Here is a 60,948-nt window from a genome sequence, read left to right as displayed (position 1 = left end):
CTAAGCATACTGCAGACATAGTTAAAACCTGGCTAGAAAATCAAAATTTTTCTGTGATGAAGTTGCCAGCGCAAAGTCCGGATATGAATCCGATCGTAAATTTGTGGTCCATTTTGAAAAGAAGGCTGGCAAAATATAATAATCCACCTTCCGGTGTTCATGATTTATGGGAAAGAACACGACAGGAATGGTACAATATTGAACCACAAATAATTAAAAATTTAATTGACAGTATGCCTCGTAGATTAAAAGCATTAAAAAAAAAGTAAAAGGAAGTAGACGAAATACTAGGTTGAAACCTTAATTCGACGAGTATAATTAAAGTGCAACACTGTAAACATGGTTTGAGATGTCCATTTTTGTAAAATGTTCTGTACATTATTAATGTTAATGGAAATGAACTATTACATTTTGTTAATCAGACGTAGCTTGTAGTTACTGTTACCTAATATTTACCAATCACTTGAAAAATTAGTCGTAGTATCGCCTTTTACATAAAATCAGCGGAGTGTGTTTCCACTTTTGCTCGTCACTGTACATATGTGAATGAGTGTTCAATTAATCACAATGCGAAAAAAAGACTATTGATCTGATCATCTACATTGTCAAAAGAGAAGAAGAAAGCATTATAGAGAACGCAGAGGTTGTCTGAATGCACACTGTTCTCTTGAACCAAAGAGGTAGGACCACTGATATGTAAATACGTCGTACATACTATCGACACGATATCCCGTGAAACGCGTGAAGTAACTTCGTCGCAGCCATATTGAGACTTTAGTATGTGGCGACACTAACGTTCGACTGGTGAACTTCTTTCTCGTGTACTCCCCTTCAACCACGAGTCGCCTCTTATCCATTAGTGATCCAAAGTGTTGAGTGCTGCGAGGTTCAAGAAGAGTAAGTATCCAAACATACATATCAGTGGACAGGATAGCTATAGTTTTGTCTAGTGGCGACATCTACGCGAGAGAGCGAAGCACGATTGCCTGATGCAGCTGACAGTTCGCAGGCGCATTTCCCGGTGCATTCTCTCATTTCAGGCCCGAGCGAAGAGCGTCGCGTTGTCGCGCCATTCCTTCCCCGTAATCCATCGACGATAGATACCATTCCTTTTCGCTCCACATATATTTTCTCGTCCTTCTTCTTCGTTGTTACTAGCGAGTATTCGTGCGTTGTCGCTGCGAAAGCGGCGATTAAACAAGTTCCTCGGGACGGCTTTGTTAATATTCTCCTTGTCTGTCTTTCTTTCTTCTTTCTCTGTCCGGCGTATAAATACTTCCTATCTGCTGACTCCACATTCCAACGCTAAGCACTATTCCTCGTTTCTTCTCTCCCCACTCTTCTCCAGGCTTATTCAACTCCCGGCATCCGTTGATTCCCCTTCCGTCCGCTGACCGATAAACGTACCGTTGTCACGGTCGAAGAAAGAAGAGGTCGGGATCCGAAGTATACCAGCTGTTTCGCGCGTCTTACGTTTTCTTCTTGCACACGATCTTCTTTCCCCACGCCTTCTGTGATTACGGTCGGCACGGAGTACGTCGATCATGTCACTGATCGCCAACTGTTTTCGACGGCTCACCGAGACACCGACTAAGAACGAGGTAAACAAAGAATCGCACCTGATCCGCGCGTCCCGAACGAAGTATGCATGAGCTTTGTTCACCGGTTGCGCACGCTGGTAATATCTCTGTGTTCTCTGTTCTTTTCTTCTTCCCTGCTTGTAACGCATGAACGGCTTATCCAGCGTTAGTCATTGGAACGTGCTCTCTTTATTTTTCAACAATTTGTTCGTGATATTGTATCGAGTTTACATGTAGCGATATCGTTTATTGGAATAATAAATGAAGGCAATTTTTGTAATAGAAGAGTATTGATGTTTCCAGTTGTTTAACGTTGTCCTTCTTTAAGACAAATGAAAATAATTTGTGTGTATTTTATTTATCAAACGTATTAAATATATACGTCATATGAAAATATTAATCAATCGCGTCAAAGAATTATCAAAATACAAGCATGCAGCTATATAAATTAAGTTGATTGATCGTGTTAATCCATGAAATTCCCTTTTTGTACTGACACGGCTCGAACACTTGTTCGTAACCAGAAGATTGTATATAAAGAGCACATTAACAGGAAATAGTGAATCAGTCGAACGTTTCCGTGTTTTCGTATACAGATAGATAATTTATGCGTGGGCGGACCGTAGCAAGGTGCGTCCAGCCGGTAGAACTTCCGACTTTCGATTCTATTTGCATTACCGAGTAACCGCGATTAGAGGTCGCCAATGTAGGTCACTGGAAGAAACTGTGGCACGCGCGCTTCCGCAGCCATGACCCTGAACGAGATCGGCCCAATTGCACATCCGGTGATCACAATACTCGATCTCGTTCATTATCCTCCGTTATCTAGGCGTTATCCCCGATTAAGAGATTAAGCTTCAGCTCATTTGCATATTTTCTTGCATGATTCCGCAAAAGACGCGGTTTAATATCTGCTCGATTAATCCAGACGCTAACTTCCTTTCGTCAACTAGAAACAGTAGGAAATACATTTGTTGAAAGTCAGCTGATTTCCCAAATTTGTATTTCAACCTGAAGGAGTCGTTTGAGAATTTAAATTAATCTAGTCGAATGAATAGTTTTGTTAAACGAATGAAACCGAATTTAAATACTTGTCGCTAATACTCGTACATATGGTTTTTCTAAGATTTTATGGATTTGTTTTTAACCTCGGCACGAAAGTGCTAGAAAATAAAAAAAATTTTTCATCGCGTTTTACCGATTGTTTTCCAGTTCAAAGGCTACAAGGTCACCGATGTAAACCGCGTGCGAAAAATCGGTGTTGCCTGCAGGAGCCTTCATGAGCTGAAGCGGAAAGCGTGCGCAAAGCTGAACGTGAGTATCTATGTGATTAACGCTCGCGGCGTTTATTTAATCGACCGATGGTGCGATTCAAACGAGGAGAAAAAGAGAGAGAGAAAGAGAAAGAGAAAGAGAGAGAGAGAGAGAGATGATAACGAATAAAAGGGAGTAAGGGAGACGGGCAGAACGGAACGTCGCGTTGCATGGAAACCGTTCCGCGATTCCATATCGTTTTCACATGACATGACAAAAGTTTTTGGTTGAAATTGGGTCATAAAAGCCTCGCAGCTGATCCATAATACGCCCCTGGAAAATTGTAACACCCGACTATTCTGTCTCATGCGATCGGTATTTCGTTACAAGTGCGCCAAAAACAGGCCAACCTTGTACCGCCTGTGAAATTACTGAAAAACAGCGCAGCACGTGTCATATATGAAATCTCCATATTTATCGGCGCTTTTTCATTCAACTCGTTATATGAATTATTTAAATATTTCCTTGACACCGAATAACTAAAAATAAACGAAATGTTAATATCGTAAAATAAACGTAAAACGTGATAACTAAAAAACGTAAAACGCGATTCTGGTACAATTCATCAACGCGATTAAGTTATGTGAAATCTGATCCCCGCTTTCAAGCATGGAGAATCCATGTAGAGAATCGTAACGGGCACACTAGAAGCCTGTGATAGTGTAACTTCTTCGATGGATCAAATGCTTTAATATACGATATAAAATGTGTACGTAACGGTGTTACACAACAGTCAACCTAGTTATTCCACTTCCTTTAAAAAGAAGACTGGATTTCAGATAGGGCGTTACGGAAGTGGGCAGGCACGTGCGAATAATTAGTCGCGAAGATATGGAGCGGAGAGAATTAGTATTTACATGGCACGTGTCGCTTGCCAGTGAGTCGTGTATAGGTTAATCCAGTTGTGGGACGACCTTGGGGCCGAAGCACATTCGTCTGCAGCGTGTAGCTCTATCGAACCAGCCCGGCCACGGGCAAGGAGCAGCCCGTCAATGTCAAGGTCGACCGTCTGCTGGACCGATAGTTGAGAACCGATGGCCATTTCTTTCATCGGAACCAAGATCTTTCGATTTTTTTGCCATGACGCGCACGCGGATGCGACTATTTGCTGTTTGCCAGCTTCCGGCCAACAAATTTTAACAGTTGTAACTAGTGTAACAGTGTGATTCCGAAAGAATTGATTTCGGCGATGCGCGCCACCGTGAAACGGGACGCGTTCATGGTGCGGTGCCGCTTCATTCGTAGTAATTGGGGCAGCCTTACGCCTCTTCTCTTGCGTAAAAAGAACTAATGGGGGCAATGTTATGCGGTTAAAGGTTAGCTGTCCGTGACTATGTTTCCTCAGTATCGATGGATCAGTGTTCGCTCGAATGCGTTACTACAGCTTTGCCTGTTGCCTGTCGACGAATGTAACGGTTACGATGGGAGACATGATTCATTGAATACAAAAATAAGCAATATTATCATTCGTAGCGTTGGAAAACATACTAGTAATTACTGATGTGTTTTATTTAATGAAGGACAATAACGTGATCCAATTACTGTGTAAATATCATTCTAAAATAATTGTTTAAAATTACAACGAAGAATCATCCTTTCTGTTTGAGAGATACTTGACGATTTAACAAAGTTAAAGTTTCCTAACAGTTTTTATATGTTTTCGTTTTCATGTACTTTACGCTTTGATTAAACATTATACGATAGATCAGAGAAACTTTCGAGAACGTAACATGTCACGGTATTTCAAACGTACGATACCACTCTATTGGGAAATACAAATGAATTTATACCTCCACAACGTAACTCGATGTAATGAAACAGAAAATGAACTAGCATCGATGAATCCCTCGTGTTTTAGATAACGAACGATCCTGACGAAATTAACATCTACCTACTTGATGGCTCGTTGATTGACGAGGAAGAATATTTTTCCACGTTGAAACCTCAGACGACGTTGATCCTTCAGAAGCCGGGCGAAAAAGTGTTAACCGGTTAGTGCCGTTAATTTCCTTCCTACACTTGTTTATATCTTGACAATAGAAGGGCAAGTTGAATAGGAAACCTGGAAATGCGATAAACGAAGTTTAAAAATGCATCCTCTGCTTACAGATGCGGATCTTCTGTATGACATCTTAAGACGTGTTAACATCGACTTTCTAATTGCCGGCGAGAAAGCGTCTGAGTTCCTCACGGAAAACTTTAAAGCGAAAGTAGCCGTCCTATATAACGCACTGAACAAGGACGATTCGAAAACAGCGTTCAGTAGCAGGGGCGAACATCCGGAGTGGTTTCATGGATTGGAGACTAACTGTACGAGTAAAGTAAGTTTTCTTTTCTGCAAAAATATTTTTACGCTTCGCTCCCTTTCGAAGGGTCTACTTTCTCTTTTATGGCGTGTCTCTTCTTAGCACGCTATAGATATTCACAAAGAAAAATCGGGTTCTCTATATAAGGCGCGATATTTAAGAATTTATCTATACTCTAACTGTTTTGTTTGGCGGTGGAAACATTTCTGATCTTTTCAATCAGTTTATGTACTGAAATATTTTGAAAGATATAAATTGTATCTTTTTCATTTAAAAGTTGTCCTTGAAATTTATGTGTCAGGGTAATAGATGGTAGATGAGAAGGTAAAAAGAATCAATACGAATACGAACTATCCTACCATGCATATCCTTAGAGAAACTTTTTTCCATAGATACCATTCAGGACGCGATCAAAGATAAGTCAGCCTCGCACCTATAACAAATCGCCCTAGGTCGACATAGTCTAATATAATAGAATGAGAGGGAGTTTGTCCTTCGATGTGCGAATTAATTAACGTTACGGCACTTGCATTCCGACAGATTGTTATTTATCATGCACAGAGTTTCGCGCCGAAATCTTACAACTCTTTATTTAACGATTACATGAATAATTAATTAATCGGTTATCTATCCGTTGTGCGATGTTCGCGCGAAAATTTCACTTTTACAGCTCATCTGTTGAATTGCGCAATTCTTTCGTAGAGGATACGTGCGCTAGATAAAAAAATAATAAATTTGCGCTGACTACAATACACGATGTCGATTTTACGGAATCCTACTCCTCGCAAATCCCACACCTAATCCTCGGCCATGTCGATATGTTTATACTATTAGGAATATCTCCTATATCTACGGTACGGATTTCTTCGACAGCTTTACTGATGAAACATGCCTTCGTCCTTGTCACACCTCTTTTCTTCCAATTGATGTGCAATGTCATATACAAAGTTATTATTGTTTGGGATTTTGAATGGCCGTCCGTTTATGGCTCGGACAACACCTCTCCCTTCTTTGAGAAATTCTGAATTGGGGTTCAATATGTTGCGAATTATCAACTAAAGAGCAACCGGTCAGATCCAACTGATCGGTCGATATCGCGAAACTTGAATGAATTAACGCTCAGGTGGAGGAGGTTTAATATATTGAGTGTTAGTGCAATTTGGCACTTTACTTGCACTTGTTGTATACGAGCAAAGTTTGATGTTCTGAACATGACAGTTGTAAGATCTTGTTGAGACTGAAGTACTTTACCCGCATGGTACGACTCTCTGTTTATGACTGTCCTAGTATGTTGTTGATAACCTCTCCGTCCATCGTGCTTTCCCGGCCGGGGGTTTTCCCTGGTTTACCTGTACTCTCGGGTGTGCATATGACCTGGTATTGCCTGGGGTTTCCCTAACTTCTATGTCATCAGGTTTACAGCTCGGAGAGGTCAGGTAATTCGGTATTTCCCAAAAAAGGGAGAGGTGCTGTCCGAGCCATAAACGGACTGCCACTCAAAATCCCGAACAATTATATTATTATACGTGTGCGATATGTAGATTATCGAAATGATCTTCGTTGGTTATTCATTTGTTTTAACACCGACAAATTATGTTTCATGATTATTTTACGAAGACAGTAGATCGCGAACTGGATCGGTTGAAATTACTTTCGGTGGTGGATTTCAACAAATAATTGGGCTTCCATTGTACGTTATGATACGCAATAACGAACCATTGTTGGCGATTTATCGAAAACAATAGATTTACCCTGCTTTGATTACAGAGCAATTATAATCACAATATGGTAATATCAATGTATACTGATCCATTTTGATTGTCCACGGCGGCGGTTGTCATTTAGTTCACCGGAGTTCCTCTCACAACCAAATAAGCTTTTCCATCTAACGGAACGCGCACCATGTTATTCGATTACGTTCGATTGAATTAATGCATCGACTAACGAAATTAATGGTTTTACAGGAAGCGTACTTGCATCGTAGATGTCAAGATAGAATACGAGGCTATCTCTATAAAACGATCGATCAGATCAAATCATCGGACGTATTTACGAAGGATCCCCGAGCCAGAAAGCAACTGTTGTACGCCATAGCGTTCTTTAAGATGCAACTGAAAGAGGACCACTATTTTGGCTACTATTTCGATAGGAGTCGAGCAAAGTCCGAAGCGTTGGAGGGTGCAGACGAGCTTGATTCGTCATCCTGTTACGATCATTGTCCCTGTAGATTGAAATGGTTGGACGATAGTACGTACTTCAGATTGTTTGGAGCGATGGAACAGTTCGATGATACCGATGGTGTAAAAAAGAGGAACGGAAGAAGCTCGGACACAAAGACTGAAGAGGAAGAGGCAGAGGAGAGTTGTCCTTACAAGATTAGAAGGAAAGTGAAGAAAGCGTGTATCGCGTTGTGCGATCACACGGGCGAATTTAGGTGTTACGGTATGTGGAACGAGGATAAATGTTCTTACCCGGATAAGCACAAGATCAATCCTTATAGATCGAAGGAAGAACTTGTTTTATTCTCTACATGGAATTTTGATCACAAGTAAGTTATACTTATGATCTGTTATGACGAATTATTACTATGTTTGTTGACCGTATACAGAATGTTTCAGAGATCATCGTTTAGTTAATTGAAATTATTATTGTCACAAGCAGTTCAATTTCATGATGGTGTTCAAATCATTCTGCATAATACAGTCTTAAATTGGCACGTACTATTTTAAAAAATAATAAAAATATGATTTGTAGGATCGAGAAGTCCAGGTCTATAATCCCATCGCTCCTGAAATTAGCGTCCCAGGGTAATACCAACGAGTCAGACCTCATTGAAATTTATGACAATCTGTTTACGATGAAGAACTTGAGGCTGGTCCACATTGTATGCCACGATAAAAGCTCGCACAAATAATTAGTTGTTATCATGTGGGAAAACTATAGGAGATTTCAGCGACACGGGAAATCGCTATCAAAGATACGTAACACGTAGAAATAACCTCTGAGTGTAAATGTAACTCTTCATATGAAAAGCATACTTAATTGTAAATTGCTGTTGATAGATGATTTAAAATTTCAAAGTTTATCATTTGTTATATACGATTTCCATTCCGTTGCGCCACGAAGCAACAAAGCAATATTGATCACGAGATCGAGAAATCTTTTCTTTCTATGGTAGACTAACATACTTTGCTATATTACAATTTTCTATTATCTACCATGAAACACCATACACAACAGAATTTGTTCGATAGAAACACTGTCGAAAAATACCGAGATAAGAATCTCTACTTTGCAACGACGAATAAATATGTATGTATGTATATCTTGCGCACAATTTCTGTCTCAATCGGTAAAGTAGAAACCGAGCACGTCGATAATTTAAATACAAAGTCCCGGAGAGTAACAGATCGATATAATCAAATTAGTGCACCGTTGACGCGAAAACTTTTTTATCACATTTTTAAGACATCTTTACGTACTAACGACTACTATAAACTTTCTACCGACATTTTGCTGAACAAGTGCAACGGAACGGCGGTGTTTCTCCTTTATCACGAATCTGAGTTCCCAACATGGGGGCATCTCAATATATTATACAGGGTTGGGCGCAACGGAATAATCGTTGATTAAAAAGGATTTATTACGGCGAATCGAAAAGATTCGTTTAAAGGACTGTTAATTGTCTTGTTGAAATTGCAACAAAGGGGCTGTCCGAGGATGACCTGGCTTTGGGGTACATTTGGAGATTATCTTTAAAAAAAATGTGCTCCGTAAGATCGAGTATCTTTCGGATATTTTTGATTCGACTGGTTCACCGAAGACAAAACCAAAGTTCTGATATATATACATATATTATATAAATATATAAATATATACATATTCATTACTGAATTTAGAGAATACATATACATATATATTTATTTATTATGGACGCGTGTGCAGAATGATGAAATTGTGTCTCATTGGGATTTAATACTTAAATGTTAGATAATGTTGAAACATTGAATAGTAAATGCAAAAAATTGCATTAGAACATGCGAAATTTAATTGAGTTTAATGGAATTCGGAGGTATGTTGGTAGCTCAATTCACGATATGATGATTTGTTTGGAAAATAGAAAAATGCTAAATGAATTCAGGTAATTCTATTTGCCATAACATTTGTCAACAAAAAGGTATATTTTATCAATGGATCGAGGACAAATAGCTTACTCTATTATTAAAAAGAAATTGGGGTATTGGGGTCACAATTCAACAATTTGACCTAAATAAATACTCTAGATCTCATAATGATCTACGGAAGTATTAATGCATGACATTCTCAGTATTTCATTTGGCAATTTAAATATCGTCTGACTATATTCTACTCATCCTGCGCTCGTGACATATAGATAAGTATACATATATATAAAGGTATACATATACTATATTTAGATATATACACAGAAGAAATTATAAAATGTTTTAGAGATTTGTGCGATATATCTGAAACGGTGCCGCTTTCGGCACAGAAATATCTAGCGGAAGGACCTGATTCGAATTACATCTTTTTGATAATTCTTCTTTTGATATAATTTCGGTCAGACTTTGTTGGTTTCGTCGCGACTTCTCTCTCGGGACTAATCGCTACGAAACGAATCATTGTCGATTCAACTAACTTTTTATAAAATCTGAATTACTATCGACGACGATCACGACGACCAGAAATAACGAGAGAGTAATGAGAACCGTTGGCAATTTAGTAAATTTATTTGTGTATCGAGCGCCGTGTATGAGCCTCGTATACACGTCTCTTTGCTTAGAACATTTATAATTACCGATATAATATTTTGGTCACCTTGATGCAACGTATATTATAATAAATAGACTGCGGATATTTATGCATTTATGCCAAACATAACGAAGCAAAAATGTACAGAACGTACGTAAATGCAAATATATACAAAATGTTCAAAGTACGATACTCGTTATAATATCCAGTAAATGAAACAGATCACTATTTAGAATCCATTTCTTCTGTTTATGTTCACAAGAATATGAATTTGCATAAAATTTCGCAATGTAGTAAAGAAGCACATGCCACGGGAGTGTTTCGCATCAATGATTGGTGATCTGTGCTTGAAATAGTACGCGCTATTATGTATAACAGATCATTGTGTTTCGACCAATTAAAAATTTGCGTCGCTATTACTCAGATATTTCCTTTGCGTCGAAGGCACTGGCACCTTTCCAGTTTAAGGGCAGAAATTTGCGAAATTGTCGGGAATCGATCGAAGGATGGCGTTTCGAGGAGGTGGCAATATCGTTTGTCGATGTACGCTGCACGCGAAATCCCAGCTTTATCATCAGAGAAATTCATTTGAAAAGGTGTATACCAGCGACATACCATCGGTAAAGCATCCTGAATTAACGTGCGGTTTATTGATTTCGTATATCTCTCGAAATTTCTTTAATCAATCAAGATCAGTAGCCAGCTATCTTAAAATTGATATGTAATCAAAGTCGTTATGCCGCTTCGAAGGAGAAAACAAGAACAAGACGAAATGTTGCGCAAGCACGGTTATGAATCACGCTGAAGAGAAATGAAATTCAAGGAGTAATCGCCAGTTGTCGTGATGTTTCCTAAACACAAAAGAGAAATAGAGAGAGATTTAATATTTTTGTGAGAAGTATCATGCCAAAAAGGATGACGACGTTGTATCATGATTAAGGATACGCGCAACCAAACAGGAAAGAAACTGCACGAAAATGCGATATTTCCTCGTAGACAATGTATAAGCATAGTTATTTTTCAATGTAAAGCGACTGTATAGCTCTATTTTAGGCAAATGTATATTTTAAGTACGAGAGGACGACAGAGAGGAGAGCAAGAAAGAAACAGAAAGCTGGTCGTTAATTTTTTTCGTTCCATTTCCTTTATTCCCCTCACGCGCGTTGCAAATGATGTGAACAAGAATTAATTGCATTCGGTTAATTACCGCGTTGAAACGACCGTCGAACTCGTTCGTAACTTCGCAAGCGTAAAATTTTATGGCATCGAACCTTCTCGGGAGAAAAAGGTCGCGATATACAATCGATCCGTCGATTGATGAAAAATATTTGGACGCGGGATCCTGGTATATTCTAGCCCCGGTAAAATTCCAAATTCGTTTCGAATTCGCAAATGACGAACGCTTCATCGTAACTTCGGTTGTGTTTTTAATTATACTTGCAGAAATTTCCACGTGGTTGATAATTAAACGACGCGCTTTTGTCGCACAAAAACAAACGCTCCGCTTGAATTTATACCGGGACCAACGAACGGTTGATTGGAAAAACAATGTAATTTCATTAACCCATGTAAAAAAACAGTTCCGCGACGTCGTCCGCTCAATTTACTAGCTGTTTTTGTTCCGATCGCAAATTTAAATAATAGCGCTCTTTCGTTTTCCATTCTGAATCGGTTATTTCGTTTAAATATATATACGCGCGCAAATCAATTACCGTTGGTTGATTACGAGCGCAATTAAAAGGACGATTACAATGTAAGAACCTGCCCGACCTAATGTCGTTTAATTTAATTGCGCTTCTAAGGTTGCCGCGTTCTTTCTTTATCTCTCCACCTTCGTATTCACCCAGCTTTCTGGCACCGGCCGCGTTGGAAATTTTTCGCGAATGGCGTCGAAACCTTCATTAACAACGATATTGTTCAAGTTTCGTGAGTCTGTTTTTTTTTCTAATTTGACTGCGCCACTGAAGAAATCTACAACGACTGTTCGTTTCTTAATTTTGTAGTTTAAAAATTGAATTTAATCGACATAAGAATGCTGGCACGTATTGAAAGAAGCTTGATTTTATCTCGGATGATCGTTAGGATAGCCTGTAATTTAACGGCGGAGGAATATTGTGTAACGTGAATTTTTTTCAAAGCATCCGAGTTTTCGCGGATCAGCGCTTCTTGGAGAATCGAATCACGTTGATTCCATTTCGACGACAGACGTGATCTTTTGCACAACGAAGTAACAGTATAATGGGTCAATTTCGAATTCACTGAGCAGCTTGAATGAAGCTTAAACTTCGTTCATCTCCATTCTCTCTCTCGTCTCCCTTTCCCTCTCTTCTTGCCAATTCATCAGCAGCTATAATCGAAATTATTTTCAACTTTCGCGGTTTCCAACGAGTTAACATTGTTCGATCGACTCTTCAAAAAGATCACAATGATGGAAGGAATAATATCGTTCATGGCGAAAACGGTTTTAGAGAATCCGGTCCCTTTGTTTTTACGAGTTTTTGAACAACTCACTTTCAAAAAGCATACAGTTAATGGAAAGATGAACGATTTTGCAGATATTTCATCTCGAAATTGAAAACGTTGGGAGCTGCAAAAAAAAGAAAAAAAAAAAAAATAAAGAAATCAGCTGCCGGATTCATCTGCGCTACTCAGATTTTAATGATACTTTGACGAAAAAAAATTTTCGTTTTACTTGTCGATGAGTTTTCGCGATTGAGCGATTCTCCATGGGTGAGCTATAGGATGAAAATTACCCCGCAATATGTTGCCAATTGCAACGAGTCGATGAATGGAAGTGCAGCGCTGTAATGTGCAATGCGGTCTCGTATAACGGATCGTTACAGAAATACAAACAGCCCATGGGAAGCGAGCTATTTCATGGTATTGATGACCGACTGATGAAATTATCGGGAATTCGTAAAATTCGTCCCAATACCCCAATTTCTCGATATTCAAAGTATTATGTTTCGAAAAAACAAACAAAGACGGAAATCCAATTTTTATGAAACGTATCGGGAAAAGAAGAAAATATTACGTAAAACGAATTTAGTGGTCGAAAATCTGATCATTTGATTAGAATTTTATTTCATTTCTAAATCGCAACACAACTAACGCTTCGGCGATTCGGCGATCCGACAAATCAAGCGTTGGGTTATTATGGATTTTGCAGATTACACACCTTTCGTAAAATGATTCATCAAGTTTATTCGAGTGCACGTTTCTGCATTTTGTGCTGTCCAATGAATTTCGCGCGTGTCCAAAAGTACACACCATTCATCACTCGAAAATGATTCCATACAATAAGTCAATATATCTACCATCGTATAAGCTGCGTATCAGTCTTCCTCGAGTTCTTATCCGTTATTATCCCGCTTATTACACAAATGCGATACAGATAATGTGACGCGGTGGACACTATTCGTAACTGCAACGGAATTGCAACATCCGACTAATTTTCCAGCACAGCTTGAAATTATAATCGTTTACCACGTATATCTGATTACTATTTTTCTTGTATACTTTATCTTCTTTTCGCTTTTCATGTTTTTCCTCTGGTTTACGTAGATTAAGCTTGGCGACGTTTAATCTGATCCTAGCTTTTATACCGCTTTTTATACCGCTTTTTATACAACCTCATATTATGCAACAAAGCAGTAAAAAACAAAAAAAAAAAAGAAAGAAAAGAAATCACAAAGAATTCACGCTCGTGCGTTTCCGTAAAAAAAGCAAGAGATATCTTGGAGAAGTCGTAGATTTTCAAGCAGATGCATAAAGCACGAAGAGCATCTTATCCTGTTGAATGGTCTATCTATAATTCATTAACACCGTGCATCTTTGCCTGCATTCCATTTCTGCCTCTTCAGCTTCACGCTTCGAGCCGGTTTTACGTATTATGAGGAAACCTGTGCATCGAGAACAGCCAGTTCTCAGATTGTAACGTGGATGCGAGTCTCATGTATATCTGAACCGCCAATAACTTTACACCGGAGTCTCTTTATGCCTTTCAGCAGCTTCCTCTGGAAAAGCTCGCAACAGTATATACATATATCGACGACCCGTTTCACCAAGAACACGGCAAAAGAAACTTCTCTTCTTCTCCGGGATCTCTGCAACGCGTCCCCCTCGACGAGAAAGGAACGTACAAAAGCGTTGCTCTCGACGCGAGTGTAACATCAATCACATCTCAACCTACATCAGTGATAAGACATCGACCCCCGACCTTCGGACTCCTTCGACCACCACCACCTTATCATCATAGCCTACACCAAGGCTGTGAGGCACCTTAGTCCACACCAGAGATAGGATATCGACCCCCAACCTTCGGACACTTTTCTACATCATAACCTACACCTAGCCCCACAACATCCTAAAACGAAAACGTATATAAACCGAGACTTCACCCAACTCGGGCAGTTCTTGTTCTCGTTCAACGTTCTCGTCGACAACGAAGTAACTATCAACGAAACCGGAAGAAACACCCATAAAACATAAAGCATCTACGGACGCTAAATCCTAGGATTGTGAAACATCGCTTCGTCTGGAAAACAAGGACATCCATACCTACGAGAAGGACTAGCTTGGACTACGGTCATCCTCGACGACGAATTCTTAATCCACGAAACCAGAAGGCCTTTGGAATTGGAAGCATCTACGGAAGCTAACAAATCAAGGTAAACGCTGGATTCATTTTTTACATATAGAGACAGACGATCTAGCTTTGATCAAGACTCACACAAAGAATTAGAAACATTTAAAATGATGTCGAAAGATAAAGCATGCACTTTCAGAGACGAACTTAGACGAATTATTGAAATGTTAAGCAAACAACAAGAAGGAAACTCGCTGGGCCCCTCTCGATCGCAGCCGGGACTGTCATCGTGGAGGTTTTAGTCGGTTGGAGTCCGGCACTACCACGCCGCTTTTCCCCAGAAGCGACCTGGTGTCCGTGCGGATTTCTTCCACGTTAATAAAAAAAAAAAAAAAGAAGGAAACTCGCTAATGCAAATACGCGTAGACACTATGACCAAACAAGCAAGCGAAGAGGGCCAACTCTTCGATAAAGAAATCGAACTGCTACGAAAAACAATTGCCGAAATCAAGTTAGCAAGACAGAAAACTGTTAAAGAAACGACCAGTGAAAGTTGTCAGGATAGTTTAGTTTCTAATCCTTCCCTTGTACGAATACTGTATCCCTGTATATAATATAATACATATATAATATGTTATAATTATGTTAGTTGTTATTTATTATATATATTTTCCTTAACTCTCTCCCCCTTTTCTTGTGTTGTTTTTTTTTTTTTTTTTTTTTTTTATTAGTACCTAACATTGCTATTATGATGCTGTATTATGTTGCATTAGCTGTTATTTGTATGTGCGCGCGACGAATTTTTCAACATGGTCGCTCGCGTGTCTCTTTGGTATGGCGTTGGTTTATTGTCAACAGCAACGTGTTGTTGAAATAACTAATTAATTGTTAATCACTATAATCTTATTTAGTAGTGTTTTGTAATATTGTTTTGTGTATTGTGTTACCAGTTATTTCGTGTAGCATAACTTTATTCTTTTGCACCGAGTTCAGTCATGTCTTATCGTTAATATTTAGTTAGTCTATCTTGATTAATTTCTAACCCATTTCTGTGTTTATTGACCCTTCTTATTTTCCCTATTAATTTATTATTGCATGTACTTGCTATTTGTTATTATTTTATGTATGATATGAATTAGTTCCCTTATTAGTGGTTAAAATTTATTTATTAGATTAACATTGTCTGTAATTCTTCAGATTCTACTCATTCGATGCTGCGTCACTTACCTGGATCATTCCCACAACGTCATCCAATTCTTCGATATGCCTTGGATACCTACTACGGTTGCCTTCAATCGTCTTATATCTGTGGCTATAAAGGTACTGTTTAATTCATTTAATTTAATATAATACATTGTGTGTGCGACCGCTATTGTGCATTACAAAATCCACTTCTACATGTTAGATATAATAATATAACAATACTACGTAGATTAATACATAATAAAATATCCTTTTACTCCGGTTATATTTATTACTAACTCTCAATTAATCTATCTTAATTATTTTCTAACCACTTTCTATATTTATCAGCTATTTTATTTCTTCTTGTTAATCTGCGAAATCCATGCATGTACACTTCCTTGTATGGTGATTGATTGTTCACGAGGTAAGTTGCACTTTCACTGTTTTCGTTATTCGTTGAACTAACACGTTTTACATTCAAACAGTAATTGGAGCACTCGTAATAAACTTCTTTTCTTTTTCCAAGTTTCCGCTATCTGTGTCATTCGACGAACAGTGCCACGCCTCCACAGCACCGTTATAACATTTAGCGATGCTGCTCTTTGCATTACGGCAATTGGAGTTAATTCGTTCGTTTATTTTCAGCTGGTGCATGGTGTTCCGCAAGCTGGGAGCCATAACCTATTTTGCACGTAGACCTTCTTGTATGATGATTACTTGTTTACAAGGTAACTTTCACTTTCCCTCTTTTAATTATTTACTGAATCGACACGTTGTATATTCAAACAATAATTGGAGTATATTGGAGTAATTTTCCTTTTTTCTTTTTAGGTTTTCGCTATCTGTATTGTTCGACGAACAGTGTCACACCTCCTTTTGATTTATCCATAATATAGTTATAACATTTAGTAACCTTGTATTTTGCACTGAGACAATTGAAACTAATTTATTCACTTATTTTAGGTAGCTGTCATACATTGTGTTCCACGAACAACGATCCATAACTTATACTTGCACGTACACTTTCTTGTGTGTTGATCACTTGTTCACAAGGTAACTTTCACTTTCGCTAGTTAATTGTTCATTGAGTTAACACGTTTTATATTTAAGCAATAATTGAAACACGTATAATAATTTTCCTTTTTCCTTTTAGGTGTTCGATATCTGCATTATTCGACGAACAGCACTATAACATATACTACCGCACTACGTTGTCCAATGAAATCGCTTTATTCATTGCTTATTTCGATTATGCGCCAGTTTCAACTTGTTTAAATGCACCGTTCGCGGAATCCCTTTTACTTCAATCTTGACGTTTTGGTTCTGCAAGATTTCTAGCACTTTGTGTGGTCCAGTATATTGATCGGAGAATTTTCCTTTACTGGGTTCTTTTAGTAGATATATCGAATCTCCTATTTTAAAATCTTGAGGGTTGATTCGTCGATCGTAATATTCTTTTGGTCTTAGTTTGAATTTTATCAAATTTTCTCTTGCCATTCGTTGTACAGTGTTAATTTTATTGAACAGATCTTCGAGATATTCTGCGCATGTTGGTTCCATGTTCTCTTCGATCGTTACTTCACCGACAGGTTCTCTGGCTAGATGTCCGAAACTAATTTGTGCGGGGAGAATTTCGTTCCTTTCCTTCATTTTAGTTTTTATTTTGCGCCAAGACGCAAGTTTACTGACATCGATCCAATTATCCAATTGCTTGTTAATAGCATTCAAAATACAAATTTTTGAAAGTGCCGCAGCCATATTAACCCAAAAATATTTTGTATATAGTATAGTGTGATACTATCTATATTTTCCTGGGGGAATCATAAGATCAGCATTACTTACTATGTTGCCTACGTCAAATATTAGATGTAGTAACCAATAAAGTATTTTTAATCCAATTATAATCCAATGGCTAGCGTATTTATTCAAGTTTTTATATATATCTTCGACTGATGATTCCCTATTTTCTCCCTTTTGATTTCTTTGAGCTCGTTGAACTTGCGTTTCTTCAGCTTGAAAATGTTTAGAATCCTTTTCCTTAGTTACCCTTTTTCCTTCTTTATTTACTTTATTCCCAACACCTTGATTTTTCTCTACCTTTTCAGGATAAATAGTTTCACTGGAAGTGCTTATTTTAATTAAATTATTATTTATTTGTATGGAACGTTTAAGAATATTTTCGGTAGATTTAGAATTATTCTTTGAATTTTTATTACAAACCTTTTTGCTTATAGATTCTGTTTTGGATTTAGGGATAGCTATATTTTTATTTTCTATAGTGTGATCTTCTTTGCAATTTAATGATTTGGCTTTGAGTTCGATAAAGTTTCCTTCTGATGGTTTTATAGAAGTTTTTGAGTGAGATACACTCGCTATCTCTTTTCCTATTATGGTTGAGACATTCACGAAATTCGTGGAGTCTTGCTTTTGTATCTTTGCCAAGTCGAACGTGGAGAGGCAATTCGCACTTCCCAGCGGGTCCAATATCTCTGTGATATTAGGCAGTGGATAAGCGTTGCCTGTCGTCTCGTCGTTCAATTTCCTAGTTTCTGCTTCGTCTGAAGGTTCTTTGGCACTGATATTATTTATCTTGTTTGGTAACTCAGAAAATTTCTCACCCATGATCCTATCTATGCCACCGTGCGTCCTCTTATTATTTAACGTGACATTATCCCTTATCACAGCAACGGAGTGGTGTTTGCATTGAAAAGTTGGTTGGTTGAAATGATCAGCATCTCTCTTTTGATTTAGATCTCTATCGAGGTATTTATTTGTGCGTTTTTCTTCCCAAGTTATTGCTCTTGTTTCTCTCCTGACATTTTCTTCTATTCCCGGGTTGTTTAGGTGTTTCCGCGACGGCGGTACAAATCTTCAGTCCTGGCGGTTGTTTCGGTTATAATTATTCGAAGGTGTCGGATGTTGGTATCGAAATCTATCGTTCGCTTGTTTTAATTCTCGCGTTGCTTTCACGGCTTGGCGGTACGCATCGTCCAAGGATTGGTATCCTGCTATTTTTACTCGTAAATACACCTCGTTTGGGAGCCCCTTAACGAAAGCTTCCCTCGTGTCTCGATCTATCCTATCTTGAAATACAGTGCCGTACTCGTACCTTTCCCCGTTCATTATTGCCAGTCTGAGATCTTTGACGCGCCCTATGTAGTCCAAAATATCTTCTCCCGGTCGTTGAAATATTGTAGCTAATTCCCCTTTATATTCGTTAACCGTTTTTCCCGGATCGAACATATCTTTTAATTTATTCCCGAAATCGTTTAAACTTATTATTTCTGTGTCTTCTATGGCGAGAAACGCGTGCTCGCGAAGCTTATTTGTTAATAATTTTACTAACTGAGATTCTTGATGCCTAGGAACCATGTTTCGCGCGCGCTCGCATGCTCTTAAAAATCGAAATACCGAGGGTCGATGTCCGTCGAACACTGGTACTGTCTCTATTGCATCTTTTAACTTAATTGATTGGGGATTAACTTCTATCGGTATTGTCGCTTGCGAAATTATCGGCCATGATACGGGTGTCTTGATTTCCTTTTTTATTTTCAGTGAACGCACATCGTCTTGTAATTTATTCATTGTTGCACTCATGTCGCGAAAATTCGCATTCCATGCTTTAAGTTTTTCCGATAACATCGAGATCATGTCTTTGTCCAACGATTTTAATTTAGTCGCCATTGTTTCTCAAATATATATTTTATTGACAAACGTGACAACCTTAGTCCTCTGTGGAGCGTATCGAACCGTTTAAACCAACTTTAATCCTCCGTGAAGCGTATCCCACCGCTGCCACCAAAATATTTACTATATATCTATTAATGTTACGTATTAGTTTATTGACATCGATCAAATTTTAAATTTAGAGTTTACTGAAAATTTTTTTTTGTTGTTGAGTTTGAATTTAGTCTGAAGGAAGATAAATTGAAATGATATTATTGTGTATGTAATACTGGTTTAGATTTCTAATTAATACGGTAGTTGCTGCCACCAGAAATAGTCTAAGGACTATTTCAAAATATTTTATTTTTATTATATTTCGTTTAATGGGTAGCGTTAACTGATGCTTAATGCAACTGGTAACGAATTTCACTTTTCGGCTAACCTGCTATGTGCAGGAATATTGGCACGGGAGAGGATTAAAGCTGGGATTAATAATTATTTGTCCTCGTTGAACGGATTTTATTTGAATGTAGAATTGCTTAGATTATTACCTTTATATATATATTTATTAGCCGGATATATATTTTTAGCGTTGCTGGATTGGATAGGAGTGTGAGATTTTCGTTGTTTTATATAAATTTATTTTTACGTTCGACTTCTTCTTCTCTTTTAATTTCACTGTAATAGTTTGCCGTTAGAACCGAAACTCAATTCATTTACTACGATGGATTCCGTTACCACGATTTCCTTGCCTTTCGAGTTTAATAGTCGAGGATGATTCTAACGACCCTCTCTGTGTGGGACTCGTGTGATTTCGCAAGCCTTGCCCAAAGACGGGTAGTATTTTACCAACAGTGGGAGGAGGAATGCGAAGATCGACGGGTGTTTTTGATAATCGAAAACACCGTTTGCACAAGCCAACACAGCGAACGATCCTTTGGTTAAATTTCCGAAGGGAAATTGTTCTGCTATTTCTCTCTTACAGTCGCATGCAACGATGGCAAGAATATCGGTTATTAGCAATGCCGGTATTGCTTTTAATTTTCGATTGACCTCGACGATGTATTTAATAGTCCCTTCTGTGCGGGATTTGTGTGATTTCGCAAGCCTTGCCCAAAGACGGGCAATATTTTGCCAACAATGGGAGGAGGAATGCGAAGATCAGTGGGTGGTTCAGTAGCTGAAAACACCGTTCGCACAAGCCGACACAGCGGACAACTGTTTTGTTTAAAGTTTGAACAATGATTCTATCTTCGAAACTGTTCACGAAAATAAAACGAGACCGATGATACGAAGTTCTAATTCGATTCTCGAGGGCAACGAAATTATCAGAGAAGAAGGAAATTCTCAAAATTAATTTTCTTACCTTGAGGAGTAGGCGCTGTCTGGCGCCATTTACCTCAGCTGCTCCGTTGGTCGTCGAAGGTTTTACTGGGTTTATTACTTGAACTCGAATATAGTTTACTATCAACGTTTACTTTATTTTTCTATTTCGATACGGACAGAACAATTTACTGACTAGATTAATACCGCAATTACAATGCGCGTTCAAAGATAAAATTTTCTTTTTACTTAGTCGCGGCTCTCTTTTCTTGACGGAAAACTATAGGCCCCGGAGCGCAAAATACTATACAAAATTTCTAAAGATGAGCGCAATAACGAACGTAGTAACAAATAATTAACAAAGAGTGAACAAAATAATTATGGACCGTAATAACGAAGATCGCAATAATAATGAACAAAGAATAATGAACGGTAATAACAGTGATCACTATAATAATGAGCGAAGAATAACGAGCGTAATAAGAATGTTTACCAGAATAATAATGTTAATCGCTAAATGATAACTATCGTAGTGCTCCTGCTCTACGTTGCTTTGCTTATTTATAATGCCATCCCCCACGGGGTGGTGGTCCGCTGGGGGCACGCTTATGATTGTTTTTGCGATTTTGATGTTTCCCCTTTCTTGTTGTTTCCCTAGGTTTCGGTGATCGACGTTCGAACAATGTTTGCGGAGGCATTTCCATCAGAGGTTCCTTATTATTATTGTTTTCCTTTTAACGTCTTTTGTTTTTATGTATGATATATATATATATATATATATATATATATATATATATATATATATGAACGCTTTGTCTAACAAAGGTATGGAGTAATTCTATAGCTCTCCTTAAAAGAAATATTCGTGGCGACACGCGACAGTAAACATTCCAACGGTTTCTGTCCTGTGGCTCGCCACACGCAGACCCTATTCTTCGAGTAAGATGGTTGCCAGATGTCGATGCGTCTCCGCAGTACATGTTCGGCTAGCTCGAGGGCCGTTATAAATCTTAAGATTTAGTCAACTAAAGTCCTTCAAACAGACAAACGGTCTTTGTCCCAACTACGGGAAGATAGGGGAGACATATTTTTCAACGAGCGGCGTCTCCCACTAGCAACTTTCCCTCGAGGGCGGCTAGCACCTTTTTCTAACCACCGATATGGAGATTGACCAATTAGCAGCAACGCCAATTTCCCTTACTTTCTGAACGAAGGCTTTTCTCGACGAATCCGATGATCTCGTGTCCTTAGACACACCCCATTATAGTTTTCCTCTGTGGCATGATCGGGACGGGAAAGACATTCTTTCTCGCGATCTCATTGATGAAAGGAGTAACTCTTTACGACCAGTGAATATTACGCGTCCGACTTAGATTTTGTGAGTACGTTCATCTATCATCCCGTCGACCGCGGATTCGTTATTGAACCTAGGATCATTGTCATTAGTTTCTCGAGCACCTAACTACCGCGGTTACTTGTCCGGTTCTATAATAATCGTATTTGCACTAGTCAATGTCTTCTCCATTGCATAACGACAACGTGTAACCCAAACGAAGATTCGTTTCACGCCCCTATCCCTAATTCTAATGTAAACCCGACATATATATATATTTTAAATGTGATATCTATTTTATGTTTGTTAAATATATGTATTTTAATTCTATATTTCCCCCTTTTTAATTAATTGTATATATGTAATATCGTGATGTAATATGTTTACAAAGAGTGGACAATAGAGATGTTAATCAGACAGAAAAAGACGATTGTTGCTTAACTTGAACTATTCACACCAAACGTACAGAAAACAGCGCAATCCACACTCTCTAGGCAACGCCACTCGCAACCTCCGTCTCCGCTCGACTCGCACTCGGCTCCTCGACTCGCACTCTGTTTCTCGACTAACACTTTCTGGCCGTTGTCCCATTCTGTTGTCCTTTTCCTAGGCCCACCGCACACGTGTTCCGCAGACGCTCGTAGCCAGGGTCACGTAGGTCTTTTCCACGAAACTATGCACTTGAAAAGACCGATGACACATTGATGGGCCCGACGGCGCCTCGGCTCTCGCGACATTGTTCATAGTTCGCCCGATATTTCCCAGGCCTTTCGTCCACGATACTACATTCGGCCATCCTGCAATAACATCTGCCCTCAGATGTTGCCTTCTATCTCGCTGTCATCAGATGCGTCACTTTCGGCGTTTAGGACCCAAGGTTTCATAAAATCGAGGTATGTGCGGGTCCTTCCTTCGGTATTGCTTCACATGCTTTCTTCTTTTCTTGTAATTTCGCAGGTTCCCTTCTAGCTTACCTATGTTTCGCTCGGTTAGGCTACAGTCAAGGCAGTTGGATACCACGTGTTCGACCTTTTCGCGTAACCCCTTGAACCAGAAGTCCTTCTTGACCATAGCTTCTGTTTTGGTAACCTCGAAATGCCCACGCTCGTGCGCTTGCCTGACTACCTGAGCCCGCATCGCCTTCGATACTACTATTAGCACATCGTCCTCACACTCCTTATACAAAATATTGTTTCTTACTACCTGCCCATCGGCTTGACTGCACGTTGCGGCGTCCAAAATCCTACGGACTTCAATGTCCTTGTTCTGTGCCCTTCTCAACCGTGCAATCAGCCCGTCTTCACTCTCCGTTACATACATAGTGCTCGGCAGGGGGTTCCTACTCGGAGCATCTACATGCTGCATACTTTTCCCCGGCCGATGACACACCTGATACTTAAACTCGCCTAGTAACAAGGCCCATCTAGCCACACGCACACACAAATCTTTCTTTCTAACTACACCTATCGGACTCGCATACTCCGAGTCTGACGATTTGATGACACCCTCGTTTGTCCACGCTTCCTTTCTTTCCGACGGCGCCAGTCTTCGCGGTCTTCGCGCTACCAGCTTGTCGCTTTCCAAAACTACTTTTGCGGTTATTCCGACGTCTCGCTTCTTCTCCGGCCTATACCCCCTAACGATATCTCGAATCGCTTCACGATAATGCGGTTCCTGTACGTGTGTTAGGTCTGTTTCGTCAGTCTGTTCTACTACGTTAATTCTAAACACATCCGACACGTCTTTGTTAGTCTGTTCGTCAAGCCGCAAGAAAGTCACTTCGCCCCGTTGAACCCGTAACTCTACCTGATCCAGAAAATCAGTGCCTAACAACAGGCCGTGCTTCGTCAATATTTTGTTTGAGACAATGTGCAAAGTGATTGGCAGTTTACACCCATCAACCGTCATTACCTTAGTGAATTCACCCCAGGTCTCATTGCCAGCGGAACCAAAACCGTCGAACTTAAACTTGCATTTACCTAGCGGTGGTGACCCTAACCTCGCATACTCGTCTGATCGAATGAACGTGAGATCACTACCCGTATCCACTAGTGCCACAAACCTACAATCATCTATCGCCACTTCCTTCACATACTTCCCCTTTTCGGATCTTGACACTACGCAAGTCTCTTTCGGTTGTGCCGTACACCTCGCTGCAATATGTCCAAATCCGCTGCACTTGAAACACCTAACACCTTCTCCCCTCTCCGGACACTTAACACTTAGATGATCCTCACTACCGCAAATGAAGCATCTTCTTTTCTTCATTGCATCTACAGATTGACTGGGCTTCCCGTTCTTCTGGGTTTTAGCCGGCTTCACAATCGACTTTGCTCTGCGACTCTTCTGCTCTTCGTACATCACTAACCTCTTCCTCAACTCTTTGATTGACGTAGCGCCGTACAATACAGCCTTATTGTTCTCGTCGTCTATTATTCCATCCACTATGTATTCCACCTTTGCTTCCTCCTCCATGTCCACATGGCTGGCTATTTCGAGCATGCGGTACATGTAAGCCAAACATGCTTCATCACTCTCCTTTTTTGTTTCTTCAAGTTTCTGATGAACTTGCCCACTGTTGACTTTCCTCGAAAATTCTTTCACTAGCCCCCTCTGCAACTCATGCCAAGTTCTGGCATGACACTCGAAGCTCGCAAATATTTTCGCTGATCCCTTCAGCAGCTTCCTTGCGTAGACTGCCTTCTGCCCATCCGACCACATGCACGTATCAGCGACTTCCTCGAACGACTCGAACCATCGTTCGACATTTTCACCTCTGTTGCCACTAAACGACTCTAATGCATCTTCGACGTCTCTAAAACTCAGTGTCGAATCAACACATGCCCTTCGACAACATTCGTCACGGTCCTGATACACCCTTCGCGTATCTCTCTTGTATCCTCTTGCGTTTTTCTTGTCATCTTCATCCTCACTTTCGTCGTCGCTTTCTTCTTCCGACGATATGTCGTTACCATCCATGGCCGCTTGTAGCCGTGCGCGTAATTCTACTTTTCTTCCCGTCGTTTTTAAACCCAAACTAGCGAGGCGCTCCTTCAACTCCTTCGTATTCATTTTCTCAACATCCTCACCTTCGTTATAATCACGCTCAGCTCTCTGTACATTTTCTAAATCTCGTTGACCGGTTAGCTCTTCACCGCCCGTCGATCCCTTACGATACGATTGTCCAGCCCTACACGCCCGATTCAGCCTTGCAATCAGCACTGACCTCGCACCCGATATAGGGAGGTTCATTCGCGCGAGCTTATTCCTCAGCTCCTCCAACGTCGAACCCTCTTCACCCGACAATCGTTCGTCCCCGACGTTTGCCATTTTTCACACTACACAAACTTAAACAGTCAACGATATCGTCTTTTACCGCACCGCGTACCGGTAAATTCACAACTAGCTCGAATAGCTCTGTTAAACCGTTTCGTTTTCTGTCTTGTCCAATCCCGGACGAGCCCCCAAAATATGTAATATCGTGATGTAATATGTTTACAAAGAGTGGACAATAGAGATGATAATCAGACAGAAAAAGACGATTGTGGCTTAACTTGAACTATTCATACCAAACGTACAGAAAACAGCGCAATCCACACTCTCTAGGCAACGCCACTCGCAACCTCCGTCTCCGCTCGACTCGCACTCGGCTCCTCGACTCGCACTCTGTTTCTCGACTAACACTCTCTGGCCGTTGTCCCATTCTGTTGTCCTTTTCCTAGGCCCACCGCACACGTGTTCCGCAGACGCTCGTAGCCAGGGTCACGTAGGTCTTTTCCACGAAACTATGCACTTGAAAAGACCGATGACACATTGATGGGCCCGACGGCGCCTCGGCTCTCGCGACATTGTTCATAGTTCGCCCGATATTTCCCAGGCCTTTCGTCCACGATACTACATATATATACATATATATTCTTTACATTTCTAGTTGCGCACAGATTTTATTAAAGAAAAGTGTTAACAATGTGTTTTCATGATTTATTTCTCGCGCCTGACTTCCATTGATCCTTAGTATTCCTGTCGCCGTGACGCGTGTAAATCTAACATGGCTGCTCATAAACATCATCAGCAAAGTTATAGTAACGGGTCTTTAATTTTGTTTAATATCGAAGTAATTTTCCGTCTGCCGCTCGTTTTCCTTATTCTACCGCAATTAAACATTTACTTATTAATATTGCTTTAAAGTGACAAAGTATTGTTCGTATGAATATACGTATCTATATATGTCGGGTTAACATTAGGAATTATGGCGCGTAACGATTCTTCGTTTGAATTAGCCATTGTTTTACAAAACAGAGAATATATTTACACGAATAAACAAGGTTTTACAAATATTATGAATAATGAATTTTGTAAATGATATGATTGATTAACAAATGATAAATTAAATTATTAATTAGATTAAAGAATAATAAGTTTTATCGAACAATAAAAGAAACGAATAATATATCTTACGATTTACTAATCTAACGAATAATGAAAATTAACGATTGATAAATTTACAAATATTGAATTTAATTTACGCTATAAACAATGATCCGGGGTTCAAACGAATCCACGGTCAACGGGAAAACTTTAAACAATTTTATAACACAAAAAAAATACGTTTGCTGAATCACTCGGAAAAAATTACTCGATGTATCACTTTCCAAGGCGATCACACGAATGCCTCTCTGATTAAAATCTTTTTCGTAATCCGACTGCATTTGTTTGTTATATTCTCGCTGGAAACATCGAGAAGGTTCCAATCGTTGTTGCTAGGCAATATCTGTCAAAAGTTTGTTATATACTCCTTGGAAACATCGAGAAAGATCCAAACGCCGTTGCTAGGCAGTTTCTGTCTGGAGATTGATTCCTCATACAACGTGTGTCCCATTATATCGACATCTCTAAAGTACAATTCTATGTGATTTCTAGGGAGAACAATACAACCGATCCACACCTTCGTCAGGCAAAACGTTTATCCCGTGACCGTGTCTACGTTCAGCGACCAGTTGTCACCTCGAACCCACTTTCGCTTTTCACAAATGTCAAACAATTACAGATGACAATTACTTAGTACAGTTATGATAAAATCTGGGCTAAAGCATTAAAAGGCTTCCTCAAAATTGCATAGGGAAGGCTCCGGTTTTCATTTCATCTCCGACACGGCCATACTGACTATCACACGTCCTCGTGTGCAGCTAAAATACAGAGTTTTAACATTAGACTCGGTGTAACTGATATTATTTACCATTCGATTAGATGTTCCAAATAAGTCAAGGGTCCAATTCAGCAACAAAGCTCTGTTCAAAAATTTGACAAGCAAGGAAATGAAAAAGAACTCAAATTAGTGTTATAGTTTGTATTCAAAGTGCCAGTTGCACTCCGTAAATCACCAATCAGACCGCAATGACACAACAGATCATTTTCGACTCCACACAAAGATCTCAGTTTGTTGAATCACATAACCACGTTGGATGCATAACAAAAAGCACAAGACACCAGTGAGGATATTATAGAAAGCACAGGGCACCAGTGAGGATATTATAATAAGCGCAAGGCACCAGTGAGGATATTATAGAAAGCGCAGGGCACCAGTGGGGATATTATAGAAAGCGCAGGGCACCAGTGAGGATATTATAAAAATACAAGCACTACACTGGGAGTATTATAAAAGGCGCATACACTACACTGGGAGAATTATAAAAGGCGCACACACTACACTGGGAGAATTATAAAAGGCGCATACACTACACTGGGTATATTACTATGACCACAATGCGGCGTTAATGATTCCCAGAGATCAATGTGCTCGCATCGTTATTATCACCGTCGCTGTCATCACCGCAGACATCCAACTCAGCAGGAATACAACCATCTGGCATCTTTCTCAACTTGTCGTGTCTATCCTTATATGACCGTTTGTCATCTAGAGTTTTTAAAATATATCTATCTCCCTCTAAAACTTCCGTTATCACGAATGGACCCTTGAATTTCGGATCTAGCTTTGTTTGGTTTCTCTCCTCGTTCTTACGTAACACAAAGTCACCGAGATTAAACCTAACTATCTTTGCTTTCGTTTTGTCAAACCTGTCTTTATCATAACTGGCGCAAGTCTCTATGTTCCGTATCGCTTGTTGCCTTACATTGAAGATGTCTACTTCCTTTTCCTCAATATTGTCAGGCAACAATAAACCGTAGGGCCTAGCTGCCTTCCCAATTAATAATTCCAGAGGACTTGATTTGGTTACACGATTGGTAGTGCAATTCAAGGCCAGTTGTATCTCCCCAATCGCGTCTTGCCAAGATCGCCCGGTCGTTTCCACCGTCGTTAACATATTTTTCAGCGTACTCATAACACGCTCTACCTGTCCATTGGCCCTACTCGCACCAGTTGCTATTAAGTGAAGTCTAATATGTCTATTCTGGCAGAAATTTTGGAAATCTTTACCCGTAAAACACCTTCCTTGGTCCGCTATTACCCGGCAGGGATTGCCGAATAAAAATATAGCGGACTTAAGTGCTATAATGGTATTAAAGGAATCTAATTTACGAGTATGATACAGGTATACAAATTTTGTGAAAGCATCAACCAAAACAATGATATACTCCTTCGAGTCACTCTTACCACTTAATTTACCCGTTATATCCATGTGTACCGTATGCCAGGTTATGCTGGTCTTAGGTATGGGATGTAGTTCAGCTTGTACTTTACCTGAACTAGCCTTTGAAACTCGACAAGCATAACAGTTCTCAACGAATTTGCGAACATATTTCGCCATTCCTCCAAACCAGTAATACTCGTATAGTTTCTCAAGCGTTTTATCCCAACCTAAGTGCATAATGGACTGATGCACATGATTAATGACGGACCACCTGAAACCCCTTGGGACAATGGGCAAGCAAAGAGTTCTACCTTTTCTCTGTATTTTACGATGGAGTGTACCAGACCGTAATTCATACGTATTCGCAATATCTTCCGCGAGCTCTTCATTTTGCAACTTACGGACGATCTCAGAGATTTGTGTGTCGCGACGTTGTTCTGCTAACAACCAATCATCGGAGATTTCAGATAGATTGATTTCTTTCTCTACAATCTTGTTGATCGTACGATGATCCAGATCTACGGGATTTCTCGAAAAGAAATCTACATGAGCCATTCGTTTGCCTTCCCGATACATAATGTCAAAGGTAAAAGTTTGCAGGTAAGCCCACCATCTGTAAACCCTGTCATTTAAATGTACCTTGTCACTGGATGCCTTCAGAGAATTACAATCAGTGACAACAAGAAATTCCCGACCGTGCAGATAGTGACGAAAATGCTTGATGGCGTTTACCACTGCCAGCGTTTCTAACTCATAAGAATGATATCTAGATTCCGCAGGGCTAGTCCGCTTGCTATAATACTCAACTACTCTATTTTTACCTTCGACCCTATGCATTAGGATAGCCCCAAATCCTTCGGAACTAGCATCCGTATGTAGTTCTATTGGATATTTGGGGTCAAAAATCATTAGCACCGGCTCATTGGTCAGAATAGAAATTACTTTTTGCCTAATTTTTTCATGTTTATTCGTCCAATTTATGTTCTTGCTACCGGAAGTGAGAGCATACAAAGATTTCATTACCTGTGAGAATTTAGGAACAAATTTTCGAAAGTAAGAAGCTAAACCAATGAATTGCCGGAGCTGTGTAACAGTCGTTGGTGCGGGCAAAGAGCTCAAGGCTTGTATTTTACCTGGGTTTGGTCGGACTTCTCCGTTATGAATCACATAACCCAGATAAAGTACTGACGTCTTCAAGAAAGAACATTTAGAAAAGTTAAAAGAGAATCCGGCGTTTACGAGGGTATCTAGGACGGTGTTTAATCTTTCTAACGCCTGATCTATCGTATCGGCAATAATTAAAACATCATCCAAATAAACGACAACATACGAATAAGCAAGATCACCTAAGGCATTGAAAATGGCCCTCTGAAAAGCAGACGGTGCATTCTTCAATCCAAACGGCATCGTCATGTATTCATATTGACCATCAGGAGTAACGAACGCGGTATATTCAGTCGAATTCGGGTGAATAGGAATTTGATGAAACCCGCTGGCCATATCCAGGCTTATAAAGTATTTCGCCCCTCTCAGTCTCGCGATCTGGTCAGCTATGAGAGGAAGAGGGTACCGATCCGCGACGGTGTTTTTATTTAATGCTCGGTAATCTACACATAATCTATCTGAACCGTTCTTTTTTTTAACAAGTAATATAGGGCTTGCGAATGGTGAATTACTCGGTCTTATGATTTTTGCTCGGATCAGTTCACCTATCCTCTCTCGAACTATTCCCCGCTCCTCCTCACTGAGTCTATAAGGACTTCGTTGCACAGTAACGTTGGGATCAATTAAACGAATTTCTAATTGACCCGTATTTACACTATTCCGCGGAAAACCCGTAATAAATGACTCTTTGTATTTCTCGAGAACAGAAATCAATCGATCTTTATCGTTACCAACTACATCAGTGTCGACCTCATTAATGTTGATCACATCTTCCGCGACTCTGCTACAAGCGTTAACTATTTTTGTCTTACAAATATCGACACTGTTTCGTGTAACATTCACGTCAAAACCTTGGCTCAAAATTTCACGACCAATCATGATATCGTATTTTAAGTAATTATCAGAAAGGGCATGAAAAGTTATCTCCAATGTAAAACCGTTAATACATACAGTGGATAAAATCTGAGATGTACTGTTAACACAAGTATTCCCTATGCCTCGCATTATTACTACATCAGTCGTTCGTTTGCCAGAAAATTTCGAAGCTACGGATTCTTTGATTAATGAGCATTCGGCTCCGGAATCGAAATAAAATGGGTACGACTCACCCAGATGACTTAATTTACCAGCTGGAGGCTCTACCACACAGGAGTCGACTCGACGTTCATTCTTGAAGCCGGATTTTCTGTTCTGCAGTTGTGGACAATCAGGTGCGATATGACCCTCCGCACGACACTTGAAGCAAACCACCTTGGACGATGAAGCTGGACGGTTTCTTTCCTGGTGTTGTGTATCCTTTGTATCCTTTGTATCCTTCCGCTGTTCACTACGCATCCTCTTGCGACACTCCGTTATTTTGTGTCCAAGAGTACCACAATAATGACACTTCACCCGGTAATGCGATAACTTGCGTCGTTTAACTTCAGGTTCCTCCGATGTATTTCCTAACAAAGTTGCCGACAGATCGTTGTAAGGATAAGCTCTCATTTCATCATAAAATTGTTCCTCCGTCTTGATATTATTTGCGAGCGTTAATCGATGAAAGCGTTGATCTTGTGAGTTTAGCATATAAAGAGTTAAGGCATTGAATACTTCGGACATCGTTAGATCTTGCATCTTCATCTGCAACATGGAACGGAGGCGACTACCATAAGCTCCTAGAGTTTCGGTCTCCGTCGGTCGTTCTCTGGACATCCTTATTAATGCCGTGGCGGCTGTCTCCCTGCCACCAAAACGCGAAAGGAATTGTTCCTTAAACGTTGGCCAGGAAAGCTTTCCACCGCGCACTATTTGTGAAAGCCAATGTGCAGCAGATCCCTTTAGGGCACGATTTAAAGCAGAAAGTAACACACTATCTTGCATCGGATAGTCTTTCAAAATCACATCTGTATATGAGCACCATCCGAATGGACCAGCGCCCGTGCCTTCAGGATCAAAACGTGACAACATTACATCCTTAGGTTCCATACTCGACTTTGGCTCCCTAGGCTGAGTCATCTGGTTCATGATTTTCATGAGTTGTTCCAAAGTGACACTTGGGCTTGATCCCACTTCTGATGTCGGGTTAACATTAGGAATTAAGGCGCGTAACGATTCTTCGTTTGAATTAGCCATTGTTTTACAAAACAGAGAATATATTTACACGAATAAACAAGGTTTTACAAATATTATGAATAATGAATTTTGTAAATGATATGATTGATTAACAAATGATAAATTAAATTATTAATTAGATTAAAGAATAATAAGTTTTATCGAACAATAAAAGAAACGAATAATATATCTTACGATTTACTAATCTAACGAATAATGAAAATTAACGATTGATAAATTTACAAATATTGAATTTAATTTACGCTATAAACAATGATCCGGGGTTCAAACGAATCCACGGTCAACGGGAAAACTTTAAACAATTTTATAACACAAAAAAAATACGTTTGCTGAATCACTCGGAAAAAATTACTCGATGTATCACTTTCCAAGGCGATCACACGAATGCCTCTCTGATTAAAATCTTTTTCGTAATCCGACTGCATTTGTTTGTTATATTCTCGCTGGAAACATCGAGAAGGTTCCAATCGTTGTTGCTAGGCAATATCTGTCAAAAGTTTGTTATATACTCCTTGGAAACATCGAGAAAGATCCAAACGCCGTTGCTAGGCAGTTTCTGTCTGGAGATTGATTCCTCATACAACGTGTGTCCCATTATATCGACATCTCTAAAGTACAATTCTATGTGATTTCTAGGGAGAACAATACAACCGATCCACACCTTCGTCAGGCAAAACGTTTATCCCGTGACCGTGTCTACGTTCAGCGACCAGTTGTCACCTCGAACCCACTTTCGCTTTTCACAAATGTCAAACAATTACAGATGACAATTACTTAGTACAGTTATGATAAAATCTGGGCTAAAGCATTAAAAGGCTTCCTCAAAATTGCATAGGGAAGGCTCCGGTTTTCATTTCATCTCCGACACGGCCATACTGACTATCACACGTCCTCGTGTGCAGCTAAAATACAGAGTTTTAACATTAGACTCGGTGTAACTGATATTATTTACCATTCGATTAGATGTTCCAAATAAGTCAAGGGTCCAATTCAGCAACAAAGCTCTGTTCAAAAATTTGACAAGCAAGGAAATGAAAAAGAACTCAAATTAGTGTTATAGTTTGTATTCAAAGTGCCAGTTGCACTCCGTAAATCACCAATCAGACCGCAATGACACAACAGATCATTTTCGACTCCACACAAAGATCTCAGTTTGTTGAATCACATAACCACGTTGGATGCATAACAAAAAGCACAAGACACCAGTGAGGATATTATAGAAAGCACAGGGCACCAGTGAGGATATTATAATAAGCGCAAGGCACCAGTGAGGATATTATAGAAAGCGCAGGGCACCAGTGGGGATATTATAGAAAGCGCAGGGCACCAGTGAGGATATTATAAAAATACAAGCACTACACTGGGAGTATTATAAAAGGCGCATACACTACACTGGGAGAATTATAAAAGGCGCACACACTACACTGGGAGAATTATAAAAGGCGCATACACTACACTGGGTATATTACTATGACCACAATGCGGCGTTAATGATTCCCAGAGATCAATGTGCTCGCATCGTTATTATCACCGTCGCTGTCATCACCGCAGACATCCAACTCAGCAGGAATACAACCATCTGGCATCTTTCTCAACTTGTCGTGTCTATCCTTATATGACCGTTTGCCATCTAGAGTTTTTAAAATATATCTATCTCCCTCTAAAACTTCCGTTATCACGAATGGACCCTTGAATTTCGGATCTAGCTTTGTTTGGTTTCTCTCCTCGTTCTTACGTAACACAAAGTCACCGAGATTAAACCTAACTATCTTTGCTTTCGTTTTGTCAAACCTGTCTTTATCATAACTGGCGCAAGTCTCTATGTTCCGTATCGCTTGTTGCCTTACATTGAAGATGTCTACTTCCTTTTCCTCAATATTGTCAGGCAACAATAAACCGTAGGGCCTAGCTGCCTTCCCAATTAATAATTCCAGAGGACTTGATTTGGTTACACGATTGGTAGTGCAATTCAAGGCCAGTTGTATCTCCCCAATCGCGTCTTGCCAAGATCGCCCGGTCGTTTCCACCGTCGTTAACATATTTTTCAGCGTACTCATAACACGCTCTACCTGTCCATTGGCCCTACTCGCACCAGTTGCTATTAAGTGAAGTCTAATATGTCTATTCTGGCAGAAATTTTGGAAATCTTTACCCGTAAAACACCTTCCTTGGTCCGCTATTACCCGGCAGGGATTGCCGAATAAAAATATAGCGGACTTAAGTGCTATAATGGTATTAAAGGAATCTAATTTACGAGTATGATACAGGTATACAAATTTTGTGAAAGCATCAACCAAAACAATGATATACTCCTTCGAGTCACTCTTACCACTTAATTTACCCGTTATATCCATGTGTACCGTATGCCAGGTTATGCTGGTCTTAGGTATGGGATGTAGTTCAGTTTGTACTTTACCTGAACTAGCCTTTGAAACTCGACAAGCATAACAGTTCTCAACGAATTTGCGAACATATTTCGCCATTCCTCCAAACCAGTAATACTCGTATAGTTTCTCAAGCGTTTTATCCCAACCTAAGTGCATAATGGACTGATGCACATGATTAATGACGGACCACCTGAAACCCCTTGGGACAATGGGCAAGCAAAGAGTTCTACCTTTTCTCTGTATTTTACGATGGAGTGTACCAGACCGTAATTCATACGTATTCGCAATATCTTCCGCGAGCTCTTCATTTTGCAACTTACGGACGATCTCAGAGATTTGTGTGTCGCGACGTTGTTCTGCTAACAACCAATCATCGGAGATTTCAGATAGATTGATTTCTTTCTCTACAATCTTGTTGATCGTACGATGATCCAGATCTACGGGATTTCTCGAAAAGAAATCTACATGAGCCATTCGTTTGCCTTCCCGATACATAATGTCAAAGGTAAAAGTTTGCAGGTAAGCCCACCATCTGTAAACCCTGTCATTTAAATGTACCTTGTCACTGGATGCCTTCAGAGAATTACAATCAGTGACAACAAGAAATTCCCGACCGTGCAGATAGTGACGAAAATGCTTGATGGCGTTTACCACTGCCAGCGTTTCTAACTCATAAGAATGATATCTAGATTCCGCAGGGCTAGTCCGCTTGCTATAATACTCAACTACTCTATTTTTACCTTCGACCCTATGCATTAGGATAGCCCCAAATCCTTCGGAACTAGCATCCGTATGTAGTTCTATTGGATATTTGGGGTCAAAAATCATTAGCACCGGCTCATTGGTCAGAATAGAAATTACTTTTTGCCTAATTTTTTCATGTTTATTCGTCCAATTTATGTTCTTGCTACCGGAAGTGAGAGCATACAAAGATTTCATTACCTGTGAGAATTTAGGAACAAATTTTCGAAAGTAAGAAGCTAAACCAATGAATTGCCGGAGCTGTGTAACAGTCGTTGGTGCGGGCAAAGAGCTCAAGGCGCACACACTCACACACACACACACATATATATATGTCGGGTTTACATTAGAATTAGGGTTAGGGGCGTGAAAGGAATCTTCGTTTGGGTTACACGTTGTCGTTATGCAATAGAGAAGACATTGACTAGTGCAAATACGATTATTATAGAACCGGACAAGTAACCGTGGTTGTTAGGTACTCGAGAAACTAATGACAATGATCCTAGGTTCAATAACGAATCCGCGGTCGACGGGATGATAGATGAACGTACTCACAAAATCTAAGTCGGACGCGTAATATTCACTGATCGTAAAGAGTTACTCCTTTCATCAATGAGATCGCGAGCGAGAATGTCTTTTCCGTCCCGATGATGCCACAGAGGAAAACTATAATGGGGAGTGTCTAAGGACACGAGATCATCGTATTCGTCGAGAAAAGCCTTCGTTCAGAAAGTAAGGGAAATTGGCGTTGCTGCTAATTGGTCAATCTCCATATCGGTGGTTAGAAAAAGGTGCTAGCCGCCCTCGAGGGAAAGTTGCTAGTGGGAGACGCCACTCGTTGAAAAATATGTCTCCCCTATATTCCCGTAGTTGGGACAAAGACCGTTTGTCTGTTTGAAGGACTTTAGTTGACTAAATCTTAAGATTTATAACGGCCCTCGAGCTAGCCGAACATGTACTGCGGAGACGCATCGACATCTGGCAATCATCTTACTCGAAGAATAGGGTCTGCGTGTGGTGAGCCACGGGACAGAAACCGTTGTAATGTTTACTGTCGCGTGTCGCCACGAATATTTCTTTTAAGGAGAGCTATAGAATTACTCCATACCTTTGTTAGACAAAGCGTTCATCCCGTGACCGCGGCTACGTTCGGCGACTGACTGTCGCCTCGAGCCCAAGCTCGTTATCACAACTCTCGAACAATTACAATCGGATTGGATAACTACAATTGTTCAATTACAGCTATAGTAGACTCTAGGTTACAATGTTGCGGGATTATCCAAAATATCGTGTTTTCTTACATTAGATTCGATGCAACTGACATTATTTACGATTTAACTAAATGTCCAAGTAAGTCAAGGGTCCAGTGCAATAACAAAGTTTCGTTCGGAGGTTTGACAACAGAAAAATAAAAGAGAATAGGAATTTGTAATGTTATAATTTGTATTCAAAGTGTTAGGTGCGTTCTGTGAGTCGCCAGTCAGACCGTAATGACACAACAGATCATTTTCGATTTCGTACACTGGTGAACCTCAGTTTGGTGGATCATATTGCCACGTTGGGTGCATTACACCCAGAAAGCACATAAACCCACTCAACGTGTTACAACCAAAAGCACATCAACCCATTCAACGGGTTACAACCAAAAGCACATCAACCCACTCAACGGGTTACAACAAAAAGCACATCAACCCACTCAACGGGTTACAACAAAAAGCACATCAACCCACTCAACGGGTTACAACAGAAAGCACATCAACCCACTCAACGGGTTACAACAAAAAGCACGTAAACCCACTCAACGGTTTACAACAAAAAGCATATAAAACCACTCGGTGTATTACTATGACCACAACGCAGTGTTAATGATCCTCTGAGGTCAGTGTACTTGCATCGTTATTATCACCGCCGTTGTCATCACCGCAGACGTCTAACTCAGCAGGGACGCAACCTTCTGGCATTTTTCTCAGTCTGTCGTGTCTGTCCTTATATGATCGTTTGCCGTCTAAGGTTTTTAGGGTATATCTATCTCCTTCCAAAATCTCTGCTATCTCGAATGGACCCCTGAATTTCGGATCTAACTTCGTCTGGTTTCTTTCCTCGTTTTTGCATAATACAAAATCACCAAGGTTAAACCTAACTACCTTAGCTTTAGTTTTGTCAACTCCACCTTTATCGTATCTAGCACTAATTTCTATATCCTCTATTGCCCGCTGTCTTACATCAGGGATACCTACTTCTCTTTCTTCGATATTATCGGGTATCAACGAGTCGTAAGGTCTTTGCTGTTCCAAGAATTAATAGTTCCAATGGGCTCGATTTAGTCACGCGGTGCAATTCGAAGCCGGCTGTATTTTGCCAACCGCGTCTAGCCACGATCGCCCGGTCGTTTCTATGATCGTGAACATAATTTTCAACGTACCGTAATACGCTCTACCTGACCGTTGGCCCTACTCGCACCGGTTGAGATTAAGTGGAGTTTTAGTGTTCACCTTGCCAGAAATCTTGGAATTCTTCACCCGTTAGGACACCTCTCTTGGTCCGCTATTATCCGGCAAGGACTGCCGAATAAAAATATAGTACTTAAGTGCTTTACCTTACATGGTTATTACATGTTCGGCATATATGTCTATACTTATATGTAACTCTCCAAATTGATTGATTGAAATATATTTATGTAGTATCGTGGACGAAAGGCCTGGGAAATATCGGGCGAACTATGAACAATGTCGCGAGAGCCGAGGCGCCGTCGGGCCCATGAATGTGTCACCGGTCTTTTCAAGTGCATAGTTTCGTGGAAAAGACCTACGTGACCCTGGCCACGAGCGTCTGCAGAACACGTGTGCGGTGGGCCTAGGAAAAGGGCAATGGAATGCGACAACAGTTAGTCGAAAAGCAGAGTGCGAGTCGAGAAACAGAGTGCGAGCGGAGGAGCCGAGTGCGAGTCGAGCGGAGACGGAGGTTGCGAGTGGCGTTGCCGAGAGAGTGTGGATTGCGCTGTTTTCTGTACGTTTGGTATGAATAGTTCAAGTTAAGCCACAATCGTCTTTTCTGTCTGATTAACATCTCTATTGTCCACTTTTTGTAAACATATTACATCACGATATTACATATTTTTGGGGGCTCAGCCGGGATTGGACAAGACAGAAAACGAAACGGTTTAACAGAGCTATTCGAGCTAGTTGTGAATTTACCGGTACGCGGTGCGGTAAAAGACGATATCGTTGACTGTTTAAGTTTGTGTTGTGTGAAAAATGGCCAACGTCGGGGAAGAACGATTGTCGGGTGAAGAGGGTTCGACGCTGGAGGAGCTGAGGAATAAGCTCGCGCGAATGAACCTCCCTATATCGGGTGCGAGGTCAGTGCTGATTGCAAGGCTGAATCGGGCGTGTAGGGCTGGACAATCGTATCGTAAGGGATCGACGGGCGGTGAAGAGCTAACCGGTCAACGAGATTTAGAAAGTGTACAGAGAGCTGAGCGTGATTGCAACGAAGATGAGGATGTTGAGAAAATGAATACGAAGGAGTTGAAGGAGCGCCTCGCTAGTTTGGGTTTAAAAACGACGGGAAGAAAAGTAGAATTACGCGCACGGCTACGAGCGGCCATGGATGGTAACGACATATCGTCGGAAGAGGAAAGCGACGACGAAAGTGAGGATGAAGATGACAAGAAAGACGCAAGAGAATACAAGAGAGATACGCGAAGGGTGCATCAGGACCGTGACGAATGTTGTCGAAGGGCATGTGTTGGTTCGACACTGAGTTTTAGAGACGTCGAAGATGCATTAGAGTCGTTTAGTGGCAACAGAGGTGAAAATGTCGAACGATGGTTCGAGTCGTTCGAGGAAGTCGCTGATACGTGCATGTGGTCGGATGGGCAGAAGGCAGTCTACGCGAGGAAGCTGCTGAAGGGATCAGCGAAAATATTTGCGAGCTTCGAGTGTCATGCCAGGACTTGGCATGAGTTGAAGAGGGGGCTAGTGAAAGAATTTTCGAGGAAAGTCAACAGTAGGCAAGTTCATCAGAAACTTGAAGAAACAAAAAAGGAGAGTGATGAAGCATGTTTGGCGTACATGTACCGTATGCTCGAGATAGCCAGCCATGTGGACATGGAGGAGGAAGCAAAGGTGGAATACATAGTGGATGGAATAATAGACGACGAGAACAATAAGGCTGTATTGTACGGCGCTACGTCAATCAAAGAGTTGAGGAAGGGGTTAGTGATGTACGAAGAGCAGAAGAGTCGCAGAGCAAAGTCGATTGCGAAGTCGGCTAAAACCCAGAAGAACGGGAAGCCCAGTCAATCTGTAGATGCAATGAAGAAAAGAAGATGCTTCATCTGCGGTAGTGAGGATCACCTAAGTGTTAAGTGTCCGGAGAGGGGAGAAGGTGTTAGGTGTTTCAAGTGCAGCGGATTTGGACATGTGGCGGCGAATTGTACAGCGCGACAAGTAAAGACTTACGTAATCTCAAGACCGGAGAGGAAAAAGTACGTGAAGGACGTGTCGATAGATGGCTGCAGGTTTGTCTCGTTAGTGGATACAGGTAGTAACCTTACGTTCATACGAGCGGATGAGTATGTGAGGTTAGGATCACCACCTCTGGGAAACTGCAAACTTAAGTTTGATGGTTTTGGTTCCGCTGGCAATAGTACCTGGGGCGAGTTCACAAGGGTAATGACGGTCGACGGGTACGACTTTACTGTCACTCTGCATGTGTTCTCGAATAAGGTAATGACAAGACACAGTCTACTCTTAGGTACCGACTTTTTAGACCAGGTAGAGTTGCGAGTCAAACGGGGCGAGGTGACATTTTTACGACTCGACGATCAGACCGACGGTCACGAGGACGCGCCGGATGTACTGGGGGTAAACGTGGTAGAACAGACCGACGAAACAGACCTGACACACGTACGGGAACCGCATTATCGTGAAGCGATTCGCGATATCGTTAGGGGGTATAGGCCGGAGAAGAAGCGAGACGTCGGAATAACCGCAAAAGTAGTTTTGGAAAGCGACAAGCCGGTAGCGCGAAGACCGCGAAGACTGGCGCCGTCGGAAAGAAAGGAAGAAGATGATTTGATGGAAGCGTGGACAAACGAGGGTGTCATCAAATCGTCAGACTCGGAGTATGCGAGTCCGATAGGTGTAGTTAGAAAGAAAGATTTGTGTGTGCGTGTGGCTAGATGGGCCTTGTTACTAGGCGAGATTAAGTATCAGGTGTGTCATCGGCCGGGGAAAAGTATGCAGCATGTAGATGCTCCGAGTAGGAACCCCCTGCCGAGCACTATGTATGTAACGGAGAGTGAAGACGGGCTGATTGCACGGTTGAGAAGGGCACAGAACAAGGACTTTGAAGTCCGTAGGATTTTGGACGCCGCAACGTGCAGTCAGGCCGATGGGCAGGTAGTAAGAAACAATATTTTGTATAAGGAGTGTGAGGACGATGTGCTAATAGTAGTATCGAAGGCGATGCGGGCTCAGGTAGTCAGGCAAGCGCACGAGCGTGGGCATTTCGAGGTTACCAAAACAGAAGCTATGGTCAAGAAGGACTTCTGGTTCAAGGGGTTACGCGAAAAGGTCGAACACGTGGTATCCAACTGCCTTGACTGTAGCCTAACCCAACGAAACATGGGTAAGCTAGAAGGGAACCTGCGAAATTACAAGAAAAGAAGAAAGCGTGCGAAGCAGTACCTAAGGAAGGACCCGTGCACACCTCGATTTTATGAAACCTTGGGTCCTAAATGCCGAAAGCGACGCATCTGATGACAGCGAGATTGAAGGCAACATCTGAGGGCAGATGTTATTGCAGGATGGCCGAATGTAGTATCGTGGACGAAAGGCCTGGGAAATATCGGGCGAACTATGAACAATGTCGCGAGAGCCGAGGCGCCGTCGGGCCCATCAATGTGTCACCGGTCTTTTCAAGTGCATAGTTTCGTGGAAAAGACCTACGTTACCCTGGCCACGAGCGTCTGCAGAACACGTGTGCGGTGGGCCTAGGAAAAGGGCAATGGAATGCGACAACAGTTAGTCGAAAAGCAGAGTGCGAGTCGAGAAACAGAGTGCGAGCGGAGGAGCCGAGTGCGAGTCGAGCGGAGACGGAGGTTGCGAGTGGCGTTGCCGAGAGAGTGTGGATTACGCTGTTTTCTGTACGTTTGGTATGAATAGTTCAAGTTAAGCCACAATCGTCTTTTCTGTCTGATTAACATCTCTATTGTCCACTTTTTGTAAACATATTACATCACGATATTACATTTATATATATATATATATATTCCTGGTGTTTCAATTATTTTCCCCTTTTGTAGTTATTCTTATTTTCTGGTTTATTTAGAATTGTTTGTATTATGTATCTTGTTTATTGGTTGGATTTGTTAATCGCCCTCGTTTTGTTAATACTTCCTTTCGTTTCGTGGTGCCGCGTGTTCGTTTGTGTATTCAAATCCTCATTCGCGTGTTTGTATAGAATGGTTTTCTTGTTCTTGTTACGGCGCGTGCGGAGCGTGGGACGTGACAACGGCTAGATTTCATCAAAATCGACGAAACCGTCGCGATTTGCGAGCTATTTTGCTTATTTCGACCCTTAAACGGTAGTGCATTACATTTGCAGTGTAAAATGGAGTTCAACGAGCGCTTAAACGTCGAAATATCTCCAACGGGAAGAAAATGACAGTTAGTTTTCGTCAAAATCGACGAAATCTTCGCGATTTGAGAGCGATTTTGCTTGCTTCGACGCTTAAACGGTAGTGCATTGCATTTGCAGCGTAAAATGGAGTTCAACGAGCGCTTAAATGTCGAAATATCTCCAACGGGAAGGAAATGACGGCTAGATGTCATCGAAATCGACGAAATCTTCGCGATGTACGAGCTATTTTGATTGTTTCGACGCTTAAACGGTAGTGCGTCGCACTAGCACTGTGAAATGGAGCTCAACGAGCGCTTAAACGTCGAAATATCTCCAACGGGAAGGAAATGACGGCCAGATTTCACTAAAATAAACGAAATCTTCGCAACTTGCGAGCTATTTTGATTGTTTCGACGCTTAAACGGTAGTGCATTGCATTAGCACTGTGAAATGGAGTTCGACGAGCGCTTAAACGTCGAAATATCTCCAACGGGAAGGAAATGACGGTCAGATTTCACTAAAATAAACGAAATCTTCGCAATTTGCGAGCTATTTTGATTGTTTCGACGCTTAAACGGTAGTGCATTGCATTAGCACTCTGAAATGGAGCTCAACGAGCGCTTAAACGTCGAAATATCTCCAACGGGAAGGAAATGACGGATAGATTTCACTAAAATCGACGAAATCTTCGCGATTTGCGAGCTATTTTGCTTGTTTCGACGCTTAAACGGTAGTGCATTGCACTAGCACTGTGAAATGGTGTTCAACGAGTGCTTAAACGTCGAAATATCTCCAACGGGAAGGAAATGACGGCTAGATTTCACTAAAATCGACGAAATCTTCGCGATTTGCGAGCTATTTTGCTTGTTCCGGCGCTTAAACGGTAGTGCATTGCACTGCACTGTGAAATGGAGTTCAACGAGTGCTTAAACGTCGAAATATCTCCAACGGGAAGGAAATGACGGCTAGATTTCACTAAAATCGACGAAATCTTCGCGATTTGCCAGCTATTTTACTTGTTTTGACGCTTAAACGGTAGTGCATTGCATTAGCACTGTGAAATGGAGCTCAGCGAGTACTTAAACGTCGAAATATCTCCAACGGGAAGGAAATGACGGCTAGATTTCACTAAAATCGATGAAATCTTCGCGATTTGCGAGCTATTTTGATTGTTTCGACGCTTAAACGGTAGTGCATTACATTAGCACTGTGAAATGGAGCTCAGCGAGCGCTTAAACGTCGAAATATCTCCAACGGGAAGGAAATGACGGCTAGATTTCACTAAAATCGACGAAATCTTCGCGATTTGCCAGCTATTTTACTTCTTTTGACGCTTAAACGGTAGTGCATTGCATTAGCACTGTGAAATGGAGCTCAACGAGTGCTTAAACGTCGAAATATCTCCAACGGGAAGGAAATGACGGCTAGATTTCACTAAAATCGATGAAATCTTCGCGATTTGCGAGCTATTTTGATTGTTTCGACGCTTACTTGTTAGTGCATTGCATTAGCACTTTCAAATGGAGCTCAACGTGCGCTTAAACGTCGAAATATCTCCAACGGGAAGGAAATGACGGCTAGATTTCACTAAAATCGACGAAATCAACGCGATTTGCGAGCTATTTTGATTGTTTCGACGCTTAAACGGTAGTGCATTACATTAGCACTGTGAAATGGAGTTCAACGAGTGCTTAAACGTCGAAATATCTCCAACGGGAAGGAAATGACGGCTAGATTTCACTAAAATCGATGAAATCTTCGCGATTTGCGAGCTATTTTGATTGTTTCGACGCTTAAACGGTATTGCATTACATTAGCACTGTCAAATGGAGCTCAGCGAGCGCTTAAACGTCGAAATATCTCCAACGGGAAGGAAATGACGGCTAGATTTCACTAAAATCGACGAAATCTTCGCGATTTGCCAGCTATTTTGCTTGTTTCGACGCTTAAACGGTAGTGCATTGCATTAGCACTGTGAAATGGAGTTCAACGTGTGCTTAAACGTCGAAATATCTCCAACGGGAAGGAAATGACGGCTAGATTTCACTAAAATCGACGAAATTTTCGCGATTTGCCAGCTATTTTACTTGTTTTGACGCTTAAACGGTAGTGCATTGCATTAGCACTGTGAAATGGAGTTCAACTATTGCTTAAACGTCGAAATATCTCCAACGGGAAGGAAATGACGGCTAGATTTCTCTAAAATCGACGAAATCTTCGCGATTTGCGAGCTATTTTGCTTGTTTCGACGCTTAAACGGTAGTGCATTGCATTGTACTGTGAAATGGAGTTCAACGAGTGCTTAAACGTCGAAATATCTCCAACGGGAAGGAAATGACGGCTAGATTCCACTAAAATCGACGAAATCTTCGCGATTTGCCAGCTATTTTACTTGTTTTGACGCTTAAACGGTAGTGCATTGCATTAGCACTGTGAAATGGAGCTCAACGAGTGCTTAAACGTCGAAATATCTCCAACGGGAAGGAAATGACGGCTGGATTTCACTAAAATCGACGAAGTCTTCGCGATCTGCCAGCTATTTTGCTTGTTTCGACGCTTAAACGGTAGTGCATTGCATTAGCACTGTGAAATGGAGCTCAACGAGCGCTTAAACGTCGAAATATCTCCAACGGGAAGGAAATGATGGCTAGATTTCACTAAAATCGACGAAATCTTCGCGATTTGCCAGCTATTTTACTTGCTTTGACGCTTAAACGGTAGTGCATTGCAATAGCACTGTGAAATGGAGTTCAACGAGTGCTTAAACGTCGAAATATCTCCAACGGGAAGGAAATGACGGCTAGATTTCTCTAAAATCGACGAAATCTTCGCGATTTGCGAGCTATTTTGATTGTTTAGACGCTTAAACGGTAGTGCATTACATTAGCACTGTGAAATGGAGATGAGCGAGCGCTTAAACGTAGAAATATCTCCAACGGGAAGGAAATGACGGCTAGATTTCACTAAAATCGACGAAATCATCGCGATTTGCGAGCTATTTTGCTTATTCCGGCGCTTAAACGGTAGTGCATTGCATTGCACTGTGAAATGGAGTTCAACGAGTGCTTAAACGTCGAAATATCTCCAACGGGAAGGAAATGACGGCTAGATTTCACTAAAATCGACGAAATCTTCGCGATTTGCCAGCTATTTTACTTGTTTTGACGCTTAAACGGTAGTGCATTGCATTAGCACTGTGAAATGGAGCTCAACGAGTGATTAAACGTCGAAATATCTCCAACGCAAAGGAAATGACGGCTAGATTTCTCTAAAATCGATGAAATCTTCGCGATTTGCGAGCTATTTTGATTGTTTCGACGCTTAAAATGTAGTGCATTACATTAGCACTGTGAAATGGAGCTCAGCGAGTGCTTAAACGTCGAAATATCTCCAACGGGAAGGAAATGACGGCTAGATTTCACTAAAATCGACGAAATCTTCGCGATTTGCGAGCTATTTTGCTTGTTTCGACGCTTAAACGGTAGTGTATTGCATTACCACTGTGAAATGGAGCTCAAAGAGCGCTTAAACGTCGAAATATCTCCAACGGGAAGGAAATGACGGCTAGATTTCATCAAAATCGACGAAATCTTCGCGATTTGCGAGCTATTTTGCTTGTTTCGACGCTTAAACGGTAGTGCATTGCACTAGCACTGTGAAATGGTGTGCAACGAGTGCTTAAACGTCGAAATATCTCCAACGGGAAGGAAAAGACGGCTAGATTTCACTAAAATCGATGAAATCTTCGCGATTTGCCAGCCATTTTACTTGTTTTGACGCTTAAACGGTAGTGCATTGCATTAGCACTGTGAAATGGAGCTCAACGAGTGATTAAACGTCGAAATATCTCCAACGGGAAGGAAATGACGGCTAGATTTCACTAAAATCGACGAAATCTTCGCGATTTGCCAGCTATTTTACTTATTTTGACGCTTAAGCGGTAGTGCATTGCATTAGCACTGTGAAATGGAGTTCAACGAGTGCTTAAACGTCGAAATATCTCCAACGGGAAGAAAATGACGGCTAGATTTCACTAAAATCGACGAAATCTTAGCGATTTGCCAGCTATTTTACTTGTTTTGACGCTTAAACGGTAGTGCATTGCATTAGCACTGTGAAATGGAGCTCAACGAGTGATTAAACGTCGAAATATCTCCAACGCGAAGGAAATGACGGCTAGATTTCACTAAAATCGATGAAATCTTCGCGATTTGCGAGCTATTTTGATTGTTTCCACGCTTAAAATGTAGTGCATTACATTAGCACTGTGAAATGGAGCTCAGCGAGTGCTTAAACGTCGAAATGTCTCCAACGGGAAGGAAATGACGTCTAGATTTCACTAAAATCGACGAAATCTTCGCGATTTGCCAGCTATTTTACTTGTTTTGACGCTTAAACGGTAGTGCATTGCATTAGCACTGTGAAATGGAGTTCAACTAGTGCTTAAACGTCGAAATATCTCCAACGGGAAGGAAATGACGGCTAGATTTCTCTAAAATCGACGAAATCTTCGCGATTTGCGAGCTATTTTGCTTGTTTCGACGCTTAAACGGTAGTGCATTGCATTGTACTGTGAAATGGAGTTCAACGAGTGCTTAAACGTCGAAATATCTCCAACGGGAAGGAAATGACGGCTAGATTCCACTAAAATCGACGAAATCTTCGCGATTTGCCAGCTATTTTACTTGTTTTGACGCTTAAACGGTAGTGCATTGCATTAGCACTGTGAAATGGAGCTCAACGAGTGCTTAAACGTCGAAATATCTCCAACGGGAAGGAAATGACGGCTAGATTTCACTAAAATCGACGAAGTCTTCGCGATCTGCCAGCTATTTTGCTTGTTTCGACGCTTAAACGGTAGTGCATTGCATTAGCACTGTGAAATGGAGCTCAACGAGCGCTTAAACGTCGAAATATCTCCAACGGGAAGGAAATGATGGCTAGATTTCACTAAAATCGACGAAATCTTCGCGATTTGCCAGCTATTTTACTTGCTTTGACGCTTAAACGGTAGTGCATTGCAATAGCACTGTGAAATGGAGTTCAACGAGTGCTTAAACGTCGAAATATCTCCAACGGGAAGGAAAAGACGGCTAGATTTCACTAAAATCGATGAAATCTTCGCGATTTGCGAGCTATTTTGATTGTTTCGACGCTTAAATGTTAGTGCATTGCATTGCACTGTGAAATGGAGCTCAACGAGCGCTTAAACGTCGAAATATCTCCAACGGGAAGGAAAAGACGGCTAGATTTCACTAAAATCGATGAAATCTTCGCGATTTGCGAGCTATTTTGATTGTTTCGACGCTTAAATGTTAGTGCATTGCATTGCACTGTGAAATGGAGTTCAACGAGTGCTTAAACGTCGAAATATCTCCAACGGGAAGGAAATGACTGCTAGATTTCACTAAAATCGACGAAATCATCGCGATTTGCGAGCTATTTTGCTTATTCCGGCGCTTAAACGGTAGTGCATTGCATTGCACTGTGAAATGGAGTTCAACGAGTGCTTAAACGTCGAAATATCTCCAACGGGAAGGAAATGACGGCTAGATTTCACTAAAATCGACGAAATCTTCGCGATTTGCCAGCTATTTTACTTGTTTTGACGCTTAAACGGTAGTGCATTGCATTAGCACTGTGAAATGGAGCTCAACGAGTGATTAAACGTCGAAATATCTCCAACGCAAAGGAAATGACGGCTAGACTTCTCTAAAATCGATGAAATCTTCGCGATTTGCGAGCTATTTTGATTGTTTCGACGCTTAAAATGTAGTGCATTACATTAGCACTGTGAAATGGAGCTCAGCGAGTGCTTAAACGTCGAAATATCTCCAACGGGAAGGAAATGACGGCTAGATTTCACTAAAATCGACGAAATCTTCGCGATTTGCGAGCTATTTTGCTTGTTTCGACGCTTAAACGGTAGTGTATTGCATTACCACTGTGAAATGGAGCTCAAAGAGCGCTTAAACGTCGAAATATCTCCAACGGGATGGAAATGACGGCTAGATTTCACTAAAATCGACGAAATCTACGCGATTTGCGAGCTATTTTGCTTGTTTCGACGCTTAAACGGTAGTGTATTGCATTACCACTGTGAAATGGAGCTCAAAGAGCGCTTAAACGTCGAAATATCTCCAACGGGATGGAAATGACGGCTAGATTTCACTAAAATCGACGAAATCTACGCGATTTGCGAGCTATTTTGATTGTTTCGACGCTTAAGCGGTAGTGCATTGCATTAGCACTGTGAAATGGAGCTCAACGAGTGATTAAACGTCGAAATATCTCCAACGGGAAGGAAATGACGGCTAGATTTCACTAAAATCGACGAAATCTTCGCGATTTGCCAGCTATTTTGCTTGTTTCGACGCTTAAACGGCAGTGCATTGCATTAGCACTGTGAAATGGAGTTCAACGAGTGCTTGAACGTCGAAATATCTCCAACGGGAAGGAAATGACGGCTAGATTTCACTAAAATCGACGAAATCTTCGCGATTTGCCAGCTATTTTGCTTGTTTCGACGCTTAAGCGGTAGTGCATTGCATTAGCACTGTGAAATGGAGCTCAACGAGTGATTAAACGTCGAAATATCTCCAACGCAAAGGAAATGACGGCTAGATTTCTCTAAAATCGATGAAATCTTCGCGATTTGCGAGCTATTTTGATTGTTTCGACGCTTAAAATGTAGTGCATTACATTAGCACCGTGAAATGGAGCTCAGCGAGTGCTTAAACGTCGAAATATCTCCTACGGGAAGGAAATGACGGCTAGATTTCACTAAAATCGACGAAATCTTCGCGATTTGCCAGCTATTTTGCTTGTTTCGACGCTTAAGCGGTAGTGCATTGCATTAGCACTGTGAAATGGAGTTCAACGAGTGCTTAAACGTCGAAATTTCTCCAAAGGGAAGGAAATGACGGCTAGATTTCATCAAAATCGACGAAATCTTCGCGATTTGCGAGCTATTTTGCTTGTTTCGATGCTTAAACGGTAGTGCATTGCATTAGCACTGTGAAATGGTGCTCAGCGAGCGCTTAAACGTCGAAATATCTCCAACGGGAAGGAAATGACGGCTAGATTTCACTAAAATCGACGAAATCTTCGCGATTTGCCAGCTATTTTACTTATTTTGACGCTTAAACGGTAGTGCATTGCATTAGCACTGTGAAATGGAGTTCAACGAGTGCTTGAACGTCGAAATATCTCCAACGGGAAGGAAATGACGGCTAGATTTCACTAAAATCGACGAAATCTTCGCGATTTGCCAGCTATTTTGCTTGTTTCGACGCTTAAGCGGTAGTGCATTGCATTAGCACTGTGAAATGGAGTTCAACGAGTGCTTAAACGTCGAAATTTCTCCAAAGGGAAGGAAATGACGGCTAGATTTCATCAAAATCGACGAAATCTTCGCGATTTGCGAGCTATTTTGCTTGTTTCGATGCTTAAACGGTAGTGCATTGCATTAGCACTGAGAAATGGAGCTCAACGAGTGAATAAACGTCGAAATATCTCCAACGGGAAGGAAATGACGGCTAGATTTCACTAACATCGACGAAATCTTCGCGATTTGACAGCTATTTTACTTGTTTTGACGCTTAAACGGTAGTGCATTGCATTAGCACTGTGAAATGGAGCTCAACGAGTGCTTAAACGTCGAAATATCTCCAACGGGAAGGAAATGACTGCTAGATTTCACTAAAATCGACGAAATCTTCGCGATTTGCCAGCTATTTTACTTGTTTTGACGCTTAAACGGTAGTGCATTGCATTAGCACTCTGAAATGGAGCTCAACGAGTGATTAAACGTCGAAATATCTCCAACGGGAAGGAAATGACGGCTAGATTTCACTAAAATCGACGAAATCTTCGCGATTTGCCAGCTATTTTACTTGTTTTGACGCTTAAACGGTAGTGCATTGCATTAGCACTGTGAAATGGAGTTCAACGAGTGCTGAAACGACGAAATATCTCCAACGGGAAGGAAATGACGGCTAGATTTCACTAAAATCGACGAAATCTTCGCGATTTGCCAGCTATTTTGCTTGTTTCGACGCTTAATGGTAGTGCATTGCATTAGCACTGTGAAATGGAGTTCAACGAGTGCTTAAACGTCGAAATATCTCCAACGGGAAGGAAATGACGGCTAGATTTCACTAAAATCGACGAAATCTTCGCGATTTGCGAGCTATTTTGCTTGTTTCGACGCTTAAACGGTAGTGTATTGCATTACCACTGTGAAATGGAGCTCAAAGAGCGCTTAAACGTCGAAATATCTCCAACGGGAAGGAAATGACGGCTAGATTTCACTAAAATCGACGAAATCTTCGCGATTTGCCAGCTATTTTACTTGTTTTGACGCTTAAACGGTAGTGCATTGCATTAGCACTGTGAAATGGAGTTCAACGAGTGCTTAAACGTCGAAATATCTCCAACGGGAAGGAAATGACGGCTAGATTTCACTAAAATCGACGAAATCTTCGCGATTTGCGAGCTATTTTGCTTGTTTCGACTCTTAAACGGTAGTGTATTGCATTACCACTGTGAAATAGAGCTCAAAGAGCGCTTAAACGTCGAAATATCTCCAACGGGATGGAAATGACGGCTAGATTTCACTAAAATCGACGAAATCAACGCGATTTGCGAGCTATTTTGATTGTTTCGACGCTTAAACGGTAGTGCATTGCACTAGCACTGTGAAATGGAGCTCAACAAGCGCTTAAACGTCGAAATATCTCCAACGGGAAGGAAATGACAGCTAGATTTCATCAAAATCGACGAAATCTTCGCGATTTGCGAGCTATTTTGATTGTTTCGACGCTTAAACGGTAGTGCATTGCATTAGCGCTGTGAAATGGAGCTCAACGAGTGATTAAACGTCGAAATATCTCCAACGCAAAGGAAATGACGGCTAGATTTCTCTAAAATCGATGAAATCTTCGCGATTTGCGAGCTATTTTGATTGTTTCGACGCTTAAAATGTAGTGCATTACATTAGCACCGTGAAATGGAGCTCAGCGAGTGCTTAAACGTCGAAATATCTCCTACGGGAAGGAAATGACGGCTAGATTTCACTAAAATCGACGAAATCTTCGCGATTTGCCAGCTATTTTGCTTGTTTCGACGCTTAAGCGGTAGTGCATTGCATTAGCACTGTGAAATGGAGTTCAACGAGTGCTTAAACGTCGAAATTTCTCCAAAGGGAAGGAAATGACGGCTAGATTTCATCAAAATCGACGAAATCTTCGCGATTTGCGAGCTATTTTGCTTGTTTCGATGCTTAAACGGTAGTGCATTGCATTAGCACTGTGAAATGGTGCTCAGCGAGCGCTTAAACGTCGAAATATCTCCAACGGGAAGGAAATGACGGCTAGATTTCACTAAAATCGACGAAATCTTCGCGATTTGCCAGCTATTTTGCTTGTTTCGACGCTTAAGCGGTAGTGCATTGCATTAGCACTGTGAAATGGAGTTCAACGAGTGATTAAACGTCGAAATATCTCCAACGCAAAGGAAATGACGGCTAGATTTCTCTAAAATCGATGAAATCTTCGCGATTTGCGAGCTATTTTGATTGTTTCGACGCTTAAAATGTAGTGCATTACATTAGCACTGTGAAATGGAGCTCAGCGAGTGCTTAAACGTCGAAATATCTCCAACGGGAAGGAAATGACGGCTAGATTTCACTAAAATCGACGAAATCTTCGCGATTTGCCAGCTATTTTGCTTGTTTCGACGCTTAAGCGGTAGTGCATTGCATTAGCACTGTGAAATGGAGTTCAACGAGTGCTTAAACGTCGAAATATCTCCAAAGGGAAGGAAATGACGGCTAGATTTCATCAAAATCGACGAAATCTTCGCGATTTGCGAGCTATTTTGCTTGTTTCGATGCTTAAACGGTAGTGCATTGCATTAGCACTGAGAAATGGAGCTCAACGAGTGATTAAACGTCGAAATATCTCCAACGGGAAGGAAATGACGGCTAGATTTCACTAAAATCGACGAAATCTTCGCGATTTGCCAGCTATTTTACTTGTTTTGACGCTTAAACGGTAGTGCATTGTATTAGCTCTGTGAAATGGAGTTCAACGAGTGCTTAAACGTCGAAATATCTCCAACGGGAAGGAAATGACGGCTAGATTTCACTAAAATCGATGAAATCTTCGCGATATGCGAGCTATTTCGATTGTTTCGACGCTTAAGCGGTAGTGCATTACATTAGCACTGTGAAATGGAGCTCAGCGAGCGCTTAAACGTCGAAATATCTCCAACGGGAAGGAAATGACGGCTAGATTTCACTAAAATCGACGAAATCATCGCGATTTGCGAGTTATTTTGCTTATTCCGGCGCTTAAACGGTAGTGCATTGCATTGCACTGTGAAATGGAGCTCAACGAGTGATTAAACGTCGAAATATCTCCAACGCGAAGGAAATGACGGCTAGATTTCACTAAAATCGACGAAATCTTCGCGATTTGCCAGCTATTTTACTTGTTTTGACGCTTAAACGGTAGTGCATTGCATTAGCACTATGAAATGGAGTTCAACGAGTGCTTAAACGTCGAAATATCTCCAACGGGAAGGAAATGACGGCTAGATTTCACTAAAATCGACGAAATCAACGCGATTTGCGAGCTGTTTTGCTTGTTTCGACGCTTAAACGGTAGTGCATTGCACTAGCACTGTGAAATGGAGCTCAACGAGCGCTTAAACGTCGAAATATCTCCAACGGGAAGGAAATGACGGCTAGATTTCATCAAAATCGACGAAATCTTCGCGATTTGCGAGCTATTTTGCTTGTTTCGATGCTTAAAAGGTAGTGCATTGCATTAGCACTGAGAAATGGAGCTCAACGAGTGATTAAACGTCGAAATATCTCCAACGGGAAGGAAATGACGGCTAGATTTCACTAAAATCGACGAAATCTTCGCGATTTGCCAGCTATTTTACTTGTTTTGACGCTTAAACGGTAGTGCATTGCATTAGCACTGAGAAATGGAGCTCAACGAGTGATTAAACGTCGAAATATCTCCAACGGGAAGGAAATGACGGCTAGATTTCACTAAAATCGACGAAATCTTCGCGATTTGACAGCTATTTTACTTGTTTTGACGCTTAAACGGTTGTGCATTGCATTAGCACTGTGAAATGGAGCTCAACGAGTGATTAAACGTCGAAATATCTCCAACGGGAAGGAAATGACGGCTAGATTTCACTAAAATCGACGAAATCTTCGCGATTTGCCAGCTATTTTACTTATTTTGACGCTTAAACGGTAGTGCATTGCATTAGCACTGTGAAATGGAGTTCAACGAGTGCTTGAACGTCGAAATATCTCCAACGGGAAGGAAATGACGGCTAGATTTCACTAAAATCGATGAAATCTTCGCGATATGCGAGCTATTTTGATTGTTCGACGCTTAAACGGTAGTGCATTACATTAGCACTGTGAAATGGTGCTCAGCGAGCGCTTAAACGTCGAAATATCTCCAACGGGAAGGAAATGACGGCTAGATTTCACTAAAATCGACGAACTCATCGCGATTTGCGAGCTATTTTGCTTATTCCGGCGCTTAAGCGGTAGTGCATTGCATTAGCACTGTGAAATGGAGTTCAACGAGTGCTTAAACGTCGAAATTTCTCCAAAGGGAAGGAAATGACGGCTAGATTTCATCAAAATCGACGAAATCTTCGCGATTTGCGAGCTATTTTGCTTGTTTCGATGCTTAAACGGTAGTGCATTGCATTAGCACTGAGAAATGGAGCTCAACGAGTGAATAAACGTCGAAATATCTCCAACGGGAAGGAAATGACGGCTAGATTTCACTAAAATCGACGAAATCTTCGCGATTTGACAGCTATTTTACTTGTTTTGACGCTTAAACGGTAGTGCATTGCATTAGCACTGTGAAATGGAGCTCAACGAGTGCTTAAACGTCGAAATATCTCCAACGGGAAGGAAATGACTGCTAGATTTCACTAAAATCGACGAAATCTTCGCGATTTGCCAGCTATTTTACTTGTTTTGACGCTTAAACGGTAGTGCATTGCATTAGCACTCTGAAATGGAGCTCAACGAGTGATTAAACGTCGAAATATCTCCAACGGGAAGGAAATGACGGCTAGATTTCACTAAAATCGACGAAATCTTCGCGATTTGCCAGCTATTTTACTTGTTTTGACGCTTAAACGGTAGTGCATTGCATTAGCACTGTGAAATGGAGTTCAACGAGTGCTGAAACGACGAAATATCTCCAACGGGAAGGAAATGACGGCTAGATTTCACTAAAATCGACGAAATCTTCGCGATTTGCCAGCTATTTTGCTTGTTTCGACGCTTAATGGTAGTGCATTGCATTAGCACTGTGAAATGGAGTTCAACGAGTGCTTAAACGTCGAAATATCTCCAACGGGAAGGAAATGACGGCTAGATTTCACTAAAATCGACGAAATCTTCGCGATTTGCGAGCTATTTTGCTTGTTTCGACGCTTAAACGGTAGTGTATTGCATTACCACTGTGAAATGGAGCTCAAAGAGCGCTTAAACGTCGAAATATCTCCAACGGGAAGGAAATGACGGCTAGATTTCACTAAAATCGACGAAATCTTCGCGATTTGCCAGCTATTTTACTTGTTTTGACGCTTAAACGGTAGTGCATTGCATTAGCACTGTGAAATGGAGTTCAACGAGTGCTTAAACGTCGAAATATCTCCAACGGGAAGGAAATGACGGCTAGATTTCACTAAAATCGACGAAATCTTCGCGATTTGCGAGCTATTTTGCTTGTTTCGACTCTTAAACGGTAGTGTATTGCATTACCACTGTGAAATAGAGCTCAAAGAGCGCTTAAACGTCGAAATATCTCCAACGGGATGGAAATGACGGCTAGATTTCACTAAAATCGACGAAATCAACGCGATTTGCGAGCTATTTTGATTGTTTCGACGCTTAAACGGTAGTGCATTGCATTGCACTGTGAAATGGAGTTCAACGAGTGCTTAAACGTCGAAATATCTCCAACGGGAAGGAAATGACGGCTAGATTTCACTAAAATCGACGAAATCTTCGCGATTTGCCAGCTATTTTACTTGTTTTGACGCTTAAACGGTAGTGCATTGCATTAGCACTGTGAAATGGAGCTCAACGAGTGATTAAACGTCGAAATATCTCCAACGCAAAGGAAATGACGGCTAGATTTCTCTAAAATCGATGAAATCTTCGCGATTTGCGAGCTATTTTGATTGTTTCGACGCTTAAAATGTAGTGCATTACATTAGCACCGTGAAATGGAGCTCAGCGAGTGCTTAAACGTCGAAATATCTCCTACGGGAAGGAAATGACGGCTAGATTTCACTAAAATCGACGAAATCTTCGCGATTTGCCAGCTATTTTGCTTGTTTCGACGCTTAAGCGGTAGTGCATTGCATTAGCACTGTGAAATGGAGTTCAACGAGTGCTTAAACGTCGAAATTTCTCCAAAGGGAAGGAAATGACGGCTAGATTTCATCAAAATCGACGAAATCTTCGCGATTTGCGAGCTATTTTGCTTGTTTCGATGCTTAAACGGTAGTGCATTGCATTAGCACTGTGAAATGGTGCTCAGCGAGCGCTTAAACGTCGAAATATCTCCAACGGGAAGGAAATGACGGCTAGATTTCACTAAAATCGACGAAATCATCGCGATTTGCGAGCTATTTTGCTTATTCCGGCGCTTAAACGGTAGTGCATTGCATTGCACTGTGAAATGGAGTTCAACGAGTGCTTAAACGTCGAAATATCTCCAACGGGAAGGAAATGACGGCTAGATTTCACTAAAATCGACGAAATCTTCGCGATTTGCCAGCTATTTTGCTTGTTTCGACGCTTAAGCGGTAGTGCATTGCATTAGCACTGTGAAATGGAGTTCAACGAGTGCTTAAACGTCGAAATATCTCCAAAGGGAAGGAAATGACGGCTAGATTTCATCAAAATCGACGAAATCTTCGCGATTTGCGAGCTATTTTGCTTGTTTCGATGCTAAAACGGTAGTGCATTGCATTAGCACTGAGAAATGGAGCTCAACGAGTGATTAAACGTCGAAATATCTCCAACGGGAAGGAAATGACGGCTAGATTTCACTAAAATCGACGAAATCTTCGCGATTTGCCAGCTATTTTACTTGTTTTGACGCTTAAACGGTAGTGCATTGTATTAGCTCTGTGAAATGGAGTTCAACGAGTGCTTAAACGTCGAAATATCTCCAACGGGAAGGAAATGACGGCTAGATTTCACTAAAATCGATGAAATCTTCGCGATATGCGAGCTATTTCGATTGTTTCGACGCTTAAACGGTAGTGCATTACATTAGCACTGTGAAATGGAGCTCAGCGAGCGCTTAAACGTCGAAATATCTCCAACGGGAAGGAAATGACGGCTAGATTTCACTAAAATCGACGAAATCATCGCGATTTGCGAGTTATTTTGCTTATTCCGGCGCTTAAACGGTAGTGCATTGCATTGCACTGTGAAATGGAGCTCAACGAGTGATTAAACGTCGAAATATCTCCAACGCGAAGGAAATGACGGCTAGATTTCACTAAAATCGACGAAATCTTCGCGATTTGCCAGCTATTTTACTTGTTTTGACGCTTAAACGGTAGTGCATTGCATTAGCACTATGAAATGGAGTTCAACGAGTGCTTAAACGTCGAAATATCTCCAACGGGAAGGAAATGACGGCTAGATTTCACTAAAATCGACGAAATCAACGCGATTTGCGAGCTATTTTGCTTGTTTCGACGCTTAAACGGTAGTGCATTGCACTAGCACTGTGAAATGGAGCTCAACGAGCGCTTAAACGTCGAAATATCTCCAACGGGAAGGAAATGACGGCTAGATTTCATCAAAATCGACGAAATCTTCGCGATTTGCGAGCTATTTTGCTTGTTTCGATGCTTAAAAGGTAGTGCATTGCATTAGCACTGAGAAATGGAGCTCAACGAGTGATTAAACGTCGAAATATCTCCAACGGGAAGGAAATGACGGCTAGATTTCACTAAAATCGACGAAATCTTCGCGATTTGCCAGCTATTTTACTTGTTTTGACGCTTAAACGGTAGTGCATTGCATTAGCACTGAGAAATGGAGCTCAACGAGTGATTAAACGTCGAAATATCTCCAACGGGAAGGAAATGACGGCTAGATTTCATCAAAATCGACGAAATCTTCGCGATTTGCGAGCTATTTTGCTTGTTTCGATGCTTAAAAGGTAGTGCATTGCATTAGCACTGAGAAATGGAGCTCAACGAGTGATTAAACGTCGAAATATCTCCAACGGGAAGGAAATGACGGCTAGATTTCACTAAAATCGACGAAATCTTCGCGATTTGCCAGCTATTTTACTTGTTTTGACGCTTAAACGGTAGTGCATTGCATTAGCACTGAGAAATGGAGCTCAACGAGTGATTAAACGTCGAAATATCTCCAACGGGAAGGAAATGACGGCTAGATTTCACTAAAATCGACGAAATCTTCGCGATTTGACAGCTATTTTACTTGTTTTGACGCTTAAACGGTTGTGCATTGCATTAGCACTGTGAAATGGAGCTCAACGAGTGATTAAACGTCGAAATATCTCCAACGGGAAGGAAATGACGGCTAGATTTCACTAAAATCGACGAAATCTTCGCGATTTGCCAGCTATTTTACTTATTTTGACGCTTAAACGGTAGTGCATTGCATTAGCACTGTGAAATGGAGTTCAACGAGTGCTTGAACGTCGAAATATCTCCAACGGGAAGGAAATGACGGCTAGATTTCACTAAAATCGATGAAATCTTCGCGATATGCGAGCTATTTTGATTGTTCGACGCTTAAACGGTAGTGCATTACATTAGCACTGTGAAATGGTGCTCAGCGAGCGCTTAAACGTCGAAATATCTCCAACGGGAAGGAAATGACGGCTAGATTTCACTAAAATCGACGAACTCATCGCGATTTGCGAGCTATTTTGCTTATTCCGGCGCTTAAACGGTAGTGCATTGCATTGCACTGTGAAATGGAGTTCAACGAGTGCTTAAACGTCGAAATATCTCCAACGGGAAGGAAATGACGGCTAGATTTCACTAAAATCGACGAAATCTTCGCGATTTGCCAGCTATTTTACTTGTTTTGACGCTTAAACGGTAGTGCATTGCATTAGCACTGTGAAATGGAGCTCAACGAGTGATTAAACGTCGAAATATCTCCAACGCAAAGGAAATGACGGCTAGATTTCTCTAAAATCGATGAAATCTTCGCGATTTGCGAGCTATTTTGATTGTTTCGACGCTTAAAATGTTGTTACGACCGTTCGCGGAGAGACGTGATCGCGAGATAGCACGTCAACGAGAGTTGTAAATTCTCGCTACGATTATGTTAATCGACGCCGCGAAATAGTCGTTCCCCTGTTTCGTTTAGGATAACAGAGGTGGTTTAATGAATATAGCACTGTGTTAACACTAATAAATTAACGTTTATTTCAACAACTTATTAATTAGAAGGATATAAATGGAACAACAAAAGAAATGTAACTACGTAATGCGCGATATAAGATATGTATTGACTGTTTGGCTTCTCGAAACGTTCTGTCCGCCCTTCGATTTGTTGGTTTTTTTCTGGAAGGCGACCCCCACTACGTTCGGATCACGCCACCTTTGTTTACGCCAGATAAAATAACGGCCACGAATCGACGCCTCTGGAGGTCGCTCCGCTTAATGAGTCATGCGCTTGCCACTACAATGTTTATTTGTCGGGCAGCCGCGACGATCCGCCCGCGACATTGTAGTGCCGCGACCGACGGTTAAGAATATGATCTATGGCAAGCCGCATGGCGTAACATTCTCCCCCCGTTGAGAGGGTACCGATCAAATTAGCGAGATGTGGTTGAAGTTCCTATCTTAGTTCGTCTCGGTGGCTAGTTGTTCGGGTTTCTCGAGATCGGGTTGAATTGGCAGTGGGACAAGCCTTTTGACGGCCCGATCTAAAACGCTCTTTGCCGTCTGAACTGTAGCTGTCCGGATGACACCATCGGCGCCTGGATGAACCTTGATAACTCGGCCCAGAGGCCAATGCATGGAGGGTACGTTGTCCTCTCTGAGGATGACGATTGTGCCCTTTTGGATGCCGTGTCCACCCTTGCTCCACTTATTTCGGTTGGTTAACTCGTTCAAATACTCCTTATGCCAGCGGTTCCAAAAATGCTGTTTAAGCTGTTGGATATGCTGCCATCTGGAGAGTCGGTTCGATGGAATGTCTCTGAAATCTCGATCACGTAAGCACATTAGTGAATCGCCAATGAGAAAATGTCCGGGAGTGAGGACTAGGAGATCATTTGGATCGGTGGAGATAGGAGTTAGCGGGCGGGAATTGAGGACTGCTTCTATTTCTATGATGAGAGTGTTCAATTGTTCAGAGGTGAGTAACTCGTTGCCGGCTACACGCCTGAGGTGGCGTTTGAATGATTTCACCGCTGCTTCCCATAGCCCACCGAAATGCGGTGAATGAGGGGGAATGAAGCGCCATTCGATTTGTTTGTCGGCTAAAAATGCGGTTACTTTTTCCTTGTGATCGTCCGATTGTAATAGATCGTGAAGCTCTCGTAATTCGTTGCTTGCTCCTCTGAAGTTGGTGCCGTTATCAGAATGGATGGTGGAGCAATACCCTCGTCGAGCGATAAATCTGCGAAGAGCGGCGATGAAGGCTTCGCTAGTGAGATCGTCAACGAGCTCGATGTGTACCGCTTTAATTGCTAGGCATACGAAAATGGCTACGTATACCTTTATCTGACGACGGTTACGATCTCGTTTTTCCTTGATGTGGAACGGCCCGCAGTAATCGACGCCGACGTTTGTGAATGGGCGAGATTCCGTTACTCGCGCCTCCGGCAGATTACCCATCACGTATTCTACCGGCGGTGGTTGAGCGCGGCAGCAGCGGACGCAGCCTTTGATCGCCCGCCATACTTGACTTCGACCGTCGACGGGCCAGTATCTTTGTCTTACTGCGTATAACGTAGCCTGCGTTCCGGAATGCATGTGGATCTTGTGCTCGTGTTCTATGATGCGTGTTGTAACGGATGACTTGGGTAATACTATGGGATGTTTCTGGGCGAAGGTCATCGACGAATGACTGAGTCGACCCCCGACTCGCAATATTCCTTCCTTGTCTATGAACGGATTGAGTCGCGTGAGCTTACCTTTTATCGCCGCGTTCCGATCTTTTTGGAGTGTACGAATTTCCTCGGAGAAATGGATGTTTTGCAACAATTTTATCAGTTTATTGTGCGTTATGCGTAACTCGGTAACGGTTAGGGGTGCCGCTCGGTTCCTTTCCTGTCTCCAACGGAGGCAACGAGCTATGATTCGTATCAACTTGGGCCAGGATGAATACCTTTCCAACAAACTGTAATCGGCGGGGTTTGCGGACAGACAAATCGCCCCTTTCTGCTCCGGTACTTCAATTTGCGGTGTTAGAGCCCATGTCGGCCAATAGCCTTCCGACTGGTAGAGCCATGCAGGACCGTGCTGCCAGATGGTTGGGCGCAGGAACTCTTCGGGTGTTTGGCCGCGTGATATTAAGTCCGCGGGATTGTCGTCGGTAGGAACGTGGCGCCAATCGCGGATGCTGGTTTTTGTTTGAATTTCGGAGACTCTGTTAGCGACGAATGTTTTAAGGGTGTGAGGTGATGTATTGAGCCAATGGAGGACGATAGTGGAATCGGTCCAATAGATAGTTCGAGTAATTTTTTGTGATAGGGCTTGTTGTACTGTTGACATCAGGGACGTAAGAAGGAGTGCTCCGCTCAGCTCGAGCCGAGGAATGGTCTGGCACTTGAGTGGGGCGACTTTCGATTTTGCGGTTAAAAGTTGGGTCCAAGCACGGCCGTTGATGGTAAGGGTTCGGAGATAAACACAGGCTCCGTAAGCCTTTTCGCTGGCATCGCAGAAACCATGCAGTTCAATTTCCATAGCGGACTCGATTATTGCTTTGCGTGGGAACCTGACGTTGTTTAATAAGGGTAATTGGGCATAGTACCTTTCCCACTCTGTATGTAACTCGATCGGAAGTGATTCATCCCAATCGATTTTCGACGACCATATTCGTTGAAGTAGCATCTTGGCCCGAACAATCACCGGTGCGAGCAGACCGAGCGGATCGTAAATTTTTGCAATCTCTGAGCTGATGATTCGTTTCGTGACTCGCGAGGGCGTGGGTTTGACTTCGACCGAGTAAA

The 60,948-nt window shown here is 41.5% G+C and overlaps 1 protein-coding gene across 4 annotated transcripts; it reads left to right on the top strand.

Moving 5' to 3' along the window:
- Positions 1-810: 810 nt before the first annotated feature.
- Positions 811-17,655, top strand: Drep4 (DNA fragmentation factor-related protein 4). Of its 4 annotated transcripts, XM_076622343.1 has the most exons (11): positions 811-897; positions 1,041-1,601; positions 2,793-2,894; positions 4,753-4,885; positions 5,004-5,215; positions 7,165-7,748; positions 7,955-15,393; positions 15,759-15,881; positions 16,392-16,474; positions 16,578-16,799; positions 16,900-17,655. In XM_076622343.1, exons 2-7 carry the CDS (start codon positions 1,545-1,547, stop codon positions 8,112-8,114), a joined length of 1,248 nt encoding a protein of 415 aa, XP_076478458.1. In that variant the 5' UTR covers positions 811-897; positions 1,041-1,544; the 3' UTR covers positions 8,115-15,393; positions 15,759-15,881; positions 16,392-16,474; positions 16,578-16,799; positions 16,900-17,655. The 4 variants fall into 4 exon arrangements, with proteins under 4 accessions (XP_076478458.1, XP_076478460.1, XP_076478459.1 ...); XM_076622344.1 differs by lacking the exon at positions 811-897 and having other exon boundaries at positions 1,032-1,601; positions 16,710-16,799; XM_076622342.1 differs by lacking the exon at positions 811-897 and having other exon boundaries at positions 1,032-1,601.
- The last annotated feature ends 43,293 nt before the right edge of the window (positions 17,656-60,948 follow it).

This window comes from Bombus vancouverensis, chromosome 10 (genome assembly GCF_051014615.1).
Source record: "Bombus vancouverensis nearcticus chromosome 10, iyBomVanc1_principal, whole genome shotgun sequence".
In the NCBI taxonomy this organism is placed as follows: domain Eukaryota; kingdom Metazoa; phylum Arthropoda; class Insecta; order Hymenoptera; family Apidae; genus Bombus; species Bombus vancouverensis.
Note: the sequence above shows the minus strand (reverse complement) of the source record. Positions and strands in the feature narration are given on the sequence as shown.

Bases quoted from the DNA above. Each gene is read 5' to 3' on its own strand.
- Drep4 (XM_076622343.1), top strand. From the start codon at position 1,545: ATGTCACTGATCGCCAACTGTTTTCGACGGCTCACCGAGACACCGACT. The intron at 2,895-4,752 runs GTGAGTATCTAT...CTCGTGTTTTAG, and splicing joins AAGCGTGCGCAAAGCTGAAC to ATAACGAACGATCCTGACGA. The intron at 5,216-7,164 runs GTAAGTTTTCTT...ATGGTTTTACAG, and splicing joins AGACTAACTGTACGAGTAAA to GAAGCGTACTTGCATCGTAG.